This window comes from Panicum hallii, chromosome 4 (genome assembly GCF_002211085.1).
Source record: "Panicum hallii strain FIL2 chromosome 4, PHallii_v3.1, whole genome shotgun sequence".
Taxonomy (NCBI): domain Eukaryota; kingdom Viridiplantae; phylum Streptophyta; class Magnoliopsida; order Poales; family Poaceae; genus Panicum; species Panicum hallii.
The window spans coordinates 51,918,058-51,984,618 of NC_038045.1; the positions used below are offsets into that span (position 1 = coordinate 51,918,058).

At 49.0% G+C, this 66,561-nt stretch overlaps 10 protein-coding genes and 2 long non-coding RNA genes across 19 annotated transcripts in view; 5 read left to right on the forward strand and 7 right to left on the reverse strand.

The window, feature by feature from the left end:
* Positions 1–26,040: 26,040 nt before the first annotated feature.
* LOC112888734 (probable transcriptional regulator SLK3) lies at positions 26,041–32,799 on the forward strand. Of its 3 annotated transcripts, none has more exons than XM_025955038.1 (10): positions 26,041–26,137; positions 27,772–28,590; positions 28,677–28,805; positions 29,100–29,148; positions 29,852–30,066; positions 30,211–30,279; positions 30,744–30,844; positions 30,986–31,079; positions 31,172–31,241; positions 31,370–32,799. In XM_025955038.1, exons 2-10 carry the CDS (start codon positions 27,850–27,852, stop codon positions 32,428–32,430), a joined length of 2,529 nt encoding a protein of 842 aa, XP_025810823.1. In that variant the 5' UTR covers positions 26,041–26,137; positions 27,772–27,849; the 3' UTR covers positions 32,431–32,799. The 3 variants fall into 3 exon arrangements, with proteins under 3 accessions (XP_025810823.1, XP_025810825.1, XP_025810826.1); XM_025955040.1 differs by having other exon boundaries at positions 26,065–26,233; XM_025955041.1 differs by lacking the exon at positions 26,041–26,137 and having other exon boundaries at positions 27,772–28,018; positions 28,144–28,590.
* Positions 32,800–33,422: 623 nt separating this feature from the next.
* LOC112888735 (E3 ubiquitin ligase BIG BROTHER-related-like) lies at positions 33,423–35,920 on the reverse strand. 2 transcript variants are annotated; one of them, XM_025955042.1, is made up of 8 exons: positions 35,818–35,920; positions 35,223–35,419; positions 34,811–35,039; positions 34,648–34,709; positions 34,473–34,523; positions 34,201–34,328; positions 33,907–34,015; positions 33,423–33,769 (listed from the first exon to the last, which is right to left on the reverse strand). In XM_025955042.1, the coding sequence occupies exons 2-8, from the start codon at positions 35,367–35,369 to the stop codon at positions 33,728–33,730; spliced, it is 768 nt and encodes a 255-aa protein (XP_025810827.1). In that variant the 5' UTR covers positions 35,370–35,419; positions 35,818–35,920; the 3' UTR covers positions 33,423–33,727. The 2 variants fall into 2 exon arrangements, 1 of the variants encoding a protein (XP_025810827.1); XR_003227910.1 differs by lacking the exon at positions 33,423–33,769 and having other exon boundaries at positions 34,100–34,328.
* Positions 35,921–37,221: 1,301 nt separating this feature from the next.
* On the reverse strand, positions 37,222–40,760 carry LOC112888678 (pentatricopeptide repeat-containing protein At5g08510-like). Of its 5 annotated transcripts, none has more exons than XM_025954964.1 (4): positions 39,664–40,760; positions 38,566–39,455; positions 38,247–38,389; positions 37,222–37,667 (listed from the first exon to the last, which is right to left on the reverse strand). In XM_025954964.1, exons 1-2 carry the CDS (start codon positions 40,633–40,635, stop codon positions 38,865–38,867), a joined length of 1,563 nt encoding a protein of 520 aa, XP_025810749.1. In that variant the 5' UTR covers positions 40,636–40,760; the 3' UTR covers positions 37,222–37,667; positions 38,247–38,389; positions 38,566–38,864. The 5 variants fall into 5 exon arrangements, with proteins under 5 accessions (XP_025810749.1, XP_025810748.1, XP_025810747.1 ...); XM_025954963.1 differs by having other exon boundaries at positions 37,222–37,680; XM_025954962.1 differs by having other exon boundaries at positions 37,849–38,389.
* A 41-nt stretch (positions 40,761–40,801) lies between these two features.
* Positions 40,802–42,727, forward strand: LOC112888679. The gene is made up of 3 exons (XR_003227899.1): positions 40,802–41,503; positions 41,592–41,710; positions 41,792–42,727. It is a non-coding gene; the product is annotated as an uncharacterized LOC112888679 (long non-coding RNA).
* Positions 42,728–42,751: 24 nt separating this feature from the next.
* LOC112888676 (oligopeptide transporter 7) lies at positions 42,752–46,688 on the forward strand. Its single transcript, XM_025954958.1, has 7 exons — positions 42,752–42,956; positions 43,052–43,533; positions 43,635–43,732; positions 44,617–45,186; positions 45,268–45,523; positions 45,617–45,799; positions 45,892–46,688. The coding sequence occupies exons 1-7, from the start codon at positions 42,851–42,853 to the stop codon at positions 46,507–46,509; spliced, it is 2,313 nt and encodes a 770-aa protein (XP_025810743.1). The 5' UTR covers positions 42,752–42,850; the 3' UTR covers positions 46,510–46,688.
* A 139-nt stretch (positions 46,689–46,827) lies between these two features.
* LOC112888677 (pentatricopeptide repeat-containing protein At5g16420, mitochondrial-like) lies at positions 46,828–48,656 on the reverse strand. The gene has a single exon (XM_025954959.1). The coding sequence runs from the start codon at positions 48,594–48,596 to the stop codon at positions 46,962–46,964; it is 1,635 nt and encodes a 544-aa protein (XP_025810744.1). The 5' UTR covers positions 48,597–48,656; the 3' UTR covers positions 46,828–46,961.
* A 754-nt stretch (positions 48,657–49,410) lies between these two features.
* On the forward strand, positions 49,411–51,087 carry LOC112890161 (aspartyl protease family protein At5g10770-like). Its single transcript, XM_025957035.1, has 2 exons — positions 49,411–49,580; positions 49,671–51,087. The coding sequence occupies exons 1-2, from the start codon at positions 49,472–49,474 to the stop codon at positions 50,906–50,908; spliced, it is 1,347 nt and encodes a 448-aa protein (XP_025812820.1). The 5' UTR covers positions 49,411–49,471; the 3' UTR covers positions 50,909–51,087.
* A 502-nt stretch (positions 51,088–51,589) lies between these two features.
* On the reverse strand, positions 51,590–52,544 carry LOC112890027. The gene is made up of 2 exons (XM_025956853.1): positions 52,279–52,544; positions 51,590–52,161 (listed from the first exon to the last, which is right to left on the reverse strand). The coding sequence occupies exons 1-2, from the start codon at positions 52,437–52,439 to the stop codon at positions 51,954–51,956; spliced, it is 369 nt and encodes a 122-aa protein (XP_025812638.1). The 5' UTR covers positions 52,440–52,544; the 3' UTR covers positions 51,590–51,953.
* LOC112890029 lies at positions 52,147–53,159 on the forward strand. Its single transcript, XR_003228245.1, has 2 exons — positions 52,147–52,421; positions 52,538–53,159. It is a non-coding gene; the product is annotated as an uncharacterized LOC112890029 (long non-coding RNA).
* A 3,188-nt stretch (positions 53,160–56,347) lies between these two features.
* LOC112891019 (cytochrome c1-like) lies at positions 56,348–57,124 on the reverse strand. The gene is made up of 2 exons (XM_025957913.1): positions 56,944–57,124; positions 56,348–56,828 (listed from the first exon to the last, which is right to left on the reverse strand). The coding sequence occupies exons 1-2, from the start codon at positions 57,049–57,051 to the stop codon at positions 56,508–56,510; spliced, it is 429 nt and encodes a 142-aa protein (XP_025813698.1). The 5' UTR covers positions 57,052–57,124; the 3' UTR covers positions 56,348–56,507.
* Positions 57,125–63,062: 5,938 nt separating this feature from the next.
* LOC112890652 lies at positions 63,063–65,594 on the reverse strand. The gene has a single exon (XM_025957505.1). The coding sequence runs from the start codon at positions 65,490–65,492 to the stop codon at positions 63,063–63,065; it is 2,430 nt and encodes an 809-aa protein (XP_025813290.1). The 5' UTR covers positions 65,493–65,594.
* Positions 65,595–65,968: 374 nt separating this feature from the next.
* The window catches only part of LOC112890982 (aspartyl protease family protein At5g10770-like), a 1,942-nt gene continuing 1,349 nt past the window's right edge, over positions 65,969–66,561 (reverse strand). The window contains exon 3 of the mRNA XM_025957871.1: positions 65,969–66,561. This exon is cut by the window's right edge and continues 614 nt beyond it. Within this exon, the coding sequence (XP_025813656.1) occupies positions 66,138–66,561 (424 nt within the window). The 3' untranslated portion in view covers positions 65,969–66,137.

Genomic DNA, 66,561 nt, shown 5'->3' on the forward strand with positions numbered 1-66,561 from the left:
AGACACTCATCACCCTAGCAAGAGCAATGTTGGATGATTATGGCACGTCCGAGAAGTTTTGGGCGGAAGCAATCAACACGGCGTGTCATGCATCCAACCGAGTGTATCCTCACCGACTCCTCAAGAAAACTCCATATGAGCTCATCACCGGAAGGAAACCAAATATATCATACTTTCGAGTCTTTGGTTGCAAATGCTTCATTTATAAGAAGAAAAGGCTCGGTAAGTTTGAAAGTAGATGTGATGAAGGTTTCTTTCTTGGTTATGCATCAAACTCCAAAGCATATAGAGTATTCAATCAAACCTCCGGGTTAGTTGAAGAAACATGTGATGTGGAGTTTGATGAATCTAATGGCTCCCAAGAGGAGGTTGTTGGCTATGAAAATGTAGGGGATGAAGAGATTGAAGAAGCCTTAAAGAAGATGTCCATTGGGGATATCAAGCCGGAAGAGGTGCATGAAGACAATGATCAAGGGGGAGGAACTTCCTCATCTTTGCCAAACACCTCCACAGCACCCCAAGTGAATGAAGATCAAGATAAAGTTGATCCACTACCTCAAGAAAATGTGTCAATGCCAACACCACAAATCCAAGAACAAGAAGAGCAAAATGTTCCACCACAAGCACAAGTCACTCATGATCCACCCCAACAAGCATCCACGCAAATACCGCTAGTAAAGCATGGTCGCATCTCCAAGGATCATCCAATCGGTCAAATCATTGGTAGTCCTTCCAAAGGAGTAAGAACTCGCTCTAAGTATGCTTCATTTTGCGAACATCACTCGTTTGTTTCTTGTATTGAACCCACTAGCATAGAGGAAGCTCTTGAGGACTCGGATTGGGTGATGGCCATGCAAGAAGAGTTGAACAATTTCACCCGCAATGAAGTATGGGTCCTCGAAGCTCCTCCGAAAGACAAGAACATTATCGGCACAAAGTGGGTCTTTCGAAACAAGCAAGATGAACATGGGGTGGTGATACGCAACAAAGCAAGACTTGTGGCAAAAGGGTTTTCTCAAGTCGAAGGTTTGGATTTTGGTGAAACTTTTGCTCCGGTCGCAAGACTTGAAGCTATCCGCATTCTTCTTGCTTACTCTTCACATCATAATATTAAGTTATATCAAATGGATGTGAAAAGTGCTTTCTTAAATGGCTTTATTAACGAACTTGTTTATGTTGAGCAACCTCCCGGGTTTGAAGATCCGAGGAATCCTAACCATGTTTATAGGTTGCACAAGGCACTCTATGGACTCAAACAAGCTCCAAGGGCTTGGTATGAGAGGCTTCGTGACTTCCTAATCATGCAAGGTTTCAAGATCGGGAGGGTGGACACCACTTTGTTCACAAAAGACGTCAACGGGGATCTTTTCATTTGTCAAATTTATGTTGACGATATTATCTTTGGCTCAACTAATGATTCACTAAGCCATGAGTTTGCTACCATGATGTCTAGGGAATTCGAGATGTCCATGATTGGTGAATTGACTTTCTTCCTTGGTTTTCAAGTCAAACAAATGAAGGAAGGGACATTCATCTATCAAGAAAAATATACTAGAGATATCCTGAAGAAGTTCAAGATGGATGAATGTAAGCCAATTAAGACTCCTATGGCTACAAATGGGCATCTCGACTTGGATGTGGACGGTAAACCTGTTGATCAATCTCTCTATCGTTCTATGATAGGGTCTTTGCTTTACCTTACCGCATCTAGGCCCGATATAATGTTTAGTGTGTGCTTGTGTGCCCGTTTTCAAGCTAACCCTAAGGAATCACATCTTTCGGCTGTAAATAGGATCCTTCGGTATCTCAAGCACACCCCTAGCATAGGCTTGTGGTACCCCAAAGGCGCTAGCTTAGATCTCTTGGGATACTCGGATTCGGATTTTTCCAGAAGCCGTGTCGATCGCAAGAGTACCTCCGGGGGTTGCCACTTGCTTGGGCGTTCTCTAGTTTCTTGGTCGAGTAAGAAGCAAAATTCCGTGGCTTTGTCCACCGCGGAAGCGGAATATATAGCAGCCGGTGCATGTTGTGCCCAAATTCTATATATGAAGCAAACCCTTTTGGACTTTGGTGTGAAACTGGGAAGAATACCACTCGTTTGTGACAATGAAAGTGCCGTAAAAATTGCCAAGAATCCGGTTCAACACTCTAGTACAAAGCACATTGATATTCGCCATCACTTCTTGCGTGATCACGAAGCCAAGGGGGACATTTCCCTTCAAGGTGTGAGATCCGAGGAGCAATTGGCGGATATTTTCACAAAACCTTTAGACGAGAGTACCTTTGTTAGGCTAAGAAATGAGCTAAATGTATTAGATGCGGCAAACGTCATGTAAGTTGCCATGTCATATAGAAAAATGCATACATATAGGACACTTGTCTAACCAAGGTAAGATAGTGATGAGCAAGGGTTTAGCTAGAGGTGGTGGTCCACTTGTTTTCCTCTAGGCTTGTAGAAAGGCTCATCATGATGAAGCTTTCCGTGGGATCAAACTTGACAAGTAGATCTTAAATTCTCGCTATGCATTTCTTGTCATATAGTTGTGCATCTCATGTTTACCTTTCTTTCACATGTGTTTGTAATTTGCATTATCATTGCATGCGTAAAGGTCACAAAGGAGATCACTTGATGAAAATGAGACTTGTTTTACGTGCAAGATCTTAATTCATGAGAAGTGAAAAGAGTAAAGTGTTAGGTGCGTTATTGCCTAGTGAGCAATATCATGGTGAGTTTGAAGCCTTCCTCCTTCAATATTCCTATGACATGGCTCATACATTTTAATTTGGCGCTTTGTCTCTCTTGCGACTTATCCTTGTTTTTGAAAAGAAAAACTATTTAAGTTATTAAGATATTCTAATTACTTTGAGGGGTAAAGTCGCCTATGCAAGTCCATTAACTTGAGTTTAGTTGAATCTTATAAGTTCATTGGACTTAGCATAGAAAAGTGAGCTGAGAGAGGGTTTTTGGGTTCACCGGTTAAACCGATGTTCAATGGATCTATACCCATCGGTTTAACCGGCGATACTAAGTGTCAGTCTCAGCTCAGTCATTTCAGATGTTCAAACGGTGTATACAAAGTTTGCATCATCGGATCAACGGGTGAACATAACATGCTTCCGACCTGAAAATCAACTGATATTTGCATCGTTCAACCGACGAGTTCACTTTTCAGATCATCGGTTCAACCGGCGTACTGATGCAGATTTGGCAGAGTTTCTGGTAAACTACACTGACGCAATCAACCGGTGTTCAAAACCTAAGCGTCGGATCAACCGGTGATAAGAAAAACTGCGGGGGCCACATGTCATATTTCTCTCTTGACCGGTCACGACTTCTCACTCCCACTCGTGTTTTGCTCGTCCCCTCGCCTTCGCCCTCGCTCCCGTCACCGCCACCGTCGTCCGCCGCCGTCACCGTCCACCGCCGTCGCCATCCACCGCTGCTCGCCGTCCGCTCATCGTCGCCCGCCGCATTCCCGCGCCGCCGCCACCATCTTTCACTCCGCTGCCGCCTGCGCCCGCGCCGCCGCCGTCACCTGCCGCCCGCGCATACGCGCACCGCCCCGCACGCTTGCGCCCGTGTGCCACCGCGCCGTCGCCACCACCACAGCGCCGCCCAAGCTCCACTGTCCCATTGCCAGTGCAATCCACGCCGTCGCTTGCACGTCCTGCACCTCCACCGTGCCGCTGCCCACGCATTGCACCACATACACGCATACACGCCTCGCACACCACGTGTTCGGCATTTTGCCTTAACCATTGCGCTAGCCCTCGCTCACCGCTCCGCTTTCTTGATTCCGTTGTTTGTCGAGATGGGTCGTGACAAGAGGAAGGGGAAGGAGATAGTGGTCGAGGAGCCCGCTCGCAAGCGGACTCGTGCAGCGAGAGAGGCCGAGAGGGCCGAGATGGTGGCTAAGGCCGCCGAGGAGCAGGCGTCAGGTCGTGCTCGTCCGTTCGCTATCAGGGACACGCCAGCCAGGGGCAGAGGCAGAGGCAGAGGGATGGGCCGAGTCAGAGGTGCCAGGGCCACCAGAGCCACAGCCGCCGCAGCAGCAGAGTCAGAGCAGTCACCTTCAGCGGCAGAGTCCGATTCAGATTCAGAGACAGGGCAGTCTGAGCAGTCTCAGGGGCAGGATACACAGCAGTCACCAGCTCTGCGACGTTCTGGCCGCACCCGGCAGACGTCCCCCGTAGAGGACACTTCACCAGCGACCGAGCGTCGCACTGGACCGAGGACGCGAGGAGGTCACCAGCCCCAGGAGCCTCGCAGGTCCACAGCAGCAGCAGCAGCAGCTCGTCGAGCCGAGGCCCTAGCGACCGAGCGCGCAGTGTTCCGCATGGACACTGTCGTGCGTCTGGAGCCAGGTGTGCTACTCCAGAACTTGACCAAGGCCAATGCGGCGAAGGTCAAGAGGCTCAGGTGGAGTGTACAGGAGGAGGAGTGGTTCCCGGTGACACGAGACAGCAAGGTTGATCGCAGATTCTGGACGCTCCTTCAGGCCAGTTTCTACGAGACCTATCAGAGGCGGGGCCACAGGATCTTTCCTCACAGAGTACTAGACTGGGTTTCACTGAGGACAGCTGCAGGGGGAGCCGATGTCAGGGAACACTTTGATCACTTCAGGGGTCTGCCCAGGTTGCTCTCGATTGAGAGGAACAGATACATTGAGGATTGGGTCAGGGTTTTCTATGCCACAGCTTGGATAGCCCCAGAGCGCAGAGCTGTTCACTTCATGTTTGGGGGGCAGGTGTTTGGTTTGTCCAGAGCGACACTTGCAGGGATTCTAGGAGTTGATTTGGTTGACGTCTCCCTGCACGAGATGGTATATGGTGATGCAGATCCACCTCGCAGGGCCATGATTGGCGGGATTGCACCTTCACACGAGGCGATCTCACAGTGCTTCCGCCGCCAGCCCTTTCCAGCTTCTTACGCCAGAGTCCCCAGCCTGCTGACCCCAGAGGCTTACGCTGTTCACATGGCACTCCGGAGGACTTTGCTCCCGAGGAGTGGCTACCCAGAGGGGTTCACAGGTCTGCAGCAGCTGCTACTGCTTCACATTCTCACTCACGAGCCGTTTGATATTGTTGACTTTATTCTGGCTGAGATTGAGGATGTCATCACTGATGGGATGGGAGTCGTGCGTCAGTTTCCTTATGCTCACTGGATCAGCTTCATCTGTTCTATGATTGTACCAGCTGAGTCACCCGTCAGTGCAGTCTACAGGCAGGACGAGGTCCCCTGGTTTCCAGTTTACCGACCGACAGCACCCTCAGACAGGAGGAGAGGGAGACAGGCAGATCGTGCTGCCATGGCACGGCTGTCACCTGAGGTTCAGGCCCGTGTTGCCCAGGAGGACGAGGCACTGCTAGCCGCAGAGGCACAGCTTCCCGGAGGAGATGATGAGATTCATTGGTCAGACTTAGAGTCAGACTCCTCCGAGGATGAGGAGTACTTCCCTGCACCTGCTCCAGCGAGTCATGATCACGAGGCAGGAGGTTCCGGAGAGCCAGCTCCAGTGTCAGCTGCTGCAGCTACCACAGTCTCCGAGTCTCAGGTGTCTCAGCCGTCTGAGCTCACCGCACTTTTGCAGCAGCTGGTCACACAGCAGAGGGAGGATCGCCGTGCTCAGGAGGAGGCCAGGAGAGCCCATGAGGCCCAGCTTGCAGAGATTCAGAGGGAGGCCGCCCGAGAGCGAGCTGCTACAGAGGAGCGTTTTGTCGGCCTCATTGACCGAGTATCTCAGAGGACAGACGCTCAGTTTCAGCAGATGCAGCAGGGCATGATGGCGATGTTCGGGATGACTTCACAGCTATATTCTCACACCGGACTCGCCCCACAGCAGCCAGGACAGTCAGGCCTTCAGGGCACCGGAGCACCACCATTTGCAGTTACACCAGCTCCGGCCTCCACTGCTCCAGCTTCTTCTGCGACCCCGGAGATCATGTTCTCATTGTCAGCATTACTTGGGTCTGCGAGTCGTCCTCTCTTCTCTCCACTGCCTGCGACCTCACTCTTTCAGGAGTCACCCTCAGCAGTGCAGTCAGTTGGCCTCCCCGTCGTACCACAGCCACTACCTTCAGGGGGAGGCGGAGAGGTGTCCTTAGTTCAGCAGTCGTCACAGCCGGCAGCATAAGCTCTTACTACTTCAGAAGTTGAGACATCTTCTGCTGAGCCGGCTACTACCTCCACGGATCCTCTTCCCGGCAGTGCTAGCACCAGAGCCTCGACGACAGCTACACCTCCAGTCAGCTCAGCACCTGCCGGCAGCTCAGATCAGCAGCTCCCTTCCATCACCGAGGATCCTCCGTCTGACGACGACGATGATGATGACCCGGATCGCTTCCTCGCCGTCCCTCGTCAGCCGGATCAGTAGCTATCCTTTTTGTGCTTTGATGCCAAAGGGGGAGAGGGAGTGAGAGTCAGGGGGAGGGTAGCATTAGAGAGAGCTCGATCAGGACTTTGTTGTTTCTTATTGTATTATATTTGGTTTTAGTTCATGGATATGTACATTTGTCATTTGAGCATGCTGAGCTTTTGAGACATATCTATGGATTTCGTTTGAGCCGTTGAGCTCTTTGGTTCTTTTCTTTCGAGTTTGCTTGTGTTTATTCTTGCCATATCTTTCTCGCTCTCTCGTTATTTATGTCTGTGTTGTCATCAATCACCAAAAAGGGGGAGATTGTAAGCATCTAGGCTCTTAAGGTATGTTTCGGTGATTAATGACAACCATTATTGTGACTAATGAGTTTGTGCAGACTTTTAGATCATTATCGCTCATATTGGTTATATGTCAAAAGAGGCCCCTAATTTTCATTATTCAAAAAGGCGATCTCGGCATTCAACTCAGTAATATGTCAAGACTAAGGATCTTTCTAGTCCTAAGTGTCATAAGGTTGAGAAGGACACTTAGGTTAGTATAGGTTTTATAGTTTTGTAGTGATCGCACTATTAAGAGGGGTTTAGGCTTAGTAACTTGAGCATGGACATGGTCATTTGAAAATGGATGCACACAATGGTCACTCAAGTTTCTAGAAGCTCAAATAAGTGGTTCTCAACTTATATCTCAAGAAATATTTGGATTTCATTCAAGACTCAAGTTAGAAAAGGCAAAATCAGAAAAATCCTATTCACCGGTTTAACCGACGCTTCAACTCTTCTATACGTCGGTTAAACAAGGTCAGCAGAGTTTGACAAGTCAATTCACCGGTTCAACCGACGTTATTTGAAATTGGACGTCGGTGCAGTTATCCAGAGACTTGGTATTTCAGTTGATCAATGGATAACTACACTCACCGGTTAAACCGATGCTATTTGAAATTGGACGTCGGTGCAGTTGTCCAGTGACTTGGTATTTCAGTTGATCAATGGATGACTACACTCACCGGTTAAACCGATGCAATGACGGTTAATCTGCCCAAGCTGTAACGGCTAGTTTTCAGAAGGGGCAGTTTACATTCACCGGTTAAACCGACGATGACTATTGGAGGGACGTCGGATTAACCGGCGCTACGCAGTTTTTCTGGCAGCTTTTTCTCCAACGGCTCTATTCGTGTGAGCTGCCCATATATACCCCTCCAATGGGTCATTCTACTACTCTTGACACAAGGCAACACCCAAACACACTTACTTTAGTCAAGAGCCACCTTGAGCTTCAACATTTCATACACTTGTTCATTCAATCATTCAAGAAGCAAGATTAAGGACTTGAGTAGAGAGAAGCTTGTGTGCATCCATTCTTGGTGATTGGTTCTTGCTCAAGTGAAGGCCTTAGCTTGTTACTCTTGGTGATTAGCATCACCTAGGCGATCTTGGTGATCGAGGTGATTCTCGCGGAGCTTGCCAAGGATTGTGGAAGCCCGGAGAAAAGATTTGTACGTGGCTTGATCTCCACCACACCGGGATGGTGAACGGAGACTCTTAGTGAGCACCCTCGTCTTGGTGACTTGGGAGGTGACAATACTCTTTGTGAGTGTCACAACGTGGATTAGGGGTGTGTGCCAACACATCGATACCACGGGAAAAATCCGGTTGTCCTTTGTCCACTTTACTTATTCTAGCATTGTCTTTCATGCAATTCATTCATGTGCTTGATTTGGGGATCACTAGTTAGCTCTACCTTGCTAGGCTTTATCTCTTCTTATCTTATCTAGCTTGTGTAGGTTGTTTAGTTATCCGGTTGGTGAATTGGTGCCGTTCTAGTTTTTGCATAGGTTAAGGTTGCTTTATCTTGTTTTAGAAATTGAAAAAGGCCCAATTCACCCCCCCTCTTGGTCCATCGATCCTTTCACCCGGCCGCACCGCCCCCCGCCCCGATGCCCCACCCCCGGCCGCGCCGCTCTCGGCCCCGGCCGCCCCGCCCCCAGCCCCGGCCACGCCGCCGGCGCCCCCGGCCACGCCGCCCCCGGCCCCGGCCGCCCCGCCTCACCCCGCGGCGCCCTCGGCCCCGCGCTGCTCCCTGCCCCCGGCCGACCCTCTGAACGAGTTCCCCTCGCGGACCTAGTGCTCCCCCACCACCCTTCGCCGCCGGCCGAGCCTCCCATCGCCGGAATTTGAAGCCCCTCCGGCGCAGCTGTGCTCAAGGACCACATTGCAAAGATTAAGGTCTTTTTAGGGTTCTCAGTGCATAAAGTCAGGGACCTGGTTGTAAAGGTTAAATTGTATAGAGCTGCAACTTGTAAATTCGTTTAAAATTCGTAAGGCAAATCAGAAAAATACAACCTAAAATTTATTGAATCCCTTATGTTGTGTTCTACAAGCTTATTGGCTAGTTTTAAAATAAAATTTGTTCTACAATAAATAGTAGTTTTGCATATTGCTACATAAGTACATATAAACACTAATACTCAACTCAGGAATATAACAGGGGTATAATAGACATTTGCATCTAGAATCCACAGTTGACAGCTGTTTCGCCAAACAGCTTTCAACTTTCCCACAGCTGGCAGCTCACAGCTGATTTCCCACAGCTGGCAGCTGAAATCAGATTCTCAGGAATCCACAGCTCGACCAAATGGACCCTAAGGGTCATATTAGTCTTGAATCCTCCTTACTTACTAAATAAATTCGAAAAAATAAGTGGCCGATGCCACGTATCCTGCAGCCCCCGAGACTTAAATCCAAATCTCTTAGGCTTGGAAATAAGGATCCAAAAGTCGTGGCATGCAGTGAAAAAATATTCCCATGACAAATAACTGGTGTGATGGTATAAATGATGGAAGTTAGATATGGAATTCAAAAAATCCCTTTTTTTGGGACAATTAACCCTGAAAAATAATTAATCGAATATTTTATCTAAACAATCAACCAAACGACCCCTCATCTTCCGAATATTCCCTGAAAGGACTCTTCAACTTCAAAACAGTAAAACTATATCTGGCCGCTGGTTATTTAACCCCACGGTATCGCCAAGTAAAAACTGTGCTTCCAATCTGCAATCCGCCAAGAACTTTCCAAATCCCCTAAACAGAGCCGCACTCCGCCCTCACCCTCTTGGAGAACCCCAATCCAACCAAATCTCCCCGCCCCTTTCTCCGCAGCCCCCGAGTAACTCATGGCGAGCGGATTAAGAAATGGCGCCCAAGAGATCGGAGAAGGATGGGAAGAAGAAGGAGGCGCAGCCGCCGTCTGGGGAGTGGACTCACAGTAAGTGCTCCAACAACGATCTCAAAAAACTTATTTCCGAGGGTTTGCTCCAAGACAGGAGTCTTGTCAACTGGCGCCCTTATTTTCGCGAACCTTTTCCCATGGAAAATGTAGATGAAATCGTCATATTTTACCATTTTGTCGAACGGGGTCTGGCCCTTCCCTCTTGCTCTTTTTTCCGTGGCCTTCTTGATTTCTACGGGCTTGAGCTCCATCACCTCAACCCGAATTTCATTTGCTATATTGCCATCTTCATCCATTTCTGTGAAGCTTTCCTCGGAATCGAACCCCATTGGGATTTTTCCGCTTCCTATTCCAGATAAAGCCATAGCCCACAGCCAAAAATCTATCCGTTGTAGGGGGCGCCGGCATCCAGCTTAGACAGTAAGCGGGCGATAGGTATCTTTCCTATAAATTCCCTTCCAACATTCCTGAATGGAAGAACCACTGGTTCTACATCGAAAACCATGCCCCCAACTTCCTGAAAAATCTGGCAAACCCCCAGTCGTGAGGCCAGAGTGGAATACCGAGCTCTCCAGAGCAGACCTGGACCAAGTCGACGAGTTGCTAGCCATCATAACAGCTCACAAAGAAATAGGGATGACCGGAGCGTCCGTAATATTCTCTTTCTTCAAGCGCCGGATCCAACCAATCCAACAACGCCACACTTTAGGCTTCAAGTACATAGGCGCTGAAGATCCCTCTCGGATGTGCACAGAAGAATTGACTGACGACGCCGCGCTCATTCGGGTCAGGCGAGTGCTGCAGGACGTGGACGCCGTTCCCTACATCCCGCAGTTGTTTTCTGCGCAAAATCCTCCGAAACCGGTAAGTATTCGACTACTTTTTTTTTAAACCAGTTCTGCTGTTCTGCCACTGCTAACTGAAAATCTTCTGCAGGGACGCACGGAGTTGTACCGGAGCTACCCACCGCAACCCGACATCCCTCGACCGGACCACCTTCTCACCAGCGCCGCAGCCGAAACGAAGAGGGCTCAAGCAGCCGATGCTCTGCCCGGTAGCGAGACCACTGAAAGCAAGAGCCTCCTGGCGGAAAGGGAAGCCAAAGGGGAGGCGAGAAGGAACAACCTTCCCGGACCATCCGTGGAGTTGACCGAAACTCTACCTTTGGTCCCGCAAGATCGTCGGGTAGTGCGCAAGCGGAAAGCGCATGTAGTCGAATCCTCCAGGTATGAAGTTGCACCTTGTTGAATTGTCAAATATCGGTATTGTTGCATGCTAACACTGTCCTTTTGCGGTCCGTCTGCTTCTCCTCCCGACTCCGACTCCAAACACCAAGAGGTGGAAACAGATCCACCGACTACTTCGACAGAAACAGTTACCATCGCCGTGGTGGGCACCGCGCCTCCAGCTGGTGTGACCCCGTCACCAGCAACGAGTACCGTGGTTGAGACACCACGGGCTCTAAGAGTAAAGAAACCTGTCATGAAGAAGTCTTCACTGTAAGTATACATCTTTCTTGCATAATGAACATCCTATTCTGCTCGACTTGTGTAATAATATAACTGATTCTGCTTCATTAGATCTGCAAGCGACATGAGGCACAAGCCGAAGCCTGCCGCAGCTGCCCCAGCCCCTGAACCACTGGCCCCAGAGGAGCCCGCGCCCAAGGAACCAGCCCCCGAGGCGGACACAACACTGCCCGACCTGCCACCCCCCGAGCCCCAGCAAGCCGAAGCTAGAGCTGGTGGTGAGGAACAAGTCAAGACCCCTGATGCCGCTCCTGCAGATGGCACAGGTAAGTGTTTGACCGTCCATGGCTATCTGCTTAGACCGCAGATATTATGTACTGAATGCATCTTGACTTGCAGGTGCCCAACAACCATCAGCTGAAGAAGCCACAGGGACCTCAAGGAGCCCTGGAGATCTGCTGGTGACTGGACGCGGATACTAGAATATCATCACCACAGATCTGATGGATGACCCATTTCTGACGGCCGACAACATAAGATACTTCAAGAAGATCTCCAAAGAGTTGTACAATTTTACCGTGGTAAGACATGATTACTCTTCTGCCCGTATACGTTGTCGAGTTGCTTGTCTTAATCTTCCCCCTTATGTAGGATGTAATCAAGCACTCACAGAAGAAGACCAAAAAGCTAAAAGCAGTCGTGAGTGGCCACCAGGAGCTCGCTGCCAAGGAAAAACGTATATCCAAAGAGCTGACGAAGAACATTTATCTTCAGAGAGAACTTGACAAGCTGAAGCAGGAGCGAACTCAAAAGACGTGGCTCCTCAAAAACGATCTACGCAATCTCGAAAAGGCCAACTCTGAGCTCCAGGAATAACTCAAGGAACAAAAGAAGGCGCACCAAGGCAAGCTCTTTCTTCCCTCGAGTACTTTCACTTAACAATTTATCTTGGATTCTGAAAATATCTTCACCACAGAGCTTAGAAAAATGTTAACATATAAAGAAGAGCTGCTTATTGATGTGAAGAATATGCTGTATCGCCGTACAGATGACGTCGAGAAACTGCAGAAAGTAATCGCCGACACTGAACAACAGTTCACCGATTGCCTTCAACAGATCAAGACGCTAGGTGAGGAGAAGGAGCAGCGGCAAAAGGAGCTGGAGGACCTCAGCGGAGGCGCCAAAAAGCTTGTGGGCATGGTGGATCCACAAGAAGACAGTGAAGTAGGCGAGCGGCTCTTCTTGGAGCGACTTCTCGGAGTGCCGCAAAAGGTCGTCAAGTTCCTCACTGAAGCCCCGGTCGTGTGTGTCAGCCATGCTCTTCCCTTTGTAAAATCCTTTTGGCCGGAGGCTCGACTAGAGGCATTTGCGTAGGGTGTGGCTACGGTGTGTTCTGAAGAACAATTCAACGAGTACCTCCAAGAAGCCCAACCTGTAGCAGAATAGATAGTAAAGAGTGTATTGCAGGATTAAGATGTAAAAACAAGTACTCGTTTCCTTGTATGTATTTTTTCTTTGATGTCTCCACTTATATGTGCCCTATGACTGAATTGTCATCCAAGTGCCAAGGCTAAGTAGTAGACACTACCCCGGATGCAGCGACCCTGGAAGTAGTCGAAGTAGCTCCAAGTAGGAACTCATCCAACAAGTTAGGTATAATCCGAACGAGCAGGTCTAACCAGTTAGGAAAGAATGTGAGCATCGTCGCGTGACTGCCGTGTTTATGGCAAGAAAATCAAAACTGCCCCGAGTGCAACGACTCTGGGCGTAGTCGAAAATGCTCCTCATGTGAGCCCATCCAATAAGTTAGGTATAAACCAATCGAACTTGTTGGAAAAAATGCGATCATCATCGCGAACGACCATCAAAGATCATGGCGAAAGTCGATTCATATAAAGCATGAACGTGGCCGTAGCCTCCATCAAAACTTATAACAAGAAGTCGATAAAATATAAACGTGGCTGTAGCCTCCATCAAAACTCATGACAAGAAGTCGATTTATAAAAAACATAAACGTGGCCGTAGCCTCCATCTATTAACAGAAAAAAGGCCGCCTAGGCGTCCGGCGAACAGCTATCCCCGCACGCTTCCTCATGGGTAGAACTTGCGCAGGTTCTGAATGTTCCAAGAGTTCGGGACATCTTGGCCCTCGGGGTATTGTAGTCGATGCGACCCCGATCTGGTAACCTGCTTGACAAAGAACGGATCTTCCCACCTTGAGTTGAGCTTGTGTAAGCCGGACTCGTCTTGGACGCAGCATAGGACCAAATCACCTATACTGAACGACCGTTCTCTCATGTTGCGATCGTGATATCGTCGGATCCCCTGCAGGTATCGTGCTGACTGAACCAGAGCGGTGCAGCGAGCCTCTTTGATAGCGTCAGACTCCAACTGCCTAGCCTTGTCTGCCTCGCCTTCATTGTATATTTCAACCCTTGGGGATTTCCACACGATGTCAGCCGGCAAGATAGCTTCAGAGTCGTAGACAAGTAAGAATGGTGTTTGTCCTGTGGCTTTGGACGGCTGAGTCCGGAGCTCCCAGACGACATGTGGCAACTCGTGTATCCATTTTCCTCCTTTCTTGCAGTTTTTATCATAGAGTCTTTTCTTGAGGCCATCAATTATCATGCCATTCGCCCTCTCAACTTGACCATTGGCCCTTGGGTATGCCACAGAGACATATTTGACCTCGATGCGTGCATTTTCACTGAACTCCCAGAACTGGTTGGCCGTGAAGTTTGATCCCAGGTCCGTGATGATGGTATTCGGGAAGCCAAAGCGATGCAAGATATCGGAGATGAAATCAACAACTCGATCTGATGTGAGCTTGGCTATCGGCTTGTACTCGATCCACTTGGTAAACTTGTCGATAGCCACCAATACATGGGTGAAACCGCCTAGCGCCGTTGTGAAGGGCCCAATCATATCAAGGCTCCAGCAAGCGAACGGTCAGGATGGCGGTACGGTGATGAGACTGTGAGCTGGGCCGTGAGATTGCTTGCCAAAGAATTGGCAGTTTTGGCATCTCCGCATAAGGTGTTCAGCATCGGACACCGCGGTGGGCCACCAGAAACCAGCTCTGTATGCTTTCCCCACCAGCGTTCGTGAAGCTGCATGGTTACCGCAAATGCCCTCATGTATCTCCTGCAGTATGTCATAGCCGTCTTCTTTCGTGACGCACTTCATGAGGACACCTGATCGTGCGCCACGCCGGTAGAGCTTACTGTCGACTAGGACACACCCCTTACTTCTGCGCATGACACGAGCTGCCTCTGCACTTCTTGCGTCCATCCCTGCTAGTAGTCTTTGATCCCGGATGAAATCGATATAAGCCTCTCTTCAGTCCTCTCCAAGCATCATAACCTTTCGATCAGGTTGTCAAAGGCCCACATCGGTGGTTACCTAAGGTGAGGACTTGATGGATGGCTGCTTTAACTCCTGGACGAAGACTCCCGCTGGAACCTGTGCACGAGTAGACCCCAGCTTGGACAGTATATCCGCGCCAACATTATGGTCCCGTACCACATGATGAACCTCCAGGCCAGAAAACTTGTTTTCCAGCTTACGCACTTCTTGTACACAAGTGTCCATGATCTCCTTGTTGCAGTCCCACTCTTTGTTGACTTGCTGAACGACTAGAAGTGAATCGCCATATACAAGAAGTCGCTTGATGCCTACTGATATCGCCAAACGTAGCCCATGAAGGAGTGCTTCATACTCGTCTTCATTATTGGATACCTCCAAAGGATCTGGAGGACATACTTCAGTTGTTCGCCTCTTGGAGAAATAAATAGAACTCCAGCACCGCCGCATCGAGCTTAAGAGACCCATCGAAGTACATGGTCCAGTACTCTGGCTTGTCGACTGGAGTTGGAATTTGATTCTCCCTCCACTCAGACATAAAATCAACTAGAGATTGAGACTTGATTGCAGTGCGTGACTTGAAGTCGATAGACAAAGCTCCCAGTTCCACTGCTCACTTTGATATACGCCCCATGGCATCTTGATTGTGGAGAAATCTGCCAACAAAAAATCCGTAATCACAGTGATCTTGTACTCGTCGAAGTAATGGCTCAACTTTCTTGATGTAATCAGAGTTGCATATAAAAGTTTCTGAACTGTCGGGTATCGTACCTTGGATTCGGAGAGTACCTCACTGACGAAGTACACAGGCCTCTGCACCCCAAATGCGTGGCATTCCTCGCTGCGCTCGACTACAATAGCACTGCTGACAACATGAGTTATTGCCGCAATGTAGAGTAGTAGATCTTCTCCCGGCAATGGTGCTGTAAGGACCGGAGGAGAATGAAGGTGATGCTTCAGATCGTGCAAGGCTCGCTCGGCCTCTTTCGTCCACTGGAACTTGTCTTGGCATTTCAGGAGCTTGAAGAAAGGTAGTCCTCTCTCCCCGAGCCGGGAGATGAACCTGTTCAGGGCTGCCAAACAGCCTGTTAGCTTCTGCACATATTTGATTGTGGTCAGAGCCCCCATATCAGTGATGGCTGAAATCTTTACAGGGTTAGCTTTAATTCCCCGGTTGTTGATGATGAACCCGAGCAATTTCCCTGATGGTACTCCGAAAACACATTTAGTTGGGTTGAGCTTCCACCGAAACCTGCGTAGGCTGCTGAACGTCTCTTCCAAGTCTGCAATCAGGCTGTCGAGATTCCTAGTCTTGATGACCACGTCATCCATGTTGGCTTCAATGTTCCGATACAGCTGATAGGCAAAGCACATCTGAATCACACGCCGATAGGTTGCTCCTGCATTTTTCAACCCGAAAGACATAGTTTTGTAAGCGTACATCCCAAACGGGGTGATGAATGCGGTTTTGACCTGATCTTCCTCCTTGAGTGCAATCTGGTGATATCCTGAATAACAATCAAGGAAACAGAGGAGTACACAACCCACCGTAGAGTCGACGACTTGATCAATGCGCGGTAGCCCGAAGTGATCCTTTGGGCAATGCTTGTTGAGATTGGTGTAATCAACGCACATTCTCCATTCATTATTCTTTTTCCTTACAAAGATGGGATTAGCTACCCACTCTGGATGAATCACTTCTTTAATGAAGCCAGCCGCGAGGAGTTTAGCTATTTCCCGTTTAATTGCTTCACGCTTGTCATGAGCAAATCTTCGAAGGCGTTGCTTTTTGGGCACAGCCTGTGGGTGTACATTCAGACTATGCTAGATCAGTTCCCTGGGCACCCCTGGCATATCCGCTGGTTTCCACGCGAATATGTCTCGGTTAGCCCGAAGGAAACTGACGAGCGTGAGTTCCTATTTCTCATCTAAGCCCGTGCCGATGACAGCGGTCTTGGATGAGTCACCCTCGTGGAGCTGGATCCACTTGAGGGCCATGTCACCAGTCGACTGGATGCTCGACTTGCTGGTCTTTCTTGAAGGGATCTCCAGCCCGTCTTAGGAGAGCTGCTGCGTGGCTGCGAGTACTTCGCCTGAAGCATCTGGCACACACATAGTTGAAGCATGTTGGATCGCCTCCTGGTTGCAATCATATGACTTTTTCAAGTCATCTTGAAGAGTGAGTACACCACTTTGTCCTGGCATCTTGAGAAACAGATAAACATAATGTGGCACTGCCATAAATTTGGCAAGTGCTGGTTGACCCAGTATGGCATGATAAGAAGATTCGAAGTTAGCAACCTCAAATTTAATGAACTCGGTACGGTGGTTCTCCCTCGTGCCGAAGGTAAATGGAAGAACCACCGTGCCAAGTGGGTGCACCGCATTACCTGGGACAATGCCGTAGAAAGGAGACTTGCTTGGGACCAGCATGTCCGTGAAGTCCAGACCCATCTTTCTCAAAGTGCTAGCGAATATGAGGTTGAGACCACTCCCACCGTCGATGAGCACCTTGGTGAGCCTGACTTCTGCCACCACCGGATCCAGGACCAGAGGGAACTTACCGGGCTCTGAAAAGCTTGTCCACTGATCATCGCGGGAGAACGACATGGGCACCTCTAACCAGCGAAGTGGTCGCGATGCTGCCGGCTCGACGGACATGATCTCCTGAAGAAGCAGTTTTTGTTCCCGCCTGGAACCAAAGTCTCCATCTCCCCCGAAGATGACGTTGACGGTCTTTGAAGCATCCTGGAACTTCGCGTTGTGCGCTTGGTCCCCTTGGTCGTCATCTTCGGGTTCTTTGTCCACTGGCTTCTTGTTCTTCTTGCCGCCACCAGGATTGCTGAATATCCTCCAGAGGTGGTACCAATCAATTGCCGCATGATTGGCGCCTGGATGCCATGGGCATTTCTCCTGCAGAAGCTTCTCGAACTCTTTCTGCGTCATTGACTTCTTGCCTCGCGAGGGATGATCCACAACAGCGATGAGATCATCTGGCTTGCGTTTTCGGGATGGACCCGAATAGTCCCGCTGGCCCTTGTCATTGCGGTTGTCATTTGGGCCACCGCATGTTGCTATCATTGAGCCTCAGGAACCACTCCCGCATCTTCTCTTTCTGCTCGGACCAGTCGTGCATTATGTCATGAAGCCCCACAACAGTTTTCGGTCAGTTCCGCCCGAAGTCTCTATAGATGCCTGGGTCGGTGATGCCGTTGTAGAAGCAGTCGATGATGTCTTCCTCCGAGATATTCGCAATGGTAGCATGGACATCGAAGAAATAGCTTGTATTGGACCGTAGGAGCTTGTTACGTTCTTGTTTATATTGAGCAAGATCGTGACGAGTACCTTCGTGGGTGATCACCCCCTGAAAGTTGTCGATGAAGACCTTCTTGAGCCGCTCCCAGGAGTCGATCGAGTTGTCGCTGAGGCTCTCCAACCACGTGAGCGGCGCAAGGTCCAAAGCCATCAGGAAGTAGACGACCTTGGTGATGTTGGAGCCCCCTGCGACTTCAATGGCGGTGGAGTAGCAACGTAGCCATTTCTGAGGAGCTTGCTTGCCATCATACTTGGTGATGCCGATCGGCTTGAAGCCCTCAGGGTACTTGTAATTGCTAAACCGTGCGGAGAAAGCTTGAAAATGGTCGCTGCAGTCAGTCCCTCTATCTCGACTACTTCATGCTCTTTGCGCCTGGAATTGATTATGGACCGCGTATCGCGTCCTTCATTGATTCGTTGGCGCAGATCATTTGGAAGAGGCTGATGATTGGCCTGTCATGGGTTACCCCCTAGAGGTGGCTGCTGCCTCCCGCCAAGGGTCTAACTCCCGCGAGAATTATCGTTGTTGTTGCTGCGCTGAGGTCGAGGATGATCGCCTGCCGTTCGACTGTGAGCCTGGCTTCGGCTTTCGCCCACGAGCTCCTCCCTGAGGGTAGACGCCAGGTTTTACTGATCAAACTGAATCTAAGCCCTCTGTGCGTAACGAAGTGCTTGACGCACGTTTGGATCGTTACTGCGCTCGAGTATAGCCGTAACCCTGGCGATGTAGGCCACCGGAGTCCTGAAGCCCTGTTCGCTGACGGCAGCGAATTCGGCGTTAAGCTCGCGATGCATGGATCGCATGCGCTCATTGACCCTCCTTCGGCGGGCTGCGTGAGCTCTGTTCCTGGTCCTCCATGCCTCACGATCGGCGTCATTCTCATCGCCGGTGTTGGCTGTGGCCTCATCTTCGGATACTGCATCAAATTCGACGATGGGAAAGTCGCCATCATCCTCGCCTTCTTCCGCCATCAGCACCTGGTGTGAGATGAGCTCATCTGAGCTCACGTCGACTAGCTCGGTCGACTCCTCCGCCACGGTGGCTAATGGCCTGCCCTTCTGAAAAGGCAAAGGCTCGAGGTGTGCCACAAGTCGGTCTTCGGCCTCGAGTAGATCAGAAAGTTTTATGACCTTCCAATGCATGAAACGCCCCTTCGGAATGAAGGTGATCATCAGACCGTTGGCACCAAAACAACACGAAGCCCCCCGACGTGCGGTGGCTTCAGGCTTTCCGATGTGGAGAGGGACTCGGAGAAGTTGGCCTCCTGAAGATCAGTGGCCAAATTGCGTAGACCGAGTCGTGATCGGCTACGCGAGTCCTTAGGTTGGAACGAGTCCAACCCAAGGAAGGTTGTTGCAGCGCTGGATGAAGTCGCGCCGGAAGCAGACTCCTCCTCGGTCCTCGTAGCGGATCCATGAATTGACAAGTTGTCGAGATCATCAACGAACTTGTCAAGGTCGCTATGAAGACTCGCCGCGGGAGTTTTCGGCTTCATGTCGACGAGGAATCGACGCAAACTGCCCGCACCATCTGCGATGCAGACCCACGAGCCAAAAACAAACGTTGTACCCTGAGAAGGTACTGACCTGGTGAACTGGAAAGATGCCATCGAGTTCACCGGTGGATCTTCGATGCGCTCCCCTACCTAGCGCGCCAGCTGTCGGTATTTTACCGGCTGCCCACCGAAGGGTATACCCAAGGTTGTAAATTTAGGTGCGGAGACGCCGAGATCAGGAACTCGAAGGTGCAAGGAACACAAGATTTAGACAGGTTCGGGCTGCGTGGTGCGTAATACCCTACGTACTGTATGGTGGTTTGTATTGCCTTGGGTGTAGATGTTGTGTTTTGAGTGGGTCCCTGCCCCCCTTATATATCCAGGAGGTCAGGGTTACATGGATCCTAGCCAATACTAGCTAAGGAATCGTACCCGGGTATAACTCGAGTAGTTTCCTTCTATACCGACTAGCTTTATCTTCTACTCAAACGAGTAGAAAACAACATAAATAAGAGATAAGATAGGCTTTATCTCTTAATCCTGTTTAAACTACATTATGCACACAGTCCCGTAGCACCGGGTCTGACAACAACCTTTGGAAAGCACAACTATGTTACCCTCACATGGCCTAACATCTCATTCTGTGTCAATAAGGTTTGCCAATACCTTAATTCACCAACCACGACTCATTTGAGCGCTGTTAAAAAAATATTGAGGTATCTGCAATATACATAGCGTGTCGGTCTCAAGATTAACAAATCGTTGTCTACTTTGGTTAGTGCTTTCTCTGATGCCGACTGGATAGGATGCTTAGAAGATAGAAGATCTACAGGGGGATTTGCAGTGTTTGTAGGATCAAACCTCATATCATGGACAGGAAGGAAACAAGCTAACGTATCATGTTATTCAACTGAAGCAGAGTACAAGTCAGTAGCAAATGCAACAACACAGGTCATGTGGATACAAAAGCTTCTTGAAGAACTTGGTGCACCGAGTCCTAAAGTTGCACAGCTGTGGTGTGATAATATTGGTGCAACCTATCTATCTGCAAATCCTGTCTTTCACGCAAGAACAAAGCACATCGAGGTAGACTATCACTTTGTTCGAGAAAGAGTAGCACAAAAGTTGTCTATTCGGTTTATATCTACCGGAGATCAAGTGGCACATGGTTTTACGAAACCACTACCTATGAAGCAATTAGAGATGTCTAGAAACAATCACAACTTAGGAAGTTGTGATTGAGGGGGAATGTTAAATATATTGTACTCATCTATGTCGTGCACCTCAAGATATCAAAGGCCAATAGAATTAGAGATAGAAGGATGTTGTAACGAATTAGGATTGTAATATGTAGAGTAGTTGGGCCCAAGGGGCTGTTCCCGGGTATATAACAAAGGTGCGGCCCTGAGAAGGGTTTTACCTTCCCAAATTTTACAGAGAGTATATAAGAGGTGAACGAGCCGCTCACAATGTGCCTAACACCTGATATCCATAAACATCAGTCATGAAGTCCATTGCTTGCGTTATCGGCTCATTGCTGAATCGCTGTAAGGCCCGCGTTTTTATCTTATTTAAATTGTATTACCAATCACTCGATTAAAAATCTTTTAAACCTTTTCCGCCGCTCGAGCTCCCGAAGCTAACCTCCCGATTTTCCGCCGTCCTCACATCGCGCAGTCTCTTCCTCTTTTTCCGCGGAGCCGCCCGTCCCTTTTCCTTTTCCACCGGCCCTACCGTCCCGTTGCATCCCCATCGTGTCGCGGTCGGCCGCGTGCGCCTGCCCGGCCGTGATCGTCGGTGCCGCGCGTGCGTCCCCTCTTTTCTTTTCTCATATTTTGTTCAAATCCATTTTAATTCTCTCTTCTAGTTCTCCCGCTTGCTTATTTAAATTGTTGAGTAACGCAACAATTTAAATTTCATACCTTTGCTTATTTAAATTGTTGAGCTACTGTGTGAAAATTTAAAATAAATAAATAAAAATAATAATAATAAATAAATTTTTTTATTTATTTAAATAAGTACGCGTTGCTGGCCGTGCACGCACGCTCGCATCGCGCCGCCTGCGTCACGCCACGGCCGCTGCTGCTCGCTGGGCCACTGTGTGCTTGCTGCCCGTGCACGCCAAGCCGGCGTGCGACCCGCTGTTGTGCCAGTCCGTCTCCATCCCGTCCCCTCGCCCTTGCAGCATGCACCTTATCCCCGAGGATCCCGGCTGCCATTAATGGCGAGGTTCCTGTGCTGCCCGTGACCCTCCCATGCCGGCCATCTCCCCTCTCCCTCTCGGCCTATAAATCGGCCTCCGAGCCGCCCCTCACTGCGCCCAAGCCGCCCCAGCACCTCCCCTCCTCTACCTCGCGCTGCAGCACGCTGCCGCCGCTCACCATTGCCGGCCACCACCCATCTCCGTGGACAACCCTCCGTAGGCCGTCTCTGCACGAGGTGAGGGCCGGAATCGGACCCCCTCGGCCTCCTCTCCGTTTTTCCCTCCTCCCCGGGCGTCGCCATGCACCAGGGAGCCGGCGCCCATGGCCTGGCCGCCCCCCTCCTATCGTTCCCCTCCCCCTCCTGTTCTGTCTCGAGGAAGAAAAAAGGCAGACTTGTGCATGATCCCCTCCACTTTTTCTTCTTATGCAGTCCGCAGCCCTCCACCTCCCTCTCTCAAATATTTAATCAAAGCCCCTTCTATCTCTTTATTTCATTACAAATAGGTCCTCATCCTTTTAAACTACTCCCTAAATGACCTTTAACTCATCAGTTCATGCGATATTTTTTTCCGAATCGATTCCAAACTCCACCACACATCATCTTCAAATATTTTCTCCAAGTCTCAGGATCCACATCCGACAAATATAATAGTCTTCTCTATTTTTTAATCAAAACTCTCTATTTTCCTCTTATTTTTAAGCTCGTCGGCGAACTTTGTTTTTATTGTGTGATTGTTTGTGTGTCGTAGCCGACGGTGTGACCGAGGAGGAGCAGTACTGCGAGCTGGAGCCCGAAGATCCGTACCTCGAGGAGGAGCTTCCGGAAGGCTTTGAGGACGGCAAGTCCAATCCCATCCTTTGATGCATATTTATTCCAGTTTTATAAGCACAACCTATTGTCCTGTTTTATAAAATGCATTGTATTATTACAAGACATGGTTGGATAGCCACCCCTTGATTGCTATGACTATTCCTTGATGACCTAAGTTAATGTCTATATAGGATTTGCTTTGTTGGACGTTAACTACTGCTACACATGCTTAGAACATTTTATTTCCTTTTATTATATCTTAATCATGACCACAACACGCTTTATCGAGAATAAAGGTGTGAGTGTTTTAAAAGATAAAACGGGATTTCGGGAAAATAAAAGAAAGATATAACCTGATGAGATGGACGGTGTTTCCTGTGTGAAATACCATCGATAAGCTTGTACCTTTGTGGTTAAGCATGGTTAGGAGATGTCCGTCTTGTCAATGTAAGGATGAGCTGAGGTGTCATCTTGCCTAACCCACTTCTCGTACAACCACTCGACCGTTGTGTGGGCAACGGCTTAGCATAAACCCCACTAGTTGTTCTGCTAGCCAAAAGGAGAGCTGGTGAGCGACGGGAGATAATGGAGAAGGAATACGATATGTGTCAAGTATGTCCCGGTTATGACTTTGTTGATAGGTCATTAACCCCATGGTTGCTTCTGTGTTGGCTAGTTAGATTCAGCTAAGGTGGGTAATGGCTTTGTTAGGATCTGCAGCGACACTAAGGTGTTCGTAGTGCGGTACCCTACTTGTGGATAAAGTGTACAACCTCTGTAGAGTATAAAATCTATTTGAATAGCCGTGTCCATGGTATTGGACGAGTTACGGCTTGGTCACTTCAATAGATATTTTGAGATGGTTGGTCATGTGGCGTGAGTCGTTTTGAAAGTGTCCGGCAGTTGTGCCGTGAGCTACTATGGATGTGGAGTCCGGTAGCATTAAAACTTGGATCCTTTATGTAGGATCAACCCCACTTATTATTCGATTACTGCAGAAATGTTTTGAGAAAACTCTTTTATTAAATGAGCCCTTGCATGTGTAAAATCTTGCTTTATCGCAAATGAACCCTAGCCTATACTTGATATATCCTGTGCATGATCTTTATCATCCCCTCCGTGGGTGTGGTTGGACTTGTTGAGTACGTATGTGCTCACTCTTGCTTAGTTTTTACAAAGGAGGATCCGAACTTCGTTCCTGAAGACGTCGAGTAGGTCGCCGTCCTGCACCCAACTTTGCCTGTGGTTTAGGGTCTCCACAGGAAGCTTACCATGGCGCAAGACTGTAATGTTATCTTAGATTTTGTTGGCACTTTAGTTTGGCTTTTAGTCCTTATGTTGTCCCTTGTGATAGTGGTGCTTCAGTGCCCGCTACCTCGACGGCTTGTACGGTAATGAACCATCTGATGTAATAAATATATTATTAGTCTCTTAGGATTGATATTTATATCACATTTAGTTAGTCACGTGTGATGACGAGGGACGGTTCAATCGCTGTCAAATTGACGCAATCACGAGGAGGCCGCCCTTCAAGCGTAGCGCTGGGCCAAAACAAGACATGGGTCGTGCCCGTCTACTTCGCCTGCCCCTCAGCCCAATACGAGTGCTTCTTCTTCCTCCTATCTCGGATGCTGAAATCGCTTGCTCCATGCCTCCAGACGCCGCTCCAGCCGCCATGTGGAAGGAAGAGAGTGGAGTCTCTATTGCACCATTATCTGGGGTAGCTGCCCCACCCTGCGGTAGGGGGAGGGGAGCTACGCCTCTCGCTGAAGGCAAACCGTACACCATTCTAGTCCAGCCAAGTAGAAAAGAATGCAAGCCAGTCGAGAACTGAGCATAGCTTAGATGTCTCACTGGGTGCTGAGGCGGTGCGTGCTTGGGTGGGTGTGTGCGTGTGCAGGTGTGAGTGATTCAGTATGGCGCGTCCCGAGACTACTTGGGCAACCTCGTCTGCGTTGAGAGCAATTGCAGTATCAACAATGACAAGAAAGTAATTAGCTCTAAAAGATTCCATAGCTAACAATTGTATTTCTTCATCTTGATCATTTATTTCATCAAAATGCTTCTTTCTTTTACCTTGGCGTTTTGTAGGAAATTTTGGTTCTATATCCATATCAGATGCAATGCCTTTTGCAACCTCAGTACTAGATTTGAAGCTCTCGTCTCTGTATTTTTGAAAATATGAGATGACCCTTTCAATTTGTTTGAGAGTAGCATCTATACACACAATTTCATATTGCAACTTTTTGCTCACCGTATTTATAATAAATAAAATATTATGCCAAATAATCTTACCAATTAGAAATTCAAAATTCTCAAATGCACTGACCAAAGATTGAGCATCACTTACTCCCGTTGCATCTCCTTCATTAGTTCGGTCAGCATGGACGCTTAGCCTCTTGCATGACAGGCCAGTGCTTCTGGCTACTAAAAACAAAGAAAAGAATGCAAGCCAGTCAAACTCAACCAGCCTGCTAGGCCCCACCGGCTTCTACAGCAAGGGAAAGGAAGCTCTAAAGAATATGCAATCCAACTCGCCGTGTGCTTCCTGTGTGCACGGAGCGAAATGCAGAACCGCTTCCTCGCTCAACAGTGTGGTCGGCCCCGGAAGAGAAAATGGAGGCAGACCTACCATCGTACCCCGCTCGCAAGTTTCGGGCACGTACAGGTGGGCTCAGGATTGCGTGGCCCGGCATGTCAGTTGGAGTTACCGGTAGCGTCTGTATCCTTGCGAAGCTGGTAAGGTCCAGCCCCTTTCTTCGCATACCAACGGCCGCACCCAGGACACATAAGTAAAGCGTTTCACTTACACCCTGGGCCCACAGATAGGAGATCGACCACGAGGTTACTTTGAATTTTAAAAACTTATAAGGTCACAAATCTAGCTATTGTTTTTATCGTTTCCGTTCCACGGAGAAATCTCGCAAAGTCCATATTTGGGCGGGTCTAGACTTTAACCCTATTAATTAGCTAATTAGAAGTATTAATTATAGACTAATGATAAAACTAATTGCATAACCTCTAGACTAATTCGTGAGATGAATTTACTAAATCCAATTAATTTAGTAAATTCATCTCGCGAATTAACTCTATACTTCTGCAATTAATTTTATAATTATCAAATATATTTAGTATTTAAATATACGATGTGACAAGGTTAAACTTTAGCTGTAGGATACAATCACCTCTAAGTCAAGATCGTCAAGAGGAAATAAATATAGAAAAGCATATTTTAAGTTTCCTTTTTTCTCAACTTTTATTTTTACAAAAAATAAAAAAATTTTATGCTAGTTTTAAACATTCACGCTATTATTTCAAAAATGGATGGAGAACCTTGTAAAGCCTCATATTTTTGCAAAAAAACCCTCACGTTTTGCCAAAAAGAGAGAGAGAATGATAGGGGAATATTAGCAATAATTGTCAGCAAAGATATAATGTTAGAAAACCTTTTCTCAAAATAATGTAGGGAAATCATGAAGAACCAGCAGGCGCCGACCCACCGCTGCTGGCCGGGCCCCACCAGCCCCAACCCGCCCCCCGCGTGTACGCTCGCGGGTGCACGCAGCCACGAGACCGTCCCCTCTCCCGGTCACGCCGTCCCCACGGCAGCCCAATCGCCCGCCGACGTGTGTAAATATCTGCCCCGGCCGCGCGATCCGACGGCTGGGATCGCCCGGGCGGGCCCGCGGCAACCGGCGGAGGGCGGTCAGAGCGGGCCGGGCCACGGGCTGCGCCCGGTCACCCCGCCGCGAATCTATTTAACCGGTCGTTCGCGGGGACGGCTTCGGCGGCACACCAACACAACACACCAACGCCGGAAGAGGAGGGGGAGAGATAATTCAGCAGCAGCGGGAGCAGGAAGCAGCAGCGAGGTGGGATTTTTCTTCCTGGCTCTCTACTTCTTCGCGCGGGATTGGTTGCTGGATGGATTGGGAGGGGGAGCTCGAGTGATCCGTGGCCCTTGCTGGGTATGTTTCTTGGTCGGATTTTTGTTTTGGGGATTTTTCGGGGGCGGATGGGCGCCGGTTCCGCAATGCAGCGCTCGAATTTTGGGGCCCGGGGCGGGAATTCTGCGCTTGCTCGTGCTGCTGGGCTTTTTTGCCAGTTGTTTCGATTTGGTTTGCGGCTACTTCTGCTAAGGTCTCAATCTATCCGCGGGGAGCAAAGTTTTGGGGATTGTCTTGCTAATCCCCACCTCACGAGCACGCCCAATCTAGTAGTCGTCAGCCTTCCCCGAGCTCTACCGGGAACCACCCCCCCCCCCCCCCCCAAAATGTCCCACACTTTTCTTTCTCTTTGTAGGGATTAACTTGGCCAGGCCAGGTAGCAAACTGCATCCTTGCTTCCTCCAACAGCACCATTACCGTTTGCTTGGTTACGTTGTAAATGTCTTTGTTATGTTCTTGTCCCCTTGGGTTGCTGAACATAGGGATGGCTGGTTTGAAAGGCAATCCAACGAAATTGCTCCATGATTTTAGTTGTTGGGACGGTATATGTATTTTCTCTACGCTTATTGATTCAGATCATCTCTTTGTTCTTGCTTTTTGAGTATTTTCCAGCGTTACCTCTCTGTGTACGCTCCTGTGTGTATGTGTTATCCGTTCTATGCGCTGCAGAATGTCTCCCAGCTTCGTACGTATGCAGATTTTCTGCTTAGTTTTTGTTTGCTATAAGATTGGGCGTAGAAGAACTTCACAAGCTGTAATACCTCTGATTAATGAACGGGGTTACAGATGGAGCCATATATAAATAAAGAAGAGAAGAAAAATTCATCGTGTGCATTGTTTGGGCGATTAGGCAGCGACCTGACCGAGCTGCTGCGATTTTGGGGAGAATCGGTGCCTAGCCCAGCCAGCTGGGGGCGTGGCGGTTTCAGCTTAATTCATGGCCAGGCAGTCAAACAAGTGCACTAGCATAAGGTCTCACAGGTCGGCTGCCTAGGCGGTATCCAGGCACGCTGCTGCCTAGCCCCTTGTGTTTTATGGAATGTTGATTGTGCGTTGAAAATTGGTAGTCTTGGGGATGCTAAAGATTAGAACTTTGTAAGCCAATTTTGTTGCCTCTTTGAAAAGATTCATGCTTCATCTGGGTGTTACGGAGTAGGTTTTGATACGCTAATGAACAACTAAATACCTGGATTTTGGGTGCTGGAATGCTTTTAGTTGTATCACGAAGTTGGTGGGTTTTTGGTGCTGGAATGCTTTTAGGTGTATCTTGAAGTTGGTTCAGGTTCTTTTATTTCCGGCTTGCAGTTTGATCCAGTACTGTTCTCCTTGTTATACTCTGTTACTTGCCTTGTTTACCTGTCAAGAAACCTGTCCTTGCTAGGCTCACTTTTTACTGAGACGAACACAATTTAGTACTCATTTTGCTGATGTGAACTTGACCAGTTCACTTTACACATCTTCTTTCTTTTTTTTGTGTTAGTGCAAAACAAAGGAAAAACATTGCATAATTATCTTTGCATGTCTTAAGCAGTGCTAACACCTCTACTTTTGTTTCGCAGGTTCTGGCTAAATGTTTTAAGGTCTTTATTAGCAATTCCAGTTACGTGCCTTGCCTTTTTACGTGATTCTACAAAGCGATGAACGGAGCCCATCCCTGGACCTCCGTGTCTGGGAGTGCATGCCCTAACCTTGGACTTGTTGCCAGGGAGATGAATGGTAGTGTTCCAAAAAGCACTACAAATTCATCTGGGCCAAGCATTGGAGTTAGCTCTTTGGTGACTGACACCAACTCGTCGCTTTCTGGAGGTGCCCAGTTACAGCCAAGTACTAGCATGAATGGTGATTCATTCATGCGTGTTCCTGCCTCCCCAATGTCATTTTCATCCAATAACACCTCTGGCTCTTCAGTCATTGATGGTTCCATCATGCAGCAAAGTCCACCCCAAGAGCAGGTGCAGAAACAGAGGTCTTCAAGTGTATCATCACAAGCTGTGATTGATGCTGGTGGTGCATTGCATGCTCAGAAGAAATCAAGGATTGATGCTAGTCAGGGTGATATCATGCAACAACAGCTGATTCAGCAGCTGGTCCATGGTCAGAATTCTCTTCATTTCCAAGGGCAACAGAACCCACAGCTTCAAGCTTTGATCCAGCAGCATAAACTGGCCCAGCTTCAGCAACGGCAGCAGCAGCATCTATTGCAACCATTTTCTCAGATGCAACAACCCCAAGTTGGTATTCCTCGACAGCCTCAACTTAGGCCACCACTGGCACAGCCTGGAATGCAGTTAGGTGGTCCTGTTAGGACTCCTGTTGAGAATGCAATTTGTTCTCGCAGGATAAAACAGTATTTATTTCACAAGCGTCATCGCCCAGAGGTGAGTTTCTCTATAATTTTAATTATCTATGAGATCATGAGGTACAAGCTCTTGGTAATACAATTTACTCGAATTATGTATTCTAGAATAACTGTATAACATACTGGAGGAAGCTTGTTGAGGAGTACTTTGCACCAGGATCAAGAGAAAGATGGTGTGTCTCTTCTTATGAAAATAGAGGGAATTCCTCATCTGCTTCTCCACAGAAAGCTCTGGTAATTAATAGCTCGAACCTCTTTGCCTACAATGCTCTTTGTTTCATGCTCCAACACCACTTTCTGCTTGATGTTCAATATTAGATCAATTAGCATCACTGAGAAGTTATTGGGTTACTGGAAACTACACTTAATTTGTCAAGTGTCTTTAATGGTAGTAAAATATAATTTATAGGTACAGCTTTCTGCACTAAAGACTTCCATTGTAGCCTGCAGTAGTTAAATTCCCTTACTCTATTTATAAAAATGTGATGGACACACATTTCAAGCAATTTTATTTTCTCCATGCTACAGGATTCATGGCGATGTGACATTTGCAATACACATGGAGGGAAAGGATATGGTAAGTTGATCTCTGACAACTGTGGCATACTGTATTCTTGATGCTGTTGCATTCATTTGTTCAAATTCTTAGTTTGATCAGTTCGTGTTTGTGAGGTGTTAGCCTAACTCAGTATTTTCTTGTAGGCTTCTTGTGCTCTACACTCTATAGAAAACCTTGCCATTTCAGACTTTAATTTGTTCATAAGCATTAAAGAATGAATAAATGTATCCTGTGAAGATTGCTGTCCAGTTGAAATTTTAATCTCTAAATCAGTTGAATGCATTTGAAATGAATGAGAAAAACAAAAAATCGTGAAGGATCTGAAGTTTGTAGGCTAAATAAAGTGTTTGAGCACTCTGTTTTTAGTCTCAGAATGGAAATAAGATGGTTCACTCAAAACACTTCTAGTCTACTAGGTCTCTCCCAAAGAGGACCTTGGAACAACAAAGTGATTCCCTTGTGATGCACTCTTTCTCTCATTGAATCTCTGGTAAAACCAGATATGCTTTATGACTGCGTGTTGTCTTCTGCGTACTTTGCATGAGGATGACATAGATGAACACCTCGGCATATCTGTTCTGAGTAGTTTTTCTTTTAAGTTCTGCATGTTATTCTCGTAGATCATGATTTATTTCGTGCTTTTCCTGTTTTTCATTTCAATGTCTGCCATTGAGCTCACTGAGTTAATTTTTGTCCTTTTTGTGTTTGATCTGTCTGATAGATGCTACTTATGAAGTACTTCCCAGACTCTTCCAAATTAGATTTGACCACGGTGTTATCGACGAATGCCTATTCTTGGATTCGCCCAATGAATTCCGGTTGTCTAATGGACAAATGGTGCTGGAGTATGCAAAAGTTGTTCAAAAAAGTGTATATGAACATCTACATGTTATACATGAGGGGCATCTGAGAATCATTTTCACACCAGAACTGAAGGTATGTTGCTCAGCTGTCGTGGTAGCTTGCACATGTCGTTAGCAATTTTCATAACATATCCATATTTGCATAGCATCTGTGTGCATTTAAATGTTTGATAGGAGTGGCAATTGATAATGTCCTGATTGCCTGGGAACTGTGTAGATAATGTCCTGGGAGTTCTGTTCACGACGCCATGAAGAGTATACCACACGCAAGACTATAGCACCACAGGTAGAGTTCTTAGTCCAGAATGCTGTTCCTTTTCTTTTTGCTTCAACTTTTTAGACTAATTTTGCAACAAAACTATGATAATTTAATCCCTATTGCCAGTTGCCATTATGTATATATTGCTTTCATAAAAAAATGTATATATTGCTTAGCACCTTAGACCTTATGGGATGCAAATTATATGGCACGGCACAATCGTTGGATCCTGGATTTTCGGACTCCTCACATTTATTCGCTATCTTCTCTATGTTTTTATTTATGTCCTGGAATTTTTGACAGCTGCACGGAACCCAATAGAAGATCAAATATTCCTGATTCATCATATTCTTATTCTAACGCGTACTTTTCTTGTTGAGGGTGCTACCCTAGTGCATATACCTTGTACCTGAGTGAATTCCCTTGCATGGTATATTGTTAGCTTTGGTGACCGTAATATCTTATCTTTGACTCACACATTGTCTTTCCAGGTTAATAATCTGCTGCAAGTTGCCCAGAACTACCAAACTGCTGTCAGTGAAAGTGGACCAGCTGGGATATCAAACAATGACGCACAAACCATTTGCAACATGTTAGTGAGCCTATTTCACCTTCAGTAGTTGACATGTGTTTTGTAGTGCTCTTTTAGCACGGTAAATGAAAAATCTCGTGCGTCATTGTGTACAGAACAAACTATTTTGGTTATCTAATCCTTTTCCTTCTGTACTGTTAGGTTTGTCACTGCATCACGACAACTAGCAAAAAATCTAGAGCATCACACCTTAAATGAACATGGGCTTTCCAAAAGATATGTACGCTGCCTGCAGGTAATTAGGGTTCTCCTTGTATCTTCTACAGTTCAGTACATACATATGTGCGCAGCCGCGCACCATTCTGATGGGTGGTATGTCCTTGTCAGATATCCGAGGTGGTGAATCACATGAAGGACTTGATTGAGTTCAGCCACAAGAACAATCTTGGTCCTAAAGGTATGATGATCGTGCACATTTACCTAACAGTGTCTTCAGTTTTTTCCAGTAATAACTGCTTGCTGTTACTTCCTATTTTCCCTATTTACCTTCAGTGCATCTCTGATATTTTATATGTTCATATGCAGAGAGCCTGAATTGTTATTCTAAAACTATTGCAAAGTTTCAGAATATGCCAAGACAGCTCATGGCTGCTGCTAGCCTTGCCAATAACCAGAGCAACACCAAAGTAATGGGGATCCAGCAAGAGACAAGTGCTCCTGTGAAAAACCAGACTCCTAGTGTTGGAGCCATTGGCAATAACACTCTACAGACTGCCACAGCTCTAAACAGTTACCAGAACATACTGAGAAGCTCCAGCGCAAATCAGAATTTGCTTCAGCAGGAGGCATCAAGCATCTTCAAAGGCCCTGCAGCAATGCACAATGGGATACAGCTGGAAGCGGTCAGATCCTTCCATGGACCTGGCCAGGCGCAGCTTGTGCAATTCCAACACCCTGCATCACTTCAGCAGCCTATGCCACAGCAAAACAATCTCCATGGCTTTGGTGCTAGCCCACAATACCAGCAGCATGTGTTTAATCAATTACTCCAGGAAGTTAAGAAGAATAACAACCGTGCTTTTGCACAGCAACCATCTTCAGATGCACCTAGTGCAAGCAGCGGTCTCGCATCAGGAGCTGCTACCCCCAATGTTGCTGCTTCTGGGGAGCAGGTGCTTGGTGCTAGCCCACAATACCAGCAGCATGTGTTTAATCAATTAATTCAGGAAGTTAAAAAGAATAATAACCGTGCTTTTGCACAGCAACCACCTCCAGATGCACCTAGTGCAAGCAGCGGTCTCGCATCAGGAGCTGCTACCCCCAAAGATGCTGCTTCTGGGGAGCAGGTGCAGCGCATCAATAATCATAACAGTAACCACAACAGCGCGGTAAAGGGTGCTCCTCCAGCTGGTAATGGGCCTAGTAACGTGATCAACAATAACACAGCCAGCATTGTCCCCAGCAGAAACAACAGTTTCAAGTCAGTGAGCAGTAATCCAGGTGCTGCTGCTACCGGAGGAACTGTGAATCAAAAGGTTGACGAATCCTTCCATGAACTGGAGGATCTTGACCACCTGATTACTAACGAACTGTTGGAAAGTGGCTTGTTCGGTTCAGGGCAGGGTGGTGACGTGTTGCCATGGTAAACGTCATGCTACTCTGAGATTGTTTGATGTAAGCGCTAAGCAACAATAGCCTGCTTGGTTGCTGGCAAGTAGTAATGGAAAGTTGCCCTAGATTCTAGTTTATTATCTTCTTTCTCTCCTCTTTTTGGAGATTTTGTGTTGCCGTTTTGGAGAGTTTCCGATGATCATACACTGGTGTAACTTCAGATGTGTTAGTGAGATAGTGAGTTGGATTTGGCTTGGGAATCTGGGAACGGTGCGACCATAGCAGTTAGGGTATCTATGACATGTTACTGAATGACTTCCTGTGATTATCACAAGTTCACAACATTACCTCAGTCATGTATATCATATTCATGCTATAGGAGTGCCAATTATGATGTCCTGTTATCTGCGACAGGTGGGTGTTCCCCATTTGTTCTAATCAGACGATGTTTTTTTTCTTTTGTTCCCTGTCTGGATGTTGGAGTGAAGGATAAGTGATGTGCATGTATGCTGATGTCAGTATGGGAACACTGGTGCACCGTATTCTGCCACAACATGTTTCAAGCTGGAGCACCATGAATTTTCTTTTCTTGAACACGCAGGAGAGCTGCATGTGTTTGCATTGATAGGAAGAGAAAACGTTTGATTACGTACCGACACCACGGCTTGGGTTAGTCTTTTTTTACATGAGCACCATTGGAATGAACTATAAGGAATTTGCCTCATTATGCACAGAAGCTGAGAAGGAAAAAGGCTGCAACTTGTATGTGGTGCGGTCTGTGTAGATGGATGTCTGGATGTAGGGCTTCTGCTGGATGTTGGGCTTAGGGGTGATCACTGATTTTACATCTATCGTGGTCTGGCCATCTTTACGAGTAGTAAATATCCAGTACATCAAAAAGTACTGGAACCTATAACCAATAGCTTTCACTCTATTTTTACGAGCAGTAAATATCCAGTACATCAAAAAGTAGCATTGTCTGCTTCGTGAAAAATATAATTTGCATTGCACAGCAAAGACACGATCATGGCAAAGAAAGAAAAACAATCTTCTCACATATATAAGATTGTGATTCTTAAGTACATTTCCACAAGCCAAAAATCCAAACGTTAAAGAAAAATACGTGATTGTGATTCTTAAGAATATAAGATTGTGATTGTCTTTTCCCTGAGTGATCAAACATCTATATTTGCTATTTTTTTTTCCCTTTTGGATTAACTTTTGATTCTTTTTTTTTTCATTTTCAGTTTACTTGGCACTAAAAAGGTCGCTGAATAGCTGATGCAACAAGCTGGGTGTGACGTCATCGTCTATCAGCTTCGTGGCCACATGCTAGCAAGGTCCAAACGGTTCATATTTGCAGACAGGGCAGGTCTGTTTCACAAAAACAACAAGAAATTCAAGGTTACTAAACATTTTCATATTCTCTTTGGTGAATAAAGCTCAAGCAACTGCAATGGAACGGGACAACAAATTAGTACAAGAAGACCATGCTTCATCTGCAGATTTACCTTATTGACCTTGAGCCATTTGGTGACACAAGCTGCGTGGTAGTAATGCTTGCACGGCAATGTTATCATATTTTCTCGGTGTCTGAAAGTAGACAGGCAGATAGGACAGCTGCATCCAAACAGAAAAATATCATCAGCAATGTAATGCAAATTTCACTATTTTGTCGCTAATATGAAAAAAAACTCATCTCACATCTTGTTATTGCGTATATGGATCGATATTTATGCCCCAAATATATTTATTGTTCATAATAGTTTCAAAACCTGCCACTGAAACTGAAAAGGCAGACATACTCTTCATGGTTTGTCTTCCTGGAGAAAAACCCTGAAGCCTTGTACTTCCATGTCTGCAGATAGGAAATGAGCTCATCAGGTAAACCTCTGTCCTCAGTCCCCACAGCTTCCACGAGTGCCTGCCTTTGCTGCAGCACAGAAGAAGTGCAAGAATTAGCAGCCTTTCCAAACCAGGTGTAAAGGTACACGCTATATGCATGGCTCTATTTTGTTCGCAAGCTTTACATGTCACCGGAAAAGAGCAAAAGAAAAATATTTCATAGAGCACAAACCTCATAAGTCATGTTGTCTGGATCATCATCATTGCCATCCTGCCTTTCAGCCTGCAAACACAATTATCAGAATCTTCAGTTCTTTTGCTTTTCATATTCTAACAGAATTGTTAATTCAGAAAGATAGATGAGCGCATTAGAGGAGAAGAAAAGGAGAGAGAGATTGACCAATCACCTCTTCGTCGTTATGGTCATGGTCATCGTCAGAGTCTGATGGAGAGGGCACGCAACTGATATCTGAAGAATCAAGCCAACACCAACACAAGAACCACTATTATGAGATGTAACATCATACAGAGCACATCGTGATATTCCTAATCATCATAGGCAAACCATACCGTCATCTTCGATGCTCAGGTCCTCCATCTCCTGCAGCCGCTTGGCGTACTCAAAGTCCGAGGCGATCTGTTCTTCCGTTCCTGAAGTTCCGGAAGCAGTCGCTGATGCTGCAGCAGCAGTGCTGCTCTCCCCATGGTAGTGCTGTGACTGTGAATTCTCAGATGGAGCACCTCTCATGTGGTTTTGGTTGCTGGATGCTTCTTCCAAGATCGATTGGTGCAAACCCTCCTGGGATTCCAAAGGAATTTTCAATATGTGCTTGTTTTGGGCCAAAATATTTTCAGTAAAGATTGAAATTCTACTTTCTAAGATGCACGAATGAAAGCTGCCGAAATGATGCTCAAACGCAAGTCTGCTGCTGCTTGTTCTTGGAGGAAACAAAGATATAAGCCTGGAGACGAAGCAGCACACCTGGCCAGGAAGAAGATCAGCAAGCACGAACTGGAGCAGGTCGTCGTCTAGGTCGTCAAGGTCCGCGTCTCCTATTCTGCGCGTGGGCGAGTTGGCATAGTGCACGGTGATCCTCCTCAGGGCGCCAGGCTGCCCCACGGTGGCCATGCTTGGCCGGCCACCCGGGACAAGCGTGAGGCAAAGCTAGAGCCGGTTACCTGCAAGCCATGGCACGCAACCTCTCATAATTAATTGGGATCGCGAAAGTCTCCGATCAGAGAGAACAAGGTGTAACCACCTCCGTTGCTGTTAACGCAGCCTAACAATAAGGATTTTGTTTGAAAAAAAAACTGAAGCAAAGTCATCCCAATCTCTGATGTTCTTGTGAGTTATGCAGTGGAGAAGAAATTGCAAGAAGGAAATCGCACAAGGCAGTCAAGGGTCAAGAACAAGCATATAGAGACAGATGGATTTTTTTATAACGATATCGCTTAAGACCGATGAGGCAAAGAACAGAATCGAAGTGCAAAACAAGTGATGGAGTTTGCAGGACCTCTGAAGAACAGAAGTGTAGGAAGATGAACAAGAAAGAAGAACAGAGAGATGCGTGCTTTACCTCGGCTTGTGTCTCTTCTCTGTCAGCCAGGCGCCTCAAGGTTTGTTTGTTGGATGGGCTTTGTTAATGGAGGAGTGGGTGGCTGCCTCGGTATTTATATGTAGAGAGTAGAGACAAATATGTCGCTCTCACTGTCTCTGCATTTAACTTTACTAATCACAGTAAATCACAATAACCTGAGTGCATCCTTCCTGTTCATTTCCGGAGAATGACTGCCTCTCTGTAGTCTAATGTTCAACCCAACCACAACTCCACATCTCACATTTATTTTTGAGGAGTACAGTAAATCACAATTACCTGAGCTTGACCTCATCCAATCTTGTTTTGTTAAAGTCGCTACCATCCATGACTCCACTGCGTCGGAACCGTGTGAACTGTTGCATTGCGTCCATGTGAGCCGTTCTATTTAATTTGATTTCTTTTGTTGAGTCAATGTCTTCTGAGACGATGACAACTGAAAGCGAAGAAAAATTTAATTCCAAACGGACCGCTAGTCCCTTTTGAACCAAGCACTAGTAGTAGAGTAGCAATTGTGAACTGATCTCACGTTGACGACAACATGGTTGCATCATCAAATAGACATGCGGCTTGTTAGCACAGTTGGCGATGACTTGGAGTCTTCAGACTTCACAAGATAAGCATCAATCAATGCATATCTTAAGCATATTATCAGCGCGATCGCGATCGCAACCTGTAATGATAGCTCCATGTTCTGAAACTGTTAATTGTCTGTTAGTTCTTGGAAGGAGGAGCTCAAACATGGTGGCAAATTATAGCACACAGTTTTATACTTGAAGGTTGATAACATGATCGTTTCTCGCAAATATAGTCCAGGTGCTTTAAACTGTAGAATGTGTCTAATTTGTCAAAAAAAAAAGGAGGAGGAAGCAAGCAAATCTAGGTGTCTGATGCAGGAACCATCATCTGAGATTCTGGGAGTACACACAAAGGAAGATCCTAGTTATTGCCAATAAGAAGTAAATACAGAACACCCTACTTGCTTCAGACCATGTTCCAACAACCCAGATTCTTGGCATCCACAGATGAGATGATCTGCTCAAGATATCTACCAGTGGTATATAAATGTTGGAATCTTAGGCATACATGTTCCACGGAGGACACTGAATTGTTTTCACACACCAGTAGGTGGCAATCCCTTTCATGGCCAACGACATCTCCTGCATGCCTGCCTGCCCTCCAATCAGCAAGCCTGGGGTTAAGGGACACCGACCACGCTACTGATCACGACCTCAAACAAATCGTTGTGTCTATTTCATCCAACGAAATTTCCGAGTAGGACCGGCTGCAGTGTCGACACGACATGAACAAGAAGATTGGGCGGCAAGAAATACAGAGGCCAAAGACTTGGGGCCAGTCAGGTCAACCACAAACTAGTGCCGGCAGTTGGTGTTGCCAAATCGATTCAGCTTCCTCTTAATTTTTATTTTGGAAACCAAGCAAGAAGTGTACTCTCTACTACTAGCAGATGGAGTCATGGAGATAACTACAATAGAACAGTGTTGCATGGTAATAGTTTTATGGATAGCATCAGATTGGTACAAGAACTGTCACTTTTCCAGGCCATGCAAGATTTTCACAGCATGACATTAACCCAACAGAAGCTTGTCCTACTCAATTTAACCACACGAGTCAGTAACCCTAAATTTTACTGTGACTCGGAAATGGATAACTATTCATACATCAGTCTTCCATGTATCAGATGATTGATGATATATGGCTCAGAAGACCAGCTTATCCCATTTGGCTTCTGACGCTACTAGCCCAACAGGAAGAAGCATCTGATTGGTAGCTCCTGATTGCGAGGCATCATCAAGGATCCAGAGCACTACCTGGATCAGCCAACTTTTCAAACACAAAAGGACGAGGAAAAAAATCATGCTGTGAATTATTTCAATAGATGAAAAAATGACATAAAGTAATATAACATCCATCATCATGTTTGGTCATCAGCACTTCTAAGTCATGTCAAGCATCTTATCATTATGATTATGTTCCTAATGTGAAACTGACCTGGAGAAAATAGTTTTTCTAAATTACATGGCAATCTGAACATTGACCAGTGCCCACTGTGTCCTTCTGGAGTGTCCTATCTGAGCAAATCTTTCTCTTTGTTTGTGATGGTGCGTTCACACCTTAAGCAGCAGCAGTCATTTTCATGTTTCAAGAATCCAGATTGATACATAGCACACAAAAAGTAGTTAATTTGCTCAACATACCAGTCACAGCTATAAAAAAAGGAACCAACGAACACACTAAATCCAGGGAAGCATGGCAAAATATATACTGTAAAGGTGGAGGGCATATTCCTTTTTTTAAGAAAGTAGAGGACATATGTGGCTTCTTATTTCTGCCATTTGACAGTTTCATGTTTGCCCGAGGCCCAGCATATATGCAGGTGATCTCCATACCACGGCTGAAAAGTGCTACACAGGGGAACCATGCGAACATGATGGGCACAAAGATGACATCAATAATTCCTGCATCATACTTCCAAGCAATCTCATGCATAGACCATAGTTGGAGAGTTTCCTCTAGCATCTTCCATGGTGAGCTGCCACATCAAACAAGGTATGAGGTATTTAGCTAAATGCAGAAAAGCAGAAAGCATACAACGCATGATACTAAAGCATTAGCTTTCTCAATAAGAGTTCTCTAGTTTAGTTTCTGTTTAATAATTTAGCATGTGAGATCCAAAGTTCACAGTTAAACAGAAGTGGAGGAATGCACCTGCTTGGGGGATGTCATGCGATTACATGTTTTTTCCAGCCTGGTACTCTTGAACATCCGAATAGTAAGCACAAGAGAAACAACCATTTGGTAGTAGAAGAGAATCTGTTTATATTCAGGTGGGGCATTCACTTGATATGTCACATCCTCGTTTGCCCTTTTGATGTATCCCTTTGCAGTTCAATTTGATACGGAAGATCACAGCAAGAAGCCTGCAATCAATCTCGAGTGACTTTATCTCAGTTTCTTCCCATATGTAGGTGGCTCAAAAAAAGATAAGGAAGGTGGTGATGGAAAAATTAGCCTTCCTCTTCTTCTGAATTTTCCAAGTCGACAAGCTTCATGGTAAGTGTGATGCTATCCAGGGTTTCATATACCTCCTCATATCTTGGATGCGACTTATCCTCAACCAGGAACTTATCCATCCTGCCATCTAACTCAATGAAACTGTACCCAGCTGATTTCTTGTGATCTTTTTCCCTCAGTAACTTCCAGACCTGGGCAACACCGTCCCATTTTCCACAAGACGCGTATATGTTTGAAAGGATCACTAGGTTTGCTGTGTTTTGCGGCTCCAGACGCATTAGTTTGTCCACTGCTATTTCTGCTAGTTCAATGTTGCCATGGAAGCTGCAAGCTCCAAGCAAGGCTCCCCAGATTATGGCATCAGGCTCCACTGGCATGCTCGATATCAGATTCTCAGCTTCTTTTAAGAGACCGGCACGCCCCAGCAGGTCTACCATGCAACCATAGTGCTCAATTCTTGGCTTAAGACCAAACTCTTCTGTAATTGAGTTGAAAAGCAGCTTGCCTTCATCCACCAAGCCTCCATGAGTACAGGCCAAAATGACTCCGAGCAATGTAATGCCATCTGGTTTAACCCCTGCCATCTAAACAGAGTAAAAATCAGCTTCATGTTTAGCAACAGAAATATAATAGTAGCTGAAATGATTTTAAGGTTCCTAATCACTAGTTTTATGCTTTAAAAGATAAAACTGTATTTGATTCCCGATCTACTAGTCACCATTTAACATTACTAGTCAAAGGGGAGGGTTTTAAGTTTACTAGTCACCATTTATTACAAGAAGAAACCCTCACCCTCAACTTATGAAACAAGACCAGCGCCTCCCTCCACAGGCCATGCACAGCAAATGCCATGATCATTGAGTTCCAAGAACAAAGATCCCTTCGCTGTCCGATGCCCTGAAACACCTTCCAAGCTTGTCGAATGCTCCCACACTTGGCATACATCTCGACCAATGCATTCGCCACATATATGTTCTTCAGAAGGCCCTTACCCCTTGCGTACTTCTCCACCTTCCTTCCCAGCTCCATCGCCCCAACAGCCGCGCACGCAGGCAGTACACTGCTCACTGTGAGCTCATTTGGTCGCACACCTTCCTTCTCCCACATCTCCAAGAACGTCTCTACTGCCTGCTCATGCTTCCCGTTCTGCGCGTAACCAGACACCATCGCGGTCCAAGAAACCACATTCTTCTCAGGCATTTCCTCGAACAGCTTCTCCGCGGTGTCGATGAGCCCGCCCCTCGTGTACGCCGAGAGCAGCGCATTGTAAACGGCTGCGTCCCTGCGGGGCAACTCGTCGAACACCCGCCTGGCTTCAGCTAGGAGGCGGTTCTTGGCGTAGAAAGAGACGAGCGCGGAGGCGAGGAACGGGTCGCCGCCGGACGCGAAGTGCCCGGACTTGATCAGCAAGGCGTGGGCGCACGCAGCGAAACGCATGGACGAGGAGGATGCGGATGAGGAGGAGGAGGAGGAGGAGAAGAGCAGGGTGAAGGAGAGCGGGGTGAGGAGGCGGAGGCGTTGGGCGCGGGAGAAGAAGGGGAGCAGCAGCGGGTGGCGGGCGGAGGCGAGCGCGTGGAGGAGGCGGTTGTGGAGCGGCGCGGAGGGCGGAGACGACGACGACGACGACGAAGGGAAGGACTCGAGCAGGAGCGCGGCGTAGCGGAGGTCTCCGGCGGCGAGCACGCGGAGGAGCAGCGGCTGCAGGCGGCGCTCGCCGCGGCGGAGCAGGCGCGCGTGCAGCCGCTTCGCTTCCTCCATCCCCATTGGCGGAGCCCCGGGCCCACCTCGCGATCTCCTTTTTTGAACGCCTCGACCGTTCAATGGTGGATGGACGGCTGAGATGCACGTGGCTGGTGCGTAGAGTCTGGCCGCGGGCCCCGTATTATGGGGCGGGCCGGTTTCATGGTGGGCCAAATTGGATCGCGATTAATAGTCGCGATCCAAGTTCGGGCGGGCCCAAATTTGGTCGCGATCTTATTTTTCGTGGGCCGAGTTGATTTCGGGTTTTGCGGCCAGGATTCTCGCGGGCCTTATCCTTCCTCGCCCCGCAGTCATCTTGCCCGCCCCCGGCGCCGGCCTGGCGCCATATGCTCTCGCCGCTGCCGACCACCGGGGACCTTCCGACCAGCCATGGAGTCCCAGAGTTCCTTGCTCGAATGGCCTAGCAATCAATCAGGTCGTTCGATGGCATCTTATCACAACCCAGGCGAGGAGATACTGAGCTTGAAGCCTTGAAGCTCTCGGGCTCTCTCAGTCTCAGAGAAGAGGGAACAGTGATACAAGCACAGCAGCTAGCAGGCTTTGCAGGCTGTCCCATAGCACTAGAGCAAGAGCAGGAGCAATGGCCATGTCCTTTGACGACCGAAGATTGTCGCCTGGCCATGTCTCGGCGGGCGTTGTTGGTCTCGTGTTGCCATCTCGTCAACAAGTCTGGTTCTGGCAGGAGACAGCGCAGAAAAAGCCCCAGCTGATTGGTACCGGCTGGCCCCTGCTGATTCAATGCTGCTCCCCGGTGATTGGCCGAGCCGGTTTGGATTCCCTCCCTCCCTGATGGCAACGAGGAACCGTCCAAAGGGGCATATTCATCTGATCCCTGCTTATCCTTTTACCAGTAAAACAAGTGAAAATTCAGGTATTTCTTAACCATTTGTGTTGCTTTCTTCATTCTCTGGTGTCAAAAAAATTGGACTAGATCTGACGCAGTGCACCTGCCAAGGAAGTTTGACAGCACCTGATATTCAAAAATGACAACGACAAGGGACGCATTTTGAAGTTTCAGTGTTGCATTTCGTGAAAGCAAAGGGAAGAGAGGAGAAGAAGAGGACGCCAGTTCATCCATGTAAGGCTGTGCTTCACGCCAGGGTTCCGTGGACCTATTCATGCATGGCCATATGCTGAGCGCCCCATGTGTTGTCTGCAGGGACAAGTCAAGAAGGGAAAACTGAAGAAGAGCAAGAAACACACGAGGAAAAAATGTGTAATAAATCTCGATGAGCTCGATTCAATGATTTAATAGCTGGTACGGACGCATGGTCCAGGATTGGTTCATTGAACCTGGCCGGAAAAAAGTAGGTGAAGGGATGAATGTGCACAGAGAAAACTAGGGTACATGTGTGTGTTTAAAACAAGAAAAGAGAGTGGCAAACGAGACAGGCCAAGTGACTCCTCTGCTAGTAGAGAGGCATGCCAATATAATGGCCATTGGCACATCATCTCATCTCCCAGATCCAATGATCCATCATAGCGTCCCCATGCTTAGTGAAGAGGGAGAGGCGGAGCATGCTGCATGGATGTTCCATGATCTGTAGTGAAAGGGCCTCGTGTTGCTTGCTTCTTCCTGGTCTGAAGATCCATTCAGATCTTCAGATGTGACGGTGAAGCCCTCAGCCGCCGGTTGCATCATCACTTCCCTGCATTATTATCACACAAATGAATTGCGTGGCCTTCCACGTTCACACCTGCAGTCTTCTCCCAAACAATCTGCAGTACTCAACTGCATCGATCCTTCATGGTCGCTACACAAATCTGGGTCAAATACAGTTCCTTCTGTGTTTTCTAAAGCTAAAATATGGACCACTTGACGCTGTGTTCAGTGGCGTTTCAGTATGTATAGCAACTCTAAAAAAAAACTGTGCCATATACTTGTCACTGGCATGTGGCCCTGTGACCCTAGCTAGGTCCCACATGTCAGATAAAGAATCAAGATATAATCCTCCAAGTTGTATATAGTATGTTGATAATTACAAGTCAGAACTAGACTAGTATATCAGAATTAGAATTAAGAACACAATCACGCGATAAGTTATCACATGCTGACGATACAGATATTTCCACAAGCATCCCTGTCTCACAAAAAATGCACAGTTCAATATTAGCAGGCAGCTACAGAATTGAAACAGCAGGAGTAGAGTAGATGACCCCAAAAGGCCACCAAAGCCCAGGACGGCAGGACAGGTAGGCAAACGTGCCCCCAGCTACCATGGCATCCCCTCCTCCTCCTCCTCCTCGCCGGGGAGAGGAAGAAGAGGAGGAGCGCCGGCATGACGACGACGACGAGGAAGACGACCGGATCACCTCACCTCTCTGTAAGAACAGCAACCCCGGCAAGGTCGTCCCGGCTGTTTGGCTCCCGTGCAGGTGCAGAATCGTCGCTGACCGCTCCCTTGCCATGTCGATGCAGTGCCGGAACCGTCGTCGGCGTCGCGCAGCTCGCCGTTGGATGACGACGAGGAGGAGAACTCGCCGATCGAGCAGGTGGCGCTGACGGTGCCGGTGGGCGACGACCCGGAGACGCCGGTGCTGACGTTCCGGATGTGGGTGCTGGGCACGGCGTCGTGCGCGCTGCTCTCCTTCCTCAACCAGTTCTTCTGGTACCGCAAGGAGCCGCTCACCATCACGGCCATCTCGGCGCAGATCGCCGTGGTGCCGCTGGGCCGCCTCATGGCGGCGGCGCTCCCCGGCCGGGCCTTCCTCCGGGGCACGCGCTGGGAGTTCTCCCTCAACCCGGGGCCCTTCAACGTGAAGGAGCACGTGCTCATCACCATATTCGCCAACTCCGGCGCCGGCACCGTCTACGCCATCCACGTCATCACCGCCGTCCGCGTCTTCTACGGCAAGCACATCACCTTCTTCGTCTCCCTCCTCGTCGTCCTCACCACCCAGGTAGTGCGCCGGTGCGGCCGTGTACGGAGAAAGCGTTTGCTTCTTCTTCCTGTTGCGTGGCGTGCGAGACTTCATTCATTGGTGGCGCGTGTGGCATGCAGGTGCTGGGGTTCGGTTGGGCGGGAATATTCCGGCGGTATCTGGTGGAGCCGGCGGCGATGTGGTGGCCGTCCAACCTCGTGCAGGTCTCACTGTTCAGGTACATACTCATCTGACCCACTCACCCTATCTGCTCTCCATTCTCGATTCCCCAACAAGTAGTTCTCAGCTAGCCTAATAGTAGTGATTAACACCACAGCTTACTTGATTATAGATAGCTAAGTAATAACCCAGCTTATCATTGATCAGTTTTCTTAAAAAAAGGAAAATAAAATTAGAAGCTTACTTGTCATGGATATATAAGAGCAAATGTGTGATGTGTATGATTGGCACGTAGGTGCATGTGTGTGGCCTTCATTCTGATTTTTGAGACCAAGGGATGTAGATTCTATACCTGTCATGGGCCATGCCACCTCGGATTGCTTTTGCTTACATCCGAAGAATGAGAGGGATTGCAATGTGACTGCGGGCCATTTGAGACGATGAACAAAGACAAAAAAAAAAAGAAGGGGATTCGTATTTTAGCTAGTAACTTGTGAATTGTTTGCGACTCGCAAGTCATGATGAGGCATTCGATCTGGAATACAGCAACGTGGTCGCCATGTTGGGCTCTGTCCAGACGTGCTCGGGTTGACCAAGCTGGATCTGAACGATCCCAATCCCAACAAGGGGCTCTTGCAACTTGCTATCATGGTCCCATCTCCATTTACAATTAGCTTATAGTTAGCGTCAGCTCGTTCATATTTTATCGGTTATGAAAACGACTAGTGATCTCGCAAACACATGCAAAGAAATTTTCCTTGTCAGTCTAGTCAACTAGAAGTAAGGACAGTGAGGTAACTGAGTACATGCCATGATTATTCACAAATTTTGTTCCGAGGATGTAAATAAATCAACGATTCAAACAGATGTAGAATCAAATAAACAGTTTTTTTATTCTATACATGTTCCTCAACACAACTTTGCACTGTATCTGCTCACCAGGGCGCTCCATGAGAAAGAACAGCGGGTGAAAGGCGGCTTGACGCGCAACCAGTTCTTCCTGGTGGCGTTCATCTGCAGCTTCGCCTACTACATCTTCCCAGGCTACCTGTTCCAGATGCTTACCTCCCTCTCCTGGGTCTGCTGGGCCTTCCCCCACTCCGTGTTCGCCCAGCAGCTCGGCTCAGGCCTGCGTGGCCTTGGCATTGGAGCGATCGGTCTTGACTGGTCCACAGTCTCCTCCTACCTCGGGAGCCCTCTCGCCAGCCCCTGGTTCGCCACTGCGAATGTTGCTGCAGGGTTCTTCATTATCATGTACATAATCACACCCATTGCTTACTGGTTCAACTTCTACAACGCGCAAAACTTCCCCATCTTTTCTGATGGCCTCTTCACCTCGACCGGGCAAAAGTACAACATCTCCAGCATTGTGGATTCCCATTTCCACTTCGATACAAAGGCGTACGAGAAGAATGGCCCACTGTACCTCAGCACTTTCTTTGCTGTCACATATGGTGTTGGTTTTGCATCCCTTACCGCGACAATTGTTCATGTTTTCCTCTTCCACGGAAGGTGAGCAGGTTCTTCTGAAGTTTGTCATTCTGCTAAGGAAAACAAGATAATGGAGCTAAGAATCATGATGCTTTTGTGCAGTGAAATTTGGCAGTTAAGTAAATCAGCTTTTCAAGACAAAAAGGTGGACATACATACAAAGCTTATGAGGAGATATAAGCAGGTCCCAGAGTGGTGGTTCATCTGCATCCTTATTGCTAACATTGCTGTCACCATATTTGCTTGTGAATACTACATTGAGCAACTCCAGCTGCCTTGGTGGGGTGTTTTGCTTGCATGTGCCATTGCCTTTTTCTTCACCCTACCAATTGGAATAATCACAGCAACAACGAATCAGGTACCCATTCTAACACCCTTTGCATATTGTTATTATATGCCACACAGCTCAAGCGCGCAAGCTCAGCACTACAGCTTCTTTTGTTGTATGCAGACTCCAGGCTTGAACATCATCACAGAGTACATCATGGGGTACTTATACCCCGGACGGCCTGTTGCAAATATGTGCTTCAAGGTATACGGTTACATCAGCATGAGCCAAGCTCTGACCTTTCTGCAAGATTTTAAGCTTGGCCATTACATGAAGATTCCTCCAAGGACCATGTTTATGGCTCAGGTAAGCTCTACTAACCATTACTCTACACAGATATATATGTGCTTTTGTTCAATAGTGTCACTAAGCAGCTTCTTATTCTTACAACATGATAGGTGGTCGGAACTCTGATTGCAGCATTTGTATACATTGGAACAGCATGGTGGTTGATGGACACAATCCCCTACATCTGCAATACTGAGCTCCTCCCACCAGACAGCCCTTGGACCTGCCCGGGTGATCACGTGTTCTATGATGCATCAGTTATATGGGGCCTTATTAGCCCACGCAGAATATTCGGCGACCTAGGCACTTACTCAGCTGTGAACTGGTTCTTCTTGGGTGGAGCTATTGCTCCCCTACTAGTATGGCTTGCACACAAGGCATTCCCAGGCCAGAGCTGGATCTTACTCATCAACATGCCCGTGCTGATCGGCGCCACTGGCCAGATGCCACCTGCTACTGCAGTCAACTACACCACATGGATACTTGTTGGGTTTTTGTCAGGTTATGTGGTTTACAGATATCGGCGTGACTGGTGGGAGCGACACAATTATCTGCTTTCCGGTGCGCTAGATGCTGGTTTGGCATTCATGGCCGTCCTGATATACTTATGCCTAGGCTTGGAGAACATCGGTTTGAACTGGTGGGGCAATAATTTAGACGGATGTCCTCTTGCTTCTTGTCCAACTGCTAAAGGTATTGTTGTCGAGGGCTGCCCAGTGTATACATGAGAACTCATGGTGTGACCTGGAGGGAAGAGAACATGGATCGATGTAAATAATCAAACTTTATTTTCAAACAATTTAGAGATGAGAACTTGGTGTAATTTTTATTGAATTCTGGAAGATTCAAATAATATTTAAGAAAAAAGGGTAGTTATCGCCAAGCAGCTACTATTTCAGCTTGGAAAGAAGACACTCCATGGTTACAAATAAACAAAGAAAAATGCATCTTTTAGACTGGTACCAGTATCCATAACAGATCCTTTTACTTTTTTGTGTATATGTGCTACATAACCTGTCCGGTTTGTATGCATCCTAGACTCCTAGTAGTGCCAGGCCCAGGGGAATAGACTAACCTGATTAATTTTCTGAAGAAGCCCAATGACATAATTTTCACGAGAAAAAGTCTCAGAACAAATAAGAAGTTCCAGGCTTCCAGCTATAATCTGAATTCTTTGTGGCTACATAGTTAGCACCAAATCAAGATGCTTTGTCCAAGATTCATTTGCATCTAACACTTTTTTGATAAATATTTCCCACGATTCAGCATCCAAGAAATCCCGACCACTTAAAACTGCAGCTTCAATAATAGTGCAAAAAGTATCATCATGACTCCGCTCAGAAAGGCTATCAACCAATACTTGGTAAATAAACTTGCTTGGAGTGCACCCTTTGGCCACCATCTCCTTAAACAGTGCAGCACCTTCATTTGACTTGCCCATTTTGCAGAAACCCTTGATCAAAGCCTCATAAGTCATTGCATTTGGTTCATATCGCCGTTCGACCATGTCATCCCACACCCTCCCAGCCTCCTGTAATTCCCCTTTCTCACATAATCCTAAAATAAGGGAGTTATACGTCAACAAGCTTCGCATGAACCCCTTCTCAAGCTCATTGAACATCTTCCTCGCCTCCTGAACCATTCCATTCTTGCATAACCAGTAGATCAATGTGCTCGTGACAGCATTATCTGGCGGGACGTTCTTCTTCGCCATCCATCTCCACATCTCATACGCCTCCCCTGCCTTTCCATCCTGGCATAGAACATCGATTACTTTGGCACACAGTGATGTGTCTGGGACATACCCTGCACCTAGCATTTCCCTCATCAAATCACGTGCCTCCGCAGATTTTCCCTCCTTGCAGCACGCCTCAATCACCACAGAGTATGTAACCTCATTCGGCTGCACCCCAGCAGCTTCCATCTCATCCATTATCCTGGCTGCATCTTGTAGCTTCCCACACATGCAGTACCCATCTATGAGCACGGTGTACATTGTAGCATCCGGCCTACACCCGCTGGCAATAATATCATCAATGAGCTTCTGCGCACCTTCAAGATCCCCTTTGCCGCAGTATGCAGTGAGAACCGTGGTGTACGTGACGACATCCGGGACGATCCCCCAGCCAGTCATTTCGTCGAGCACCTTTAGTGCAGCATCGAGGTCACCGACGCCAACCAGCCCCTTGAGCAGGATGTTGCAGGAGACGAGGTTGGGCGTGATGTAGAGCTTGGTTCGCGCTGAGCGGAAGAGCGCGGCGGCGAGGCGGAGGCGGCGCGCGGAGACGAGGGAGTGGAGGAGCGCGTTGAAGGAGCGGGCGGAGGGGTGGGAGTTGAAGGACGGGAGCGAGAGGAAGAGGCGGAGGGAGGGGAGCGGGCGGAGCGCGCGGAGGAGCGGCAGGAAGGGGCGGTCGGAGAATGCCGGGAGGCGGGCGGCGCGGAGCAAGGAGAGGACGGGGGGCAGGAGTTGCGCCGCGGCGTCGGCGTCGGAGGCGGCGGCGCGGGCGAGGCGGGAGAGCGCGGCGGCGAAGACCGGGAGCGAGGGAGGCAGCGGAGGGGCGGCGTGGAAGAGTGCGTGGCGGAGGGCGAGGACCACGGCGTCGGGCGTGGGCGCGCGGAGGAGGAGAAGGCGGGAGAGCGAGCGCGCGGTGAGGCGGCGCGGCCAGGGCTGGACCGGCGGGGTGACGGTGTAGCCGGACTCCGGCAGGGACGCCGGGAGCGGGGCCAGGTGCGCGACCGGCACGGTGGCCCGCGCGGCCGGCGCCGCGGAGAAGGCGCGGGCGCCGGGGCTCCACCGGCGCATGCCATTGAGCATGGCGTGCGGCGGCGTCCGTGACGCGTTTGGCGAACTGGCGAACACACGCACGACGGCACGAGGCACAACACGGTAGCGGCGAGCCGGCTCTCGCGACGGACTCGGGGGGTTTTACTGGGCACATTTGCCATGGGCTTGCCTCGTGTTGGGCCTTCATGTTATTGGGCAGGGCCAGTGGCGACACTCCTGGGCTCGTTTGGTCGCGAGATATGCAGACCAACCATGGGCTGGGAGACGACGGCATCCAGGGTGATGCTACCATAAACAAGCTTTAATTACTTGGGCTCATTTCCGATAATTGAGTATCGATCATTCGGCCATAAAAAACATGAGGAAAGCAAGAGATCGAGTAGTCTGAGAATGTTATAAAAAAGGTTGATCACCCGTGAGTTTGAAAAACGACACAGTGGTAGTAGAGAGAGAGTATCGAAATATCGGATACGGGTATGGCTAGTCGGTGAAGTATCGGTGATCGGTAGAGCTTCGGAGTAGTATTGTTGGGCTCCATAGAAATTAAAGGTTATCACAAAAATAAAATAACTCAAATAATATGCTAGCAATTAATAATCAGCAGATCAACGGATCCGTTCATGCTTTCGTTTGATATGCATAGCGTGGGAATCGATTCTTACTTGGCCGAAGGGTTTAGGGCTTTTCTTATGTTCTGATAGCATTCGTTCCTTGCTTGCTGCAGGCGAGCCCGGCCGGGAATTTCAAGTGCCAAAATAATTGACTAGTAGTGCCTGTACACTTCCACGAAGCCTATAAATATTCAGCAAGGCATGTGGCAGCTTTGAGAGCACCACCAGCTACGAATTGAGAAGAAATAAACGTTCATTGAAGATCGAAAAGAGTTGGAGAGAAGCAAAAATACCATGATGATTCCTGTTTTGCCGCTACTAGCTCTCTTCAGTGTTTCTTCTCCAATTGCCCATGCAAGAACTAGCTCGCTCAAATCCATGGCCGTCTGCTCCGGCCACAGAGGTTTTCGTTTGTGATTTTCCAAAACAAAATTTCTTGTTGGTTGTAGTATTAATAATTCAGCTGACCACCCTGTGTTTAATTTCACCACAGTGAGCATTCCACTTCCCAGTCACGCTTGGCTGCCGTTGAACCACCGGCGCGGTCCTTGCTCGCCGTTGCCCTCCTCGGCGACGGCGAGCATGCCCTCGACGGCCGACGTGCTCCGACGGGACCGGCTCCGCGCCGACAGCATCCGGCAGGGCCTGAACGGCACGGCTGGAGCAAAGCGCGGCGATGCGACCGTCCCGACCACGCTCGGCTCCTCTCTGGACACCTTGGAGTACGTCGTCACCGTGGGCCTCGGCACGCCGGCGGTCACCCAGACCGTGCTCATGGACACCGGCAGCGACGTCTCGTGGGTGCAGTGCCGCCCGTGCCCCGCCGCGACGTGCCACCCCCAGAAGGACAAGCTGTTCGACCCGGCCAGGTCGGCCACGTACTCCGCCTTCCGTTGCGGCTCTGCCGCCTGCAAGGGTCTCGGCCGTCATCTCTACGGCAATGGCTGCTCCCGGCGCGGCCGGTGCCAGTACGCCGTCAGGTATGGCGACGGCTCCAACACCACCGGGACGTACGGCGCCGACAAACTGACGCTGAACCCGGCGCGCGCCGTCGACCGCTTCCGGTTCGGTTGCAGCCACGCCGCGCAGCTGTTCACCGACATGGCCGACGGGCTCGTGGGTCTCGGCGGTGGCTCGCCGTCGCTCGTGTCGCAGGCGGGGACGAAGGCCTTCTCGTACTGCCTCCCGCCGACGCCGAGCTACTCCGGGTTTCTCACGCTCGGCGCGCCGCGCGCCGCCTCGTCGCGGTTCGCGGTCACGCCCATGTACAGGAGGAGCGACGCCGGCACGTTCTACCTCGTGCTCCTGCGGGGCATCGCCGTGGCCGGGCGCCGCCTCCGCGTGCCCCCGTCGGCGTTCCGCGCCGGCGCGGTCATGGACTCGGGGACGGTCGTCACGCGGCTGCCGCCCGAGGCGTACCGCGCGCTCCGGGCGGCGTTCAGGAAGGAGATGAGGATGTACCCGCGGCGGGCGGTGCCGCCGTCGTCGCTCCTGGACACGTGCTTCAACCTCACCGGCGACGTCAAGGTCCCGAGCGTCTCCCTCGTGTTCGAGCGGGGCGCCACGGTGAAGCTCGACGCGTCGGGGATCATTCTCCGCGGCTGCCTCGCCTTCGCGTCCGCCGGCGATGACGGGGCCCCGGGGATCATCGGCAACTTGCAGCAGAGGACGCTCGAGGTGCTCTACGACGTCGGCGGCGGGGCCGTGGGGTTCCGCCGTGGCGCCTGCTGACTGCTGAGTGGCTGATCGATCATCTTTGCTGCTTGGAACCATATGCCATGCGTGTCAGAGCAGCCTCAATAATCTAAGGTAATACGCCGTGCGAGTGGTATACCTATATATGTTGGCCAACTTCACTGTACACAATTTTTCCATTTATTTTTTGCCTTCAAAATGAATAATAAATAAATAAAGGGTTTTGTCTACCTATCTCTCATGATATTTGATCCCCAAGTGATTCACTTTTCGCCGTTGCCGCGAGGAGGACCTAGGCCCACTTGTCGCTACGTACGAAGCCCCATCCCCCTTGGCCCGTACAGCTATCGTTTCCATGGGCTTGAATTGGTGAGCCCAACCGTGTCTCGAGAGAAAAATGACGAAACACGGCCCAAACCGCACAGGGGCTGAAGCTGCTCCTGAGTTGGAGTAGGCCCATCCAGCGTTCGAGTCTCCAAGTTGGTCGTGCTGCCCCGTGGCATGCATCCTCCGCACTAGAGCACGGCCGCTCTCCTGTCCATCTGCGGCTGCATCACCATTCTATGATGCTCAACCACACAATTTTGGACATTGCTGTTTCATCTTCATGGTCATTTCCACTGACAGGATCATCAAGCCATGAAGAAGAAACGATTGTGCAACTTTTGCGTCACTGCAAAAACATGCTTCACGCCTTCGAGATCCAAAGCTAGTAGGTGATGGTCATCCTTAGGTTGCACTTGACTGATGAGAACGAAGCAAGTACCAGTACATGTACTCTAGGGAACAGAAGGTTACATTATTCCTAGCTACACCTTCCGCGGAGAGATGCAATCGGCCTTTGCTACGGCATCGTCATGCAGCTCTAGACTTTGTTCTCCGCGATCTATCGGCCCGTCGTGAGGCTACACGTCCGTGTACCAGCTCGCATCTTCTCCGACGGACCACCAGGAGGCCAGCAAATAAACCATCCGAGACGGCAAAAATTTGCACAGACCACGCGCCGCCGGAGAATCTCTTCCTCCTCCGGCATGAATCGACGACGTCGACGGCCGAGAGGTAGCTTGCGCTATGTTCATGGCTAGCTAGCCGGGCACGACGGTGTCGCGGAGGCGAGGCCCGCGATGGTTGGACGCCGTGGCATCCCCACCGGCGCGCTCCCCGCGGCCGGCACAGGCAGGGACGCGCTGCGCAGCAGGGAGCGGTGGCGGCGCCTGGCGGCCTTGAGCGCCGCGTCCATCGCCCTCTGGTCCTGCCTGCACTCGTCGCTGCAGAACGCCGCGTCGCCCCTGCAATCGCGCGGCGCCGCGGACACACACGAGGTCAGTCAGAGGATACACGCAGGTCGATCGATCGACTGACCAAAGATCATCTCTGTCAGTGGCAGGCACGAGCCTCCAACGTACTTGTACATGAAGATGTGGCGGTCCGAGGTGATCTCGCGCTTGCACAAGAAGCAGGCGTCGAGGAAGTGGTGGCCATGACCGCCGCAGCCATCGCCGGCGTTCCCCGCCTTCCCGGCTAGGAAGAACCGGGACGCCACCTTCACGTACCTCGCCTCCATCATTCCGATCCCCTTTCGTCTCGTCCGCAAGAACAACAACTAGTGAAGTAGGATAGTAGTTCACTCAATTAGCATTTGACTTGGATTATTTCCTGCTGCAGTGCTAGCTGCTTGGTTTCGCTGGGGCCTGCTGCCGGCGTGATGCCGGAGCGGAAGGCGATGTGCCGGCTTCTTTATACGCGAGGCCGGCGGGCGGTGGCTGGCCAACTTGCGTGTTCCGGCGGGCGCCGGCGGCCGAGGCTTTCCCGCAAACTGACGGCCGCGCTGTCCCACCGTTTTCCTTCCGTCAGGTCGCTCGCCCGGACAAAGACATGGCCGTGCCCGCGCACCGCTCGCTCTATTCTACGGGCGCGCGGACGCGGACGTGCAGCCCGCACGGAAAAAACACGGGCGGCGCCCGTGCTCGCGTGCTATCTTGTCGGGCTCGCGAGCCGCAACTTGCGCAGAGGATTGGCTCCGGTGGATTTGCTCGAGTGCCAGTACCAAGCAACCAACACTGGCATCCTGCTGCTGCAGCAGGTGCGGCACTTCAGCAGCAAGCAATTAATTACACTTGCAGGAAAGATGCAATGACAGAACCAGATGTAGCTAAGGGGGTGTTTAGATCGCAAATCTTTATAACATTTGGAACTTTCTGCTACTGTAGCGTTTTCATTTGTATTTGACAAATTTTATCTGATCATGGACTAACTAGGCTTAAAAGATTCGTCTCGTGATGTACAATTAAACTGTGCAATTAGTTTTTTTTTACATACATTTACTGCTCCATGCATATGTCCCAAAATTGATGTGATGGAGAGAAAGTGTAAAAATTTGGAATTTGGAAAGGATCTAAACGGGGCCTAAGACACCAGTAGGAGGAATATGTTAGGCAGAGTGGCCGCCTGGACAAGCACACAAGCGTCAAAGCCAAGCCTCCAAGGTCATGCATCACCCCACCAAACTGATTAGCTGAGCACACAAGGGGGGCAAGATATTTGCGGTTCCCGTCAAATGCATCAACCTTTATTCAGAGTATCAAGCCAAGTTGCACAATCATCGTATCGCACAAGTCGATGCCAAACAAGCACATAAGCTTTGACAAACCTCGGGCTAAAAGGCAAAAGAGTTGCTCTCAATGATTTATACAGGGTGCAAGTTGAAGAACGAACAGAAACTAGAGTCAATTTATTATAACCGAGCAGGTTTGGCTCCAGAAAAGGAAAGCCATTACAAGGATTCCATTCTAGAAGGGGATTTGTTTAGTAGAGAGGCAGGTTTCCTGTAAAATTCAAAAGATGCTCCGTTCATATCGATCGAGCAAGGCAAGGCTTCCTCTCTAGTTCCGGCCCATCGCAGCTCTGTCCTGCAGCCTAAGCCTCTCGCCCTCACGGCAAAGGTAGTTCTGGAATTTCTCCTGCCAACATATGAAAGAACACAGTTATATCATAACCAATTGTGAGAACTCGTATGTTTTAGGGTAGCTGCTGGCACCAAAATTAAACAAATGAGGGCTACAAAGTGGCTGCTATCACAAGCAAGGTTATTCGACATGCACATCAGCAATCTGACAGTTGCATTTTTATCATTGAACCAGTGTACAACGTTAAGACTTAAGAGTCACTTGAAGCAATGCAAAAAAAATAATTAAATCCTGGCTCCTTAGTCCTTAGAGAGAAAAATGCATAGCAACACTTCTCTGTTCTACATGACATCCAAAGGATAGCTGACTGCATCAGCTTGGACAAGTTGGTAGCCATGGGAAACCAACCAAGTTACTGTGTTGAAAGTCTTGGAATGCAAACAAGATTAATTTATCTTTGAAGTAATGAAGAAATGGAAGAAATGGAGTGACTATTTAGTAATCTACTTGCTACCCACGTCTTTGATGATCTCATGTGTGACGCATCAACCGACCTAGCACTTGGTATATAACACAGTTCTATGGCCAACTATCAACTGAATCCTTACATCTACAAAACTCCCAGCATCCAAACTCAAAAAAAAAAAGAAAATCAGTATCTCAGTCAATATGGCAATCTTTCATTACATCCACAATCATATTTCGCACCTGGCAAATTATACAATAAATATGAATGTCATCAATTTCCTTCAGCAAATCACCAGAATGCATAAGTACCATCTTAATTGGGGACATCAAGACTGTAGTGCTTTAGGATACTTACCTACACATAGTTCATGATTTCAAAATGCATCCATAATCCTATCCAAACTGGTGGCTACTCCATTCAAGAACATATTGATCAGTCATTGTGTTTTCACAAATAGGCAAACCAAGTCTTCTCTGCTAGGAATGAAAACATTAGGGAAACTTGGAAGCCTAAAAGAGACTATATAGCGAGGACCTAATCTTCCAGAACAACATACATGTAAGGCTTATCTCTATCTACTCTACAGCTATAGTCCAAGAAAAGGAAACTGGATGTTTCATATGCCCGTTAACTCATCCAACAAGTGCAAAATACAGTATAAGAACATCACCTGAGTATATGAACTGACCAACGTAGGCGAACTGTAATGCACTAAGATATCTATTAATCATCGGCACTCAATTTTTGAAGACTTTAAGCATGTAAAGCACTGTGCAATCTCCCAAGAAATCAATGAACAAGGTCGGAGTACATCCCAATCATCAGCATCAACTAAGTACAAGCCACAGCAGAATCTAATCCTGCATTCTAAAATCCTTATATACGAAAAAGCATGCCCCAAAAATCCACAAAAAATTGACCTGACCCACATCGCAACCCAAAATTACATAGCATCCGACTCAAAGCAGGACTTGCTGGCCCTAAGCTGAACAGAGGAATCTGACCCTGCAGACTGTACCTCTATCGCACCAAAAATCTGCCCCGAATCTAGGGTTCGTAATGGTCGCGACACGCGAATCCCCCCACCTTCGAATCAACCGGATCCACGCTTTATTAATCACCAATCTAACGAGCACACACGCAGGGATGATCAAAAGATCATGCTCATTTGACGCAGATACGGGGAAGGAAACGGACCGATATGTACTCGCACGGACGATTTGGGTTGGATTACATAGCTGTTAAAAGGGATCAAAGGTAATACCTTGCCGCCGAAGACGAAGATCCCGGCGAGGCCGGCGGTGGCGACGCCGCCCCAGATGACGACGGTTGAGGAGAGCAGCGACCAGTTGCGGTAGATCATCCTCGCTTCTTCCTCGATTTCTCCCTTCGCCTCGCCTCGCTTCGCTGCAGGTCGTCGTCTGGCGGCCGGGCTCGATTCCGATGGATGGAGAAGAGGAGAGGAGAGAGGAGGTGGGGTGGGTGGTGAACGAACGGGCCCTTCTTCTTTTAGCGGGCTACCAAATCAGCCCGTGTTGTTTCTGGGCCGTATAGCCCAACAGAGTGTAGACGCCCAAACGCACGAGGCCCGTCAGAAGAAGAAACGAGTAGGCTCCGTGCCCTCCACTGTTCGGCCCATGGGCCAAGGCCTCCGCCGCTCAGGAATCGGCTCATCGACCCCGTCTCTGTCCCGAACGACGGCCGGCGGTGAGCGGAGCGGCGGCCTGGCCATGCTCGTGGATGCCTCGTCGTGGCAGACGCCAGGCGGCATGAACGCCGGCCGGGCGCATCACGAGGCGCCCCGCGGCCGGATCACAAGTTCGCAACGGTTCGTCTTTCTCCAGCCTTGCCTTCACCTTCCATTGATCGGACGTTCGAACTGCAAACTATTTCTGAATCAAAACTACGGATCAACCTCAATTTCGATCACATTGGCTGTTGCATTTTTCGAAAGAATGAAACTCCTAGTCATTCGAACTTGCGTAGTTCAATGCAAACTAGGTTAAGATTTGAGCACATGACATGAACGCGTGAATAGCTAATCGATCGAGGAACAGTCACAAGGAAAGCGATTAGAGACCAAGATGTTCAATAAGCCCAGTAATGTCGTTTATCAGAACGCCGTGGAGGAAAAACTTAACCGGGAGACACCAAAGATTGTTACACGGTGGATCGGATCTCTCTCCCGAGCTATACATATGAGCCAACTCTAGAGATTGATCACAGGCAGGAGCCGGTCGACATCATGGACGGCCGTCGATCAGCTCTGCGTCGGCTTCTCCTTCTCCTCCTCGGCGCCCTTCGTCTTCACCTCCGTGGGCTCCTCCGCCACCTCGGCGGCGGCGGCGGTCTTCTCCTCCACAGGGCCTGAAGCAGGCTTCTCCTCCTCGACGATCGTCTTCTCCAAGACTAGGTCCTCTTCCTTGTGCTCGGGCTCGACGATCGCCTCATCAGGAACTGCCTCAGCCTTCTGCTCGGGCTCGGCGGGGGCAGGCAGCTCTGTGGGCGCCGCTGCCGCCGCCGGCTCCTCCCTGGCCTCCTCCACCACCTTCTCGACTACCTCTTCAGGCGCCGCAACCTCCTGTACATCACATTGCTCACACATTCAGTTCAGTTCACCAATCATCAGGAAATAAACACACAAATTAAAGTAAGCAACGATTGTTGTTTAAAGTTTCCGAATGCGTCATCATCACCTCGGTGGGGACGGTGGTCTCGGGAGCAACCTTGGGTGTGGAGATGGTGGTGGCCTCGGCGGGGGCCTTCCCCTCAAGCGTCTTGGGCTTGGTTGCGCAGGCACCCATGGTTGCCCCCGGCTGCTGTGGCGGTTGCGGCGACGGCGGCCGGGGGTTATTGGATAGCGGTAGTGGAGGAGAGGAGGTGTTGAATGTGGAGGTGCTTTGGTAACGGGGGAGATGGTCCGTATTTATAAGGAGCTTTTGTGGTTGTGCTGAGGGCTGGTTAAATTTAGAGTGCCAAGTTATGGATGGTTTAGAAGCAATAGAAGCCATGCATGGTGGAAAGGCTCAGCTTGGTTCTATAAATAGTGCAGGAAAGCTTGTGGTTCTTGTTTCCTCTTGCTACTTCAAGTCTTTAAGCACAGCAAAATGGGCTTGTATCGTTCCCTCCTTGGTGCCTTTTGTGCTCTATTTTTCTCTCTCCTCTCTCTCCCCTCACAAGAATACAAGGAGTTGATGGGGCCACAAATTGTGGCTCCTCCGGCTATCACGTGACGATCCGGTCCGTCAATAGCTAGCTACATATGCCGGCCGGGCCTGCATGGCTTAATCAAGCTAGCAGCCAACCAGGGTAACCAACTTGCTACCACAGTACCACCCATAAAACCTCGAGGGATCCTGCTTGGTATCGCGCGCAGACTTTGTACAGGAGATAGATGGATGGCACCCCTCCGGCCAGGAAATTCGTCACTCCCATCGTCCTATTGGGAAAGGATCGAGCAGCCTACCACCTTGGGACTTTGGTTCCTGATGATCACTGGTGTGTGGCACCTCACTTCCCCGCACTAAATTGCATTCTCAAGCACTCACCAGTTCTAGAGAAGCTCACTCTTCAACTTTTCTTCAAGATATAGCCGGCTGTTTAGAACCTTGGTCCTGGGTCGTCGTCACCGTCTCCTCCGTCGTCCTGCGCTCGGCGCGCCAGATCCGCGTCACGCGCGCGCGTTACAGCCGCGGCACGTCGTCCCAGGGCGGCGTCGTGGAGCTCCTCCTCACCCTCGCCGCCAACAACTCCAGCAAGGGCGCGGCGGTCAGGTACGAGAGCATGTTCTTCGACGTGACCAACAGCACGGTCGTCCAGGTGGAGTCCATGTCCTTCGTCAGGGCCAACCTTACGACGCCCATGCCGCTGAGCCAGCGCCGCGGGAGCGTCGCCAGCTTCTCCGCGACGCTGCTGCTGGTGCCGGGGCTCTGGACGGACGCTTCCGGCAACTTTTTGAAGAGAACAGGCTCCTCCGCCGGCAACTTGACGACCAACAGGTTCGCCGTGATCGTCACCGCCATGGCACGGTTCAAGGTTGGCATCGCGCGGCCGAGGCTGTTCGATATCAAGCTGGCCTGCGGGCCCGTCAGCTTCATCCCCGTCGAGGACGCTGCTGCTAAACCGAGTGGTGGTGCCCCGGATGGCCGCCTGCCGCCGGTCGATTGCGTGTCTAGTTAATTAATCGGCATGCTGCGTGGATCACGGCAAGATTAGATTCGGGGCGCGTGTGTTTACTGTTATAAACCTTGATGAATTCTTCTTGTCTGTTGAATTTGGTAGCCAGTGTGGTTTGGATCTGGCAATGCAGGTTTGCAGGGTGAAGATGAGGAGGAGAAAGAAGAGCTCCTGTAATAATCACTGCTGTAGGCAGTTGTGCTATCTACTCCCTTCGTCATGTGAAATTACAATGCCTATTCTGTTTCATTAGAACAAGATGTTGTCCAATCATTACTCTAGTAGCTACTAATTCATTTATATGATATGTATACTCATAATAAAATATTTTTTAATATAAATATAACCCGATGTGCTCATATTCTACACTCTAGGTGTAGCTACACCCAAATAATTATTACCGAACAAATTTTTAATAATAACTACTACGTGTCAGACCCGGGGCCACCGGGCTGGGTACGTAACATAGTTTAAGGAGGTCTAAGAGATTAAGTCCGCTTTATCTCTTATTCATCTTGTTTATCTCTTATTTATTCCGTTTAAATAGGAGATAAGGCTAACTGATACAGGGGGAATCTACTCGAGATATGTCCTGGTACGATTCCTCAGCTGGTGTTGGTTAGTATCTTTGTAAGCTTGGCCTCTCGGATATATAAGGAATGTCAGGAACCCCTCTCAAAACAGAAGATCATTAGGTCATCTTACACCAAAGGCAATACAAATCACTATACAGGACGTAGGGTGTTACACTCCGTGCGGCCCAAACCTGTCTAAGTCTTGTGTTCCTTGCACCTTCGAGTTCCTGATCTTGGCGTCTCCTCACCCAAAACTTACCACCTTGGGTATATCCCTCGGTGGGCAGCCGATTAAACACCGACAGCTGGCGCGCCAGGTAGGGGAGCGCGTCGAAGATCCATCGGCGAACTCGATGGCATCTTTCTAGTTCACCAGGTGGTGGATTGCTACCTTCACGCATATGCATCGACGGATCGATTCATCGAGTTCGAGATCGGATCCTTCAGCGAACGGCTACATCGATCTCGACTACTCAGCTCGACTTCACCTTGCGCTGCAACATCGATGCACTGCGGCCGTCGACCTCGACGACCCGGCTCAACTTCGGCTTGTGCCGCAATATCTGCGCGCGGCAGCAACGTGTTCAACTACTTCGACTTCGCGAGGACGATCGGCAGCTCGCCGACGACTACATCAACTACTCGTCTTGACTTGAAAACTAGTCGGAATCGGTTCCGACTAGTCGAGCTTCATCAACAAATCGTCGCAGCTTCATCAACGAGCTCCACGGCTTCGTCGACATTCGTCCACGAATCGAGCTAAGTGATTTATACCTTTTCCGACTTGTTCTTCACAAGATCGGCTACCTTTTTTGGTACGCCTCTTGACGGGCATGAAACCCTCGGGGTCTACACCATGATCGACTACTTATCCGTGTACGACTCTCGATAGGCATGAAACCCTCCAGAGCTACACTTCGCCGACTATCTTTGCGCACTGCGCATCCTCTTTGTCGGATGACGACTTCTTTGTCTTCTCTTAACGGTTGCTAAAGTACTCGGGTAGCACACGCCTTAATCCGTGAAACCTCGATTCTTCTGTAAGCCTATGCTCCTACGCGTGCATGCGGCTAAGCTCTCTGCGCTATGGTCTACGGCCATCAGGAATCAGATGCTTAAACGTAACAGGCTAACTGGCCGGGGAAATTACATGGCCTAGCAAGAGCAAGACGCGAAATTTTTACACCGAATAAATTTTGGTGTCTTTATATTATTACTGAGTACTACTCGGTATCTTCGCATTATGCTACATAATGTGTGCATTGTCTTTTTTCAGGTCAAGCTTCAGCAACAACCCTCCAGGCAGCGTGGCGTGCCATCGCAGTTTCGCTAGTTCCCAGGCTCGGGGGCTGGGCGATGCGCACTACTCGACATGACTCATTCGGCTCTCCTGACTCGTAAGCTCGGGGGCTGGATGCCGCAAAACTACTCGAAAACGACTTATATGAAGACTGAGAGTGCAGAAGAAACCTTAAGTCACCGCGCGGTTAAATAAACCAGCGGGAGGCTTAATTTCACTATGCAGAAGACGAAGAGTTTTTCTCGGGATTTCAGAGTAACACCCATGCCACGGTTTTTGGATCCTTATCTCCAAATTTGTGGGATTTGGATTCAAGGCTCGGGGGCTGTGGGATACGTGGCATCAACTACTTATTTTTCAAATTTATTTGAAGGATAAGGAGGATTACAGACTAATGGGATCCTCAGCCTGATTCTCCGATTCAACCTAAGGCTCGGGGGCTACTCCATATGGAGTGCGATTTTTCAAATCGCACACCATAACAAAAATTCGGGGCATGAGCACCTCATAGCTTCGATGCAGCCAAGTAAGCACTCGAAGAAGGTCTTCAAGACGAAGCTTCAGAAGAAGTCGAATACTGCCTCAAAAGTACTCGATAAGCCTGCAGTGCTCAGCTACCAAGAGTTCGGGGGCTTGTCAGACCCGGGGCCACCGGGCTGGGTACATAACGTAGTTTAAGGAGGTCTAAGAGATTAAGTCCGCTTTGTCTCTTATTCATCTTGTTTATCTCTTATTTATTCCGTTTAAATAGGAGATAAGGCTAACTGATACAGGGGGAATCTACTCGAGATATGTCCTGGTACAATTCCTCAGCTGGTGTTGGTTAGTATCTTTATAACCTTGGCCTCTCGGATATATAAGGGAGGTCAGGGACCCCTCTCAAAACAGAAGATCATTAGGTCATCTTACACCAAAGGCAATACAAACCACCATACAGGACGTAGCGTGTTACGCTCCGTGCGGCCCGAACCTATCTAAGTCTTGTGTTTCTTGCACCTTCGAGTTCCTGATCTTGGCGTCTCCTCACCCAAAACTTACCACCTTGGGTATATCTCTCGGTGGGCAGCCGGTTAAACAACGACACTACGCACGTTGATAATCTTTTACTGAATGCGACTTAGTAATACGGTAATTCGGTTCAGTAATTTCTTGTCAGTTTGGCCAGTAATTTAACTGTTGGATGTAGAGTAATCGCTGCATCTAGGTTGTAGATAGCATTAGCATAAATATAATGGCATAAAATTTATTTATCAATGTGTTGCTATTGGTTGAGTTTATCCTAATGAAACGAAATGAAACATGTCTTCTAATTTTAAATGGAGGAACTAGTGAATATTCACTAAATCAACACGAGCTAGTGTTCATTGTATTGGACAGGAAAAAAAACCTCTCTTATTCTATTTTGATATTCCTACTGCTAGCAATCTTTAGATCTTCTTTCTATTTGTCTTTGGGTTTACCCACTAAATGACAAAACGATTATCTCGCAAGTTCACTTGAACAATGTAGGCAGGCTGATGTGGGATGTTTATCGAGGAAGCGTTGCCGTATGGGTTTATGGGTTTAAAAGTAGGAAGACTAGAATATTAGTATGCCAATGGGCCAAATTCATGCGCCATGCAGTGGGCCTACTACGCATGCTTGAATTCGGCCCAAGAGAAGCAGGGAGGCAGCCCAACAATAAGAAAGAAAAAGCTTATTTGTATACCGAGGATAAAAAGAAGAGAGTCAAGAACCACTCGAGAACAATGCTGCATTAATAACCAAATGCTAGGGCTAGCTCTTCTTCCGTTCCTTTTGCCAATGAAAATCGTCTTGGATACCAACGGAACGGCACACCAACCAGAACCAAAGGGTTCCTGCCTCACCACGGGTGGGAGACTCTTTAAGCTTCTTTTAGTCCCGATTGCCAGATCTGCAACTAAAAATTCGGACCTTTAGTCCCGAATTAACGGTACCGGTTAGAAAATCGGAATAATAGAAATTTTCCAACCGGTAATTCTACTATGTATTAGTGGATCCAAGCCAGCAGGAGCACCTCGCTGCGGCCTTCTTCAATTTGCCGCTGCTGTGCTGTGCTTGGACCAAAGCAATAATGCATGCATGCAATTACACCGTGTCCGTCAGAAACTTGTACCCGATGCTTAATTGTGCTTCTAGCTAATAGGCTTCTACCGATCGACAAGCGCTATCTAGCTGATAAACAGCTAGGCAGTGTCGTTGATGCATCCGATGGCTGAAGCGCAAGCTAGTGAGTACGGTAATAATATAAGTAGTAGTGGTAAATTTGTGATAGCCTCTCAATTTATATATGTCAGTCCTTGTTGTAGCAAATTAAATCTGTCGACACTTCACAAATAATCCATATTTTGGCTTGCCAAGTTGCTAGCTGTTTCAATTTGCAAGAGAATTTTTTCTACTAAGAATATACTCGTCGTTACCGTCCGTCCCAAATTATTCATCGTTTCGGCATTTGTAGATACACAAATATGCATCTAGATATACGTCATGTCTAGATACATAGCAAAATTTATATACATAGAAAAGCTATGACTAATAACTTATGGTTCATATAGTAGTTATTATTGTTCAAACACCCCAAAACACACTCGTTGTGCCACTTACAGAAAACACTTTGAAATGCCCTGCATATTATATTCTACATATACACATGTCTGCAACAAGTTGCCCTGCATATATATGACAAGAAGGAAAACAAACACTACGTACACAGAGAAAAAAAAAAGAAAAACAAACACCACTACTACATCATGCTTATCTCCATGGCGCCGTCAACAGGCAGGGGCGCACGCATGGACTCACCCATCAGGTCCTCCAAAGTCTTCACCGATCTTTTGTTGGCCTCGCGGGACACGCCGATGTGCGTGGCCAGCGCCCAGAGCACGGTGATGAACTCGCCTCCCTGCACCAGGACGTTGCCGTGCCCCTTGACGCGCTCCTCCTCGCCCGACGGCGCCACGAAGACGACGAGCTCCGTCCACACGTCCGCCACCAGCTTCCACGCCGCTTCCGGGCCATGGCTCCGAGCTACGTCCACTAGCAAACCCCCTAGCCTCGCGCCGTTCCTCACAACCCCGTTCATCTGATGATGATCACCCTGCTGGCCTTCAGCAGCTGCTGCTCCCATGATCTTGCTCACCCGTGCGCGCTGGGAGCACAGGTAGTACTCCCACCACCAGAAGATGCTGCTCAGCTCCGCCTTCATGCCCTCCACGACCCGCTCCGCCTTCTCCGGGTTGTCCGGCAGCAGCTCCGGGTGGAAGGCCACCAAGTAGGCGCAGTACTTGGACAGCCTGACCGCTGCTCTGCTCGCCGCCGCTTCAGGAAGCTGCTTGTTGCTGCTACACTTCACTTCCAAGATGCCGGTGGCGATGTGCCATGTGAGGAACACCTCTGAAACGCTGTCGCTCTGGCACGCCCATGAGAGCTTGTCAAAGAGGTAGTTCCTCTGCAGGGCGGATTTGCCATTCGTAAGAGGAGTAGAGTAGGCGGTGCCGGTACGATGACGGTCATGATGATCCACAAGATGATCTATGATCGATTGCTTCAGATTATTCGGCACCAATTCTGTCCCCAACAGTAAGGACAGTGTTGAATAGAATGGCAATCTGATTGGCCACCGGATGTTCAGCACCGAGAACTGCCGGAAGCTAAGGCTGCCATGGTTCAGCTTGCTCCGTAGCCAGACGATCCGGTGGATGGCGTACCGAATGGAAGGGCTCTCACGCCACTGGGGTTTGGCCATGTAGCTGCAGACCAGTGAGACCATGAACCAGTTGGAGAGGATGAAGACGAAGAACTCCCAGATCTCCTCGTAGAAGTAGATGATGAACAGAAGGATTGTGATGGAGATGTCTACGACGGAAAAGAAGGCTTCCGGCGAGTTCCTGGATTTGATGATGAGGCATACAGCTACCCTGCCGATGCCGGAGTGCAAAGTGTAGTTGTCTGCGCCGATGCTCATGAACGCATAGATGGCGTCTCCGTTGCCGCAGAGAATAATGGCCATGATGCACAAGCCGGCTACGACTATGAGGACAAGGAAGTAGTTCACGAGGAGGAAGAAGGGGCTTGCGAGGACGACGGGGACGACGGAGTGGTAGTACTCGCTGAGGAAGATGACCTCGTCGTTGATCACCTGGAACAGTTCCTCTGCTGCGGCGGCGATCCCACCATTATTGTTGCCGCGCAGCAGGCCTTTCAGGATGAGGTCCCGGCAGTCCTGCGCCTCCTCGTCGGTCACCGCCGGCAGGTGCTCGAACTTCCGGCGCAGCAGCTTGAAGAGAGCGAAGGAGAGGCAGAGTCTCTTGAGGCGTTGGACTTGGTCAGGGGTGGTGAAGAGCGTGTTGCTGTTCTCGTCGAGCTTCCAGACTTTGCCAACAGTGACGATGCTACTGTCACCATCGAGGGTGGTCATGTCCAGCTTGTAGCCATCTGCAGTGGGTTCCTGCACCATCCTCTCTTCTCCCATCACAATGTACCTGCAGCTCTTCAGCAGCTCGTGTCCATCCTGGACCTGGTGGACAGCTTGGTCCTCTTGTTTCAGGATCTTGGCCATGTAGGAGTTGATGAGGCGGGCGTTCTTGCCATGCGCGTACGAGTACTTGCCGATCTCGGTGAAGGCGATCCTCTGCACCACCCTGGTGGCGCAGATGATCCAGAGGATGCTGAACGCCGCCTTCCGGCCGGCGGTCTTGATGTTGAAGAAGATGAAGCTCCCCAGCAGCACGACGCGGCCGGCGCGCTGGATGGAGCCCGAGTACCCGCGCATCCGGATCTCGTCCACCTTCTTGCGGAGGAGCTCCACCAGGAGCATCCACGCCAGGATCATCAGGGCGCCCAGCGAGAGCTCGCCGGCGCGGGCGCCTGCGGCGGAGGAGCCGGCGTTCTTGGCCTCGGAGAAGAGGTAGGACATGACGGGGAGCAGGAGCGAGAGCGCCGAGGAGAGGAAGAGGCGGACCTTGGGGTCGAGGGTGGCGCTGACGTCGGAGAGACCGCTGAAGAGGTTGAGGTTGAAGAAGAGGCCGGCGAGGACGAACATGATGACGGAGGCGGACACCATGCTGGCCTCGTTGCTCTTCTCGGTGTAGGACGACGTGAGGTTCTGGATGTACATGTCAATGGCGGGCGGGCAGAGGAGGATTGCTGTCTGGTTATCGCCGAGGTGAACCATCTCCGATCCTCCTGCACTAAGCGCTTGCTGCTGCTACCTGGCTCAGATCACACACACAAGCTTGAGATTAGATTTCTCAGGAACACTCTACACTCCTACTACAACAGGAAGCTGGTTTGGTTTGGGCGCTGGAGCCTTTGCACACCGCTTGTATAAGTAGGAGGCTTGCAATCATATAGCCCGGGCTACTACTCAGCAAGGTCGCCATCGTCCGTCAATGGCTGACAAGCAAGGTCACACCTTTTTTTTTATTTTGGAGGTCAACAATTTCAGACACAGTGACACAATCAACCAAGGTTCATTCACAGTAGCTTGCCTGATGAAATGTTGAACTCCCATTCTCTGAAAGAGTTAAAAAGGTTCACAAAACAAAATATTTTGATTTTTGCGCATGGGATTATTGTAACAAGCCGATTTACGACATGCAAATGGTGGGTTATTTTGGTCATAAACAACCTAGTTAATCTCCCCATTAGGTAGCTCTGAGGTAGACAACCAAACAGGTCTTACAAACAGTTTAAACGTACAGAGATCGAGCGCAAGAAACGATCGATCGAGCTGCACAATAATATTCTGAAAATGCCCAATGCCTAGTTGCTACTTGCTAGCGGCGGCGTAGGGGTGTGGTGGTCAGGTCTCCGTCAGCTAGCACGCTTGGCGGCGGAACCCTATGTTCCCGCCGCCGACGTCATGGAGCACCTCGATGGTCTGCTGCTGCGTGTTGCCGAGGATGGCCGGCATGCTGTCGTCGTCGTTGGCGGTGAAGGCGAGGCAGTCGCCGAACAGGATCCCCGACCGGTCCAGCTCCACGACGGCGTTCCGGTCGAACACCAGCGCGACCCTCGGCAGCCGGACGTAGCGGACGCCGGTGAAGTCGTAGCAGGTGTCCAGCGCCACCTCCGGCTGCGGCGGCGCCCGGCGGTACGCGGCCATCTTGTCCCTGAACGCCGCGCGCAGCGCCCCGTACACCGTCAGCGGCAGGCGGGTGATGACGGTGCGGGAGTCCAGCACCGCGCCGGCGGCGAACACCTCGGGGGCCACGTTGAGCGGCTGCCCGTTGACGGTGATG

What these genes read in the sequence shown, in the direction of transcription:
- LOC112888734 (XM_025955038.1), top strand. Translation starts at nt 27,850, where the DNA reads ATGAACGGAGCCCATCCCTGGACCTCCGTGTCTGGGAGTGCATGCCCT. An exon ending in GCAAGACTATAGCACCACAG is followed by an intron (nt 30,280 to 30,743) that starts GTAGAGTTCTTA and finishes TTGTCTTTCCAG; the next exon opens with GTTAATAATCTGCTGCAAGT. An exon ending in GAACAATCTTGGTCCTAAAG is followed by an intron (nt 31,242 to 31,369) that starts GTATGATGATCG and finishes GTTCATATGCAG; the next exon opens with AGAGCCTGAATTGTTATTCT.
- LOC112888735 (XM_025955042.1), bottom strand. Translation starts at nt 35,369, where the DNA reads ATGGCCACCGTGGGGCAGCCTGGCGCCCTGAGGAGGATCACCGTGCAC. An exon ending in CCTGAGCATCGAAGATGACG is followed by an intron (nt 34,710 to 34,810) that starts GTATGGTTTGCC and finishes TTGATTCTTCAG; the next exon opens with ATATCAGTTGCGTGCCCTCT. An exon ending in AATGGCTCAAGGTCAATAAG is followed by an intron (nt 33,770 to 33,906) that starts GTAAATCTGCAG and finishes TTTGTGAAACAG; the next exon opens with ACCTGCCCTGTCTGCAAATA.
- LOC112888678 (XM_025954964.1), bottom strand. Translation starts at nt 40,635, where the DNA reads ATGGGGATGGAGGAAGCGAAGCGGCTGCACGCGCGCCTGCTCCGCCGC. An exon ending in TCTTGTTTCATAAGTTGAGG is followed by an intron (nt 39,456 to 39,663) that starts GTGAGGGTTTCT and finishes TACTCTGTTTAG; the next exon opens with ATGGCAGGGGTTAAACCAGA.
- LOC112888676 (XM_025954958.1), top strand. Translation starts at nt 42,851, where the DNA reads ATGGCATCCCCTCCTCCTCCTCCTCCTCGCCGGGGAGAGGAAGAAGAG. An exon ending in CCGGATCACCTCACCTCTCT is followed by an intron (nt 42,957 to 43,051) that starts GTAAGAACAGCA and finishes ATGTCGATGCAG; the next exon opens with TGCCGGAACCGTCGTCGGCG. An exon ending in GTGCAGGTCTCACTGTTCAG is followed by an intron (nt 43,733 to 44,616) that starts GTACATACTCAT and finishes TCTGCTCACCAG; the next exon opens with GGCGCTCCATGAGAAAGAAC.
- LOC112888677 (XM_025954959.1), bottom strand. Translation starts at nt 48,596, where the DNA reads ATGCTCAATGGCATGCGCCGGTGGAGCCCCGGCGCCCGCGCCTTCTCC.
- LOC112890161 (XM_025957035.1), top strand. Translation starts at nt 49,472, where the DNA reads ATGATGATTCCTGTTTTGCCGCTACTAGCTCTCTTCAGTGTTTCTTCT. An exon ending in CGTCTGCTCCGGCCACAGAG is followed by an intron (nt 49,581 to 49,670) that starts GTTTTCGTTTGT and finishes ATTTCACCACAG; the next exon opens with TGAGCATTCCACTTCCCAGT.
- LOC112890027 (XM_025956853.1), bottom strand. Translation starts at nt 52,439, where the DNA reads ATGATGGAGGCGAGGTACGTGAAGGTGGCGTCCCGGTTCTTCCTAGCC. An exon ending in CGCCACATCTTCATGTACAA is followed by an intron (nt 52,162 to 52,278) that starts GTACGTTGGAGG and finishes GCGCGATTGCAG; the next exon opens with GGGCGACGCGGCGTTCTGCA.
- LOC112891019 (XM_025957913.1), bottom strand. Translation starts at nt 57,051, where the DNA reads ATGGGTGCCTGCGCAACCAAGCCCAAGACGCTTGAGGGGAAGGCCCCC. An exon ending in AGACCACCGTCCCCACCGAG is followed by an intron (nt 56,829 to 56,943) that starts GTGATGATGACG and finishes TGTGATGTACAG; the next exon opens with GAGGTTGCGGCGCCTGAAGA.
- LOC112890652 (XM_025957505.1), bottom strand. Translation starts at nt 65,492, where the DNA reads ATGGTTCACCTCGGCGATAACCAGACAGCAATCCTCCTCTGCCCGCCC.